Genomic DNA, 60,948 nt, shown 5'->3' on the forward strand with positions numbered 1-60,948 from the left:
ATAAGCAAACACGTTTGGTGTTCGCCAAAAGCCATGTGGGAGACTCCCCAAACATATGGAAGAAGGTACTCTGGTCAGATGAGACTAAAATTGAGCTTTTTGGCCATCAAGGAAAACGCTATGTCTGGCGCAAACCGAAAACCTTTCATCACCCGAGAACACCATCCCCACGTTGAAGCATGGTGGTGGCAGCATCATGCTGTGTGGATGTTTTCAATCGGCAGGGACTGAGAAACTGGTCGGAATTGAAGGAATGATGGATGGCGCTAAATACAGGGAAATTCTGGAGGGAAACCTGTTTCAGTCTTCCAGAGATTTGAGACTGGGATGTAGGTTCACCTTCCAGTAGGACAATGACCCTAAGCATACTGCTAAAGCAACACTTGAGTGGTTTAAGGGGAAACATTTAAATGTTCTGGAATGGCCTAGTCAAAGCCCAGACCTCAATCCAATTGAGAATCTGTGGTATGACTTAAAGATTGCTGTACACCAGCGGAACCCATCCAACTTGAAGGAGCTGTATTGCCTTGAAGAATGGGCAAAAATCCCAGTGGCTAGATGTGCCAAGCTTATAGAGACATACCCCAAGAGACTTGCAGCTGTAATTGCTGCAAAAGGTGGCTCTACAAAGTATTGAATTTGGGGGGGTGAATAGTTATGCATGCTCAAGTTCTGTTTTTTTCTCTTATTTCTTGTTTGTTTCACAAAAAAGAAAAAATCTGCATCTTCAAAGTGGTAGGTATGTTGTGTAAATCAAATGATACAAACCCCAAAAAAATCCATTCTAATTCCAGGTTGTAAGGCAACAAATTAGGAAAAATAACAAGGGGGGTGAATACTTTCGCAAGGCACTGTACACATATTTAGCAGATGTTATTGCGGGTTTAGCAAAATTGCAGGTGTAGCAAAATTTACTTAACATGAATGTAATGCTACCATCATATTGTAATACCAGCACACCGTTCTATGTCTCTCATGTCAAATTAATCTCATCAGTGCTGTAGTTGCACATATGATTTCATAATTGTGTTTTCTTAAAGAGCCTACATTTCTTATTGTCTTCTTACTGTTTAGGTGTCTGTCTGCTTGTTACTTTATTAGTACTAACTCTTAGCTCAAAGAAGCGCGAACACACACTTGTAATCTTTAGTTTTTGTGTATTTTACAGGAGCTTTCTGGATCATCTTGTGAAAAGAGGTCAGGGAAGAATTTTTCCATTTCTTTCCCCCCATACCTGCTTCTGGCTTTTGCTTCCCTCTGGAAAAAACGTCCACCTTCACTTCTTACTGCCACAATATCACTTTTCTTAATATACTTAACATGAATGCTTTTTATTTTGTATGTATGCAATGCCACCATCCTATTGTAACGCCAGCACACTGTTCTTATGTCTCTCGTGTCAAGTTAATCTCACACACTAAGATTAAGTCTAAGTCTTAAAAACAAAGTCATACATTCTGTGTACTTCCAACCATTTAGGGCACGTGTCAAACTCATTCCAAGGAGGGCCGAGTGTCTGCAGGTTTTCGCTCCTCCCTTGTACTTGGTAAACAACTCCCCACACCTGGTTGTCTAGAGCTTAATTGAAAGGAAAAACCAAAAACCTGCAGACACTAGGCTCTCCATGGAATGAGTTTGACACCTCAGATTTAATGGAAAGAACCAACATTTCAGCACCTTCTTCAGGGAGGGTTGAGGAAGCCCTAATGCTGAACCTTGGTTCTTTCTTTTAGCCTAAATCAGGGGTGTCAAACTCATTCCATGGAGGGCCTAGTGTCTGCAGGTTTTTGGTTTTTCCTTTCAATTAAGCTCTAGACAACCAGGTGTGGGGAGTTGTTTACCAAGTACAAGGGAGGAGCGAAAACCTGCAGACACTCGGCCCTCCTTGGAATGAGTTTGACACGTGCCCTAAATGGTTGGAAGTACACAGAATGTATGACTTTGTTTTTTGGTCAGCATCTCAATTTGGTGTGGGGGGTGAATAGTTTTTCTTTTGGATAGCCTGTAATGTCTTTTCCCATCATACCCTGAAATAAAATCTGTTTAATCAAATATTTCACTGTAAATATCTGTTATCAACCTATTAATTAAGCATATGGCCATAAATGACATCAAGGACTTGCTTTCTCCTTGGCAATATTCTGGAGACAAACTTGTAAGACACGCAACGCAGTAGAATCTTCCGTTCCACATTACGACAGTAGAGGTCACTCAATTGACATAAATGACAGCAAAAACAATTGCTTTTGGAAAAATTGAAAGTACAAGGGGTTAGTTATAAAAAGTATTTGGTAGTAGTGTTGATAGTTGATTTGGCTTTATCACTAATTAGCATTATATGTATTTGCAGTTCTGCCATTTACTTTCCACTCAAGGATTGCTCCAGCAGAGAGGCTACCACGGTAGTAGCAGTTCGTGGTTAAAATCACTGGGGATGCCAGGAAAAATAGCCATATTACAACCTATGTGTTGTGAGATAATTGCGTTGTTTGCTCTATAATCTGTTAGTCCATATGCCTTGCGACAGTGATATATAGGCCTAAAGGCTGAGACAATAAGACACAGTGGCAGAATAAATTCAACCACAATTTTGTTTCATCACAAAACCGGAGAGCAACCTCTGTCAGGGGAAGTCCACAAGCATAATGCATGTAACAAACAGTTACATGACCTACAGCATGGTCAAGCAAGTTAATGTTTCTGACGTTTTCGGACCACTAAACAACTATGATTTAGAACCAGGGAGAGTTAACGCAAGTCACAAAGAAAACAGGAGCTGCCTCCACTATTCCAGCACCATTTTTACTTCAATATTTCAACATCATCAAATCACCTATGCTTAGTCTAATACAGTGACAACTAAAAGATACCAAAAACAATTTAGTCCAATCAACGTAAGCAAAATATGATGTGGCTGTCCATGGTTCAGATTTCTGTGTGCGTGTGTGCGCATTCGTGCAAGTAGAAGAAACATGTTGACTCACCCTACTTGTAGAGAAACACCAATGCCATCCTCCTCTCTTTCATGTTGACGAAACGGTCTATCACTCTATCATACAGTACACACTTTTATTTTTTTGTTGTCCTAGGCTACCTGGCTAAAATGCTTGCTCACTAGCCTAACTTCCATTCATGGGCAACGTTAGCTAGTTAACATTAGCCCTTTACATCTAGCTACATATTGAACTTCCATCCTCTCAGGCCAAGGGCACAATGTATTAATTAATGGTTGGATCAGAATCGCCGTTATAGTAATTGGTCAGTACGGATAATTAAATAAAACCACAAGTCCAAATCTCTACCTCCATCCATGGCTAATTTAGGAAAGGGCCAGTTTTAGCTAGCTAGCTACCGGAGTACAACAACACAATGAGATGCAACTATTCAAGTTGTTTCTGTCAATTACGTATGCTCTCAATGCGTTTGATAGGAGTGACGCCAAATTCAAACTGACTTCCCTTGACACTTCTTTTTGGTGCGTCAGGACCATTCACAGATGAGCTCACTCAGTTTACCTCAACTCTGATTGGCTATATTTTATCAAGGGAGGCCAAATGCTCGCTGGCTTCCCTTGCATTCAATGCTATGGGCAGCAACTACAGTGGGGAAAAAAAGTATTTAGTCAGCCACCAATTGTGCAAGTTCTCCCACTTAAAAAGATGAGAGAGACCTGTAATTTTCATCATATGTACACGTCCACTATGACAGACAAAATGAGAGAAAAAAAGTCCAGAAAATCACATTGTAGGATTTTTAATGAATTTATTTGCAAATTATGGTGGAAAATAAGTATTTGGTCAATAACAAAAGTTTCTCAATATTTTGTTATATACCCTTTATTGGCAATGACACAGGTCAAACGTTTTCTGTAAGTCTTCACAAGGTTTTCACACACTGTTGCTGGTATTTTGGCCCATTCCTCCATGCAGATCTCCTCTAGAGCAGTGATGTTTTGGGGCTGTCGCTGGGCAACATGGACTTTCAACTCCCTCCAAAGATTTTCTATGGGGTTGAGATCTGGAGACTGGCTAGGCCACTCCAGGACCTTGAAATGCTTCTTACGAAGCCACTCCTTCGTTGCCCGGGCGGTGTGTTTGGGATCATTGTCATGCTGAAAGACCCAGCCACGTTTCATCTTCAATGCCCTTGCTGATGGAAGGAGGTTTTCACTCAAAATCTCACGATACATGGCCCCATTCATTCTTTCCTTTACACGGATCAGTCGTCCTGGTCCCTTTGCAGAAAAACAGCCCCAAAGCATGATGTTTCCACCCCCATGCTTCACAGTAGGTATGGTGTTCTTTGGATGCAACTCAGCATTCTTTGTCCTCCAAACACGACGAGTTGAGTTTTTACCAAAAAGTTCTAATTTGGTTTCATCTGACCATATGACATTCTCCCAATCCTCTTCTGGATCATCCAAATGCACTCTAGGAAACTTCAGACGGGCCTGGACATGTACTGGCTTAAGCAGGGGGACACGTCTGGCACTGCAGGATTTGAGTCCCTGGTAGTGTGTTACTGAGGGTAGGCTTTGTTACTTTGGTCCCAGCTCTCTGCAGGTCATTCACTAGGTTCCCCCGTGTGGTTCTGGGATTTTTGCTCACCGTTCTTGTGATCATTTTGACCCCACGGGGTGAGATCTTGCGTGGAGCAACAGATCGAGGGAGATTATCAGTGGTCTTGTATGTCTTCCATTTCCTAATAATTGCTCCCACAGTTGATTTCTTCAAACCAAGATGCTTACCTATTGCAGATTCAGTCTTCCCAGCCTGGTGCAGGTCTACAATGTTGTTTCTGGTGTCCTTTGACAGCTCTTTGGTCTTGGCCATAGTGGAGTTTGGAGTGTGACTGTTTGAGGTTGTGGACAGGTGTCTTTTATACTGATAACAAGTTCAAACAGGTGCCATTAATACAGGTAACGAGTGGAGGACAGAGGAGCCTCTTAAAGAAGAAATTACAGGTCTGTGAGAGCCAGAAATCTTGCTTGTTTGTAGGTGACCAAATACTTATTTTCCACCATAATTTGCAAATAAATTCATTAAAAATCCTACAATGTGATTTTCTGGATTTTTTTTTCTCAATTTGTCTGTCATAGTTGACGTGTACCTATGATGAAAATTACAGGCCTCTCATCTTTTTAAGTGGGAGAACTTGCACAATTGGTGGCTGACTAAATACTTTTTTCCCCCACTGTATATATAATTGCCTGGAGCATTTCAATTTTGGAGAATCTCTTATAAAATGGGTTAAAGTCATGTATAGTAACCATTGGTGTAAAATAGTAAATAATGGCTATTTCGCCCAAAGTTTTAAACTGTCAAGAGGAGTAAAACAAGGTTGTCCACTATCGGCATATCTATTTATTATGACCATCGAAATGCTAGCTATAAAATCAGATCCAACAATAATATCAAGGGATTAGAAATCCAGGGCATTTAAACAAAGGTTTCATTGTACGCTGATGATTCATGTTTTCTTTTAAATCCACAACTTGAATCCCTCCACAGCCTCATACATATTTGATCACTAAAAAATAAAATATTTACATTACCGTGTAGTTTACCATAAAATGGTTTGATGGTGATGTGGATATACTCGGTATACATATCCCAAAATAAATAAATGATCTCAGTCCAATACATTTGAATAGAAAGTTAGTAAAAATAGATAAGATCTTGCTACCATGGAAAGGTAAATACCTGTCTATTTGTGGAAAAATCACCCTGATTAACTCTTTAGTATTATCCCAGTTTACCTATTTGCTTATGGTCTTGCCTACGCCTAGCGAACAGTTTTTTCAAATATATGAGAAAACAATATTCCATTTTATTTGGAGCGGCAAGCCAGACAAAATTAAACTATTTATATAATGAATATGAATTCGGAGGACAGAAATTATTAAATATTAAAGCATTAGACATATCACTAAAAGCTTCAGTCATACAAAAGTTATACTTAAATACGAACAGGTTCTCTAGCAAATTAGTAAGATTGTCTCACCCCATGTTCAAGAATGGTATTTTCCCCTTTATTCAGATTACAACCTCTCACTTTCAGTTATTTGAAAAGGAAATAATCTCCCAAATATCACTATTTCTAAAACAAGCCATAGAAAGTTGGCAGCAATTTCAATTTAATCCTCCAGAAATGACAGAACATATAATGCAACAAATATTGTGGTTAAACTCAAATATACTAATTGATCAATTATTTTCTGAAAAAATGTTTAATAAAGGTATAATCTTCATAAATGATATCCTAGGTAGGACTGGTGGAGTTATGTCGCACATGCAGCTAACAAGAACATATGGACATGTCTACTCTTCCCAAAATTACAACCAAATAATTGCAGCATAACCGCAAAAGGGGGAAAAAGTAAGGAACTTGTCTGTCGGCCCTGCATTAAAGACCATAATTGGTTAAAGAAAATTGTGATAAATAAAAAAGTGTACCAGTTTAATTTAAGGACCAAAGGATTGACAGCCGTCCCATATAGATTGGAATATAGTTGGGAAGAGATTTTTGACGTACCGATTCCATGGCAAATTGTTTATGAACTGATACGCAAAACGACGCCGGATTCAAAACTTATAATTTTAAAAATATATATTATACAGAATTCTTGCTACCAATAGAATGTTATCTCTATGGGGGATACAATCTTCCCAGCTCTGCAGATTTTGCTGCGAAGAGACAGAATCATTAGATCATTTGTTTTGGTGCTGTCCATTTGTAGCTTGTTTTTGGTCACAGGTCCAGGAATGGCTGAAGGATTGCAATATATACCTGGAGCTAACCCTGCAGATCGCACTACTGGGTGATCTGAAAAGTCTTAGTCAATCGATCAATAATATAATAATACTTTTAGCAAAAATGTTTATTTTCAATTTAAAATATGTAGAAACAATGAGAATAGAAGCGTTCAGAGCTTTTGTGAAACATCACAGTACAGTTGAAAAAAATATGGCAAATAGAAATCCAATATGGATGGTGTTAAGAGAGTGATGGGAGGGGTTGAATGGAGCTGAAGGTTGGGACAAATAACAACTAATAACAGCAAGATAACTAATGTAAAACATACTGTGTCCATAATAAGTATATAGGTTAAGGACTTTTGTGAAAGAGCACAGTTTGAAAGATATGGCATATACTGTAGAAGCAAACCGGAAGGACATCTTGAAAATGATCGGAGAGGTTGAGGGTAGAGGAAGTTCAGATGTAAAAAACAAACAAAATAGAACTATTGTAAAATTGACTGTGTCCATAAGATGTATATAGTATGTATAAGCTGGAAGTAAAGAACTAAGCGTTGTTGTTCACTAGTTTACTCCAATTAGGGGAGGGGTAGTGGGGTTGGAAAGTAATAAAGGAAAATATATTTTTAAAAAGGATATGTACAGTGGGGAAAAAAAGTATTTAGTCAGCCACCAATTGTGCAAGTTCTCCCACTTAAAAAGATGAGAGAGGCCTGTAATTTTCCTCATAGGTACACGTCAACTATGACAGACAAATTGAGAAAAAAAAATCCAGAAAATCACATTGAAGGATTTTTAATGAATTTATTTGCAAATGATGGTGGAAAATAAGTATTTGCTCAATAACAAAAGTTTCTCAATACTTTGTTATATACCCTTTGTTGGCAATGACACAGGTCAAACGTTTTCTGTAAGTCTTCACAAGGTTTTCACACACTGTTGCTGGTATTTTGGCCCATTCCTCCATGCAGATCTCCTCTAGAGCAGTGATGTTTTGGGGCTGTCGCTGGGCAACACAGACTTTCAACTCCCTCCAAAGATTTTCTATGGGGTTGAGATCTGGAGACTGGCTAGGCCACTCCAGGACCTTGAAATGCTTCTTACGAAGCCACTCCTTTGTTGCCCGGGCGGTGTGTTTGGGATCATTGTCATGCTGAAAAACCCAGCCACGTTTCATCTTCAATGCCCTTACTGATGGAAGGAGGTTTTCACTCAAAATCTCACGATACATGGCCCCATTCATTCTTTCCTTTACACGGATCAGTCGTCCTGGTCCCTTTGCAGAAAAACAGCCCCAAAGCATGATGTTTCCACCCCCATGCTTCATAGTAGGTATGGTGTTCTTTGGATGCAACTCAGCATTCTTTGTCCTCCAAACACGACGAGTTGAGTTTTTACCAAAAAGTTCTATTTTGGTTTCATCTGACCATATGACATTCTCCCAATCCTCTTCTGGATCATCCAAATGCACTCTAGCAAACTTCAGACGGGCCTGGACATGTACTGTCTTAAGCAGGGGGACACGTCTAGCACTGCAGGATTTGAGTCCCTGGCGGCGTAGTGTGTTACTGATGGTAGGCTTTGTTACTTTGGTCCCAGCTCTCTGCAGGTCATTCACTAGGTCCCCCGTGTGGTTCTGGGATTTTTGCTCACCGTTCTTGTGATCATTTTGACCCCACGGGGTGAGATCTTGCGTGGAGCCCCAGATCGAGGGAGATTATCAGTGGTCTTGTATGTCTTCCATTTCCTACTAATTGCTCCCACAGTTGATTTATTCAAACCAAGATGCTTACCTATTGCAGATTCAGTCTTCCCAGCCTGGTGCAGGTCTACAATTTTGTTTCTGGTGTCCTTTGACAGCTCTTTGGTCTTGGCCATAGTGGAGTTTGGAATGTGACTGTTTGAGGTTGTGGACAGGTGTCTTTTATACTGATAACAAGTTCAAACAGGTGCCATTAATACAGGTAACCAGTGGAGGACAGAGGAGCCTCTTAAAGAAGAAGTTACAGGTGTGTGAGAGCTAGAAATCTTGCTTGTTTGTAAGTGACCAAATACTTATTTTCCACCATAATTTGCTAATAAATTCATTAAAAATCCTACAATGTGATTTTCTGGATTTTTTTTCCTCAATTTGTCTGTCATAGTTGACGTGCACCTATGATGAAAATTACAGGCCTCTCTCATCTTTTTAAGTGGGAGAACTTGCACAATTGGTGGCTGACTAAATACTTTTTTCCCCCACTGTATATGTATCTATATGTATGTACAGTGGGGAGAACAAGTATTTGATACACTGCCGATTTTGCAGGTTTTCCTACTTACAAAGCATGTAGAGGTCTGTAATATTTATCATACGTACACTTCAACTGTGATAGACGGAATCTAAAACAAAAATCCAAAAAATCACATTGTATGATTTTTAAGTAATTAATTTTCATTTTATTGCATGACATAATTCCGGCTCTCACAGACCTGTTAGTTTTTCTTTAAGAAGCCCTCCTGTTCTCCACTCATTACCTGTATTAACTGCACCTGTTTGAATTCGTTACCTGTATAAAAGACACCTGTCCACACACTCAATCAAACAGACTCCAACCTCTCCACAATGGCCAAGACCAGAGAGCTGTGTAAGGACATCAGGGATAAAATTGTAGACCTGCACAAGGCTGGGATGGGCTACAGGACAATAGTCAAGCAGCTTGGTGAGAAGGCAACAACTGTTGGCGCAATTATTAGAAAATAGAAGAAGTTCAAGATGATGGTCAATCACCCTCGGTCTGGGGCTCCATGCAAGATCTCACGTCGTGGGGCATCAATAATCATGAGGAAGGTGAAGGATCAGCCCAGAACTACACGGCAGGACCTGGTCAATGACCTGAAGAGAGCTGAGACCACAGTCTCAAAGAAAACCATTAGTAACACACTACGCCGTCATGGATTAAAATCGTGCAGCGCACGCAAGGTCCCCCTGCTCAAGCCAGCGCATGTCCAGGCCCGTCTGAAGTTTGCCAATGACCATCTGGATGATCCAGAGGAGGAATGGGAGAAGGTCATGTTGTTGTCTGATGAGACAAAAATATAGCTTTTTGGTCTAAACTCCACTCGCCGTGTTTGGAGGAAGAAGAAGGATGAGTACAACCCCAAGAACACCATCCCAACCGTGAAGCATGGAGGTGGAAACATCATTCTTTGGGGATGCTTTTCTGCAAAGGGGACAGGACGACTGCACTGTATTGAGGGGAGGATGGATGGGGCCATGTATCGTGAGATCTTGGCCAACAACCTCCTTCCCTCTGTAAGAGCATTGAAGATGGGTCGTGGCTGGGTCTTCCAGCATGACAACGACCTGAAACACACAGCCAGGGCAACTAAGGAGTGGCTCCGTAAGAAGCATCTCAAGGTCCTGGAGTGGCCTAGCCAGTCTCCAGACCTGAACCCAATAGAAAATCTTTGGAGGGAGCTGATAGTCCGTATTGCCCAGCGACAGCCCCGAAACCTGAAGGATCTGGAGAAGGTCTGTATGGAGGAGTGGGCCAAAATCCCTGCTGCAGTGTGTGCAAACCTGGTCAAGACCTACAGGAAACGTATGATCTCTGTAATTGCAAACAAAGGTTTCTGTACCAAATATTAAGTTCTGCTTTTCTGATGTATCAAATACTTATGTCATGCAATAAAATGCAAATTAATTACTTAAAAATCATACAATGTGATTTTCTGGATTTTTGTTTTAGATTCCGTCTCTCACAGTTGAAGTGTACCTATGATAAAAATTACAGACCTCTACATGCTTTGTAAGTAGGAAAACCTGCAAAATCGGCAGTGTATCAAATACTTGTTCTCCCCACTGTATGTATGTATGTATGTATATGCATATATATATATATATTTGCGGAAAAAAATATGTGGGGGATTTGAAGTGACTCAGACAATTACATGGATCTGCAATATTAAAGATGATCTACCCCCTAAAAAAAGTATAAAAATACTCTTCCTAGAGCTGGCCGCCCGGCCAAACTGAGCAAGCTTCAGCATCATACCCAAGAAGACTCTATGCTGTAATCGCTGCCAAAGGTGCTTCAACAAAGTACTGAGTAAAGGGTCTGAATACTTATGTAAATATGATATTTCCGTTTTTTATTTTTTATAAATTAGCAAAAAAGTATAAAAACCTGTTTTTGCTTTAAAATTATGGAGTATTGTGTGTAGATTGATGAGGGAACATTTTTTGGAGTGCCCGACAAGGGCGAAAGAGAATGAGATTGCCAAAGTCAGGGCCGTCCAGAGCATTTTATATGCGGAGGCTGTCAAAAGAGTGGAGGGAACGAAAAGTACTCTTGAGGACTCCATGGTGTTGGGAAGGCCTTTAATGCAGGCTGCAGAGTTGCTTCCCACCAACAGGATCCAGGGATGTTACATGTAAAGAAGGTGAACTTTGTGATTTTTATGGCAATGGTGATCAATGGCATGGCTAAAGAGGAGGGAAAGTCCAGAAGGTGGACATTATTGTGGATGCGGCAGAGCGGTTCCTGGGACTAAAATATTTTTCTCAGGGAAGGAGTTACGTGAGGCACTGTCAAGAGCAATGATACCCTCTCAGGCCCCAGAGCCTGGGGAGGGAGCAATGGAAGATTGAAGTAATTACGGAGTGGAATATATTTTTTTTTATTTTTTTTTACCATAATGGCGGCATGTTTTGGAAATGTTTAAACATTGTGTGTTTGAACTACAGACTTCTGGGTTGTACATTGGATTCGTCTATTTATTCTGCATCCATTGATGGCATGTGTGATTAACTGGGGCTAAGCTAGAGCGGTGTTTGTGAGACAAGGGCGGATCCCGAAGGGGCCGAGGAGACCTTTTTGTCATTGAGGGGATTCGATTAATCTGGCCCTGGCCCCCGGGTAGACGTTTTGCACAGGGTGACAGTTGATTGCATTCGTTTTGGAACCAGGCTGCCTCCCAGCGTGAGCCAGGTGACCGTTCACAGCCTACGGCGGTGTCGATTCAAAACAAAAGTTACGTAATTAAGCACGAGAAGTAATGAGTAGGATTATGTGTATTCACATGCAAAAGTGATTGCTTTTGATAAAGACACATTATCTGCCTTCCCAATGAAAAGTAGTTTGAAAATTCAAACATATATTTTATGGAAAAGACATGTATGTTTCTGGACAATGCACCATGCTGCCTTGTTGACAACATGACCGAGCGGCGCACCGCTTTTGCAAAGTTATCCCTGGACAACACCCTGTCGTTCTCCGCTAACATCAAAGCGGTGACCCGATCCTGCAGGTTCATGCTCTACAACATTCGCAGAGTACGACCCTACCTTACACAGAAAGCGGCACAGGTCCAAATCCAGGCACTTGTCATCTCCTGTCTGGATTACTGCAACTCGCTGTTGCCTGGGATACCTGCCTGTGCCATTAAACCCCTACAACTTATCCAGAACGCTGCAGCCCATCTGGTGTTCAACCTTCCCAAGTTCTCTCATGTCACCCCGCTCCTCCGCACACTCCACTGGCTTCCAGTTGAAGCTTGCATCTACTACAAATCCATGGTGCTTGCCTACGGAGCTGTGAGGGGAACGGCACCTCCTTACCTTCAGGCTCTGATCAGACCCTACACCCAAACGAGGGCACTACGTTCATCCACCTCAGGCCTGCTAGCCCCCCTACCTCTACGGAAGCACAGTTCCCGCTATTCGCTGCTCTGGCACCCCAATGGTGGAACAAGCTCCCCCACGACGCCAGGACAGTGGAGTCACTGACCACCTTCCGGAGACACTTGAAACCCTACCTCTTTAAGGAATACCTGGAATAGTATAACAGTAATCCTTCTACCTCCCCCCTCCCCCCCCCCCCCCCCCCCCTCCCCCATAAAAACAAAACAAAAGTGTGGTTGTCCCACTGGCTATCCTAAGTTGAATGCACCAATTTGTAAGTCGCTCTGGATAAGAGCATCTGCTAAATGACTTAAATGTTAAATGTTAAATGTTATCATTACTGTGTATTTATTCCTTGTGTTTCTATGTTTCTGTTATTTCTATTGCTTTCTCTGCATTGTTGGGAAGGACCCGTAAGTAAGCATTTCCCTTTTAGTCTACACTTGTTGCGTACAAAGCATTTGACAAATACAATTTGATTTGTTGACTCACTTTTAATAAACAGCACTGAAAATGCAGATAATTGCAATGTTTAAATCATTATCAGCTGGTTTCATCTAATTGGTTATTAAGTTTCATCTAACTGTTATTAATTATGCATTGAATTCACATCAAGGTGTGTGTGATAAACAAAATGGTGAGTTTCCTGTGTGCCATTTTTATGAATGAAGGAAGGGGGTTCGTGTAAATTTCGTTGTTGTTCTTCATTGTGGCCACCAGAGGGTGGAGTTACTATATCGCAGAGAATGTGCCTCACCAGGACCTGTGTGAAGCTAGCCACAATAAGGATTCAAAATAAAATAAAATTACCCCATTGAAACTGATCCAGACACATACAAATAGTGGAATAATGCCCTATTTGGACTAGATAATGCTACACAAGGTTGGAATGTTGTTATATATCTTTAAAAAATCAATAAAATACAATACTTAATTAACAACAATTGGTTGACTGGTGAGCTTAATGTGGCTCATTTCACATTGGTTTCAGAGTCCTGCAATAAGAGCTGTGGCGCTAATATTTGTGCAAAATCTTTGGAATTTTAATCTGTGGGTGTCACTGAGTAGGCTGATACCACATTTCATGGGTGCACACTCCATAGGTAAGGCTGTACAGTGCATATAATGTATGTATGCCCCCAATGCAATTATTCAGTTATACATCAAGACGAAGCAGCTGATTTACAAGTGGGATGCACTGTTGAGCACTACATCCTGAGGGGTTCGTGCTGATTGTACGGAGATTGTGACAGCCGGTTAAATGGCGTCCCTTGACAAGGCAAGAACAAGAGAAGTGCAGTATTATCATAAGGAGAAATATACTTGGAATACGGAGGAGGATTGGAGGGGAAAAGAGAGGCAGAGAGAGAGGGAGGTAGAGGGTGAGCTTGAGTCGGTTAAAAATGGCGGGACAAAAGGGAGATGGTTTGTTAAAGAAGAATGGTAGAAAGTGTAAGCAGAGTGAGCTGAAGACAGGAGGAGAAATGGAAGTGAATGAGGTCGAAGTATCGGAGGTGGTAGGTGTGGTGAAGTTCTCAGAGCCCGAGGCTTGCACCGAGGGTCAGGATAAAGATGAGTCTGTGACAGTAGGAGTGAAGTTTTGGGGAAAAGTGGACCCTTGCCTTTTGGCTGATCCATTTGTGGTTTCACGGTGGGTGAAAACAGAGTTGGGTATAGTGGAATCGGTGAGGGTAACCAGAAGTGGTCTTGTGATAATTGTTTGTGTTTCTGCTGGTCAGAGGGAGCAGGCGCTCCGTGTTAAATGAATGGGGGCAAGAGATGTGAATTGTTTTGCTCTCAGCTGGTAGAGCACGGCGCTTGTAACGCCAAGGTAGTGGGTTCGATCCCGGGACCACCCATACACAAAAAATGTATGCACGCATGACTGTAAGTCGCTTTGGATAAAAGCGTCTGCTAAATGGCATATTATTATTATTATTATTATTATTATTATTATTATTATTATTAAAAGGGCACCATTGAAAGGAGTGATTACTGGGGTAGTGGTAAATGTGAAAGTGGACCAACTGAAGGGGAAGATTCCCGGTGTTTGTGATGCTCGTCGTTTGGTGCGACACAGACAGGGTGGCGTGAGTGGAGAAATAGAAGAGTCATTGTCTGTTCTTTTGAGTTTGGATGTTGAATCTTTGTCTGACAAAGTGATGTTAGGATAAATAAGTTATCCTGTACAAGCTTTTGTGCCAAATACATTACGTTGTTACAGGTGTCAAGCTTATGGGCATGTGGCAGCAGTGTGTAGGAGGGAGGTTCTTAGGTGTGAGAAGTGTGCAGAAGGGCATGAGACAAAGGAATGTGTAGAATTGGGGAATGTAGTGGTATGTGTTAATTATAGGGGTGCCCATGGGGCTGGGGAACAGAAATGTCCCATGCGAGAGAGGCAGGTTGAGGTTTCCAGGGTTAAAGTAGGGCAGATGTTGTCATATGCTGAGGCAGTGAAGAAAGTAGAGGAAGATGGGTCAAGGGGGAGGGATCCTGAGAGGAGTGGTGTGAGTAGTAGATCTGTACCAGTGCAGAGCGATAAACCAACAAGTGATATATGTTTCAGTAAGATTGGATTTTTGGCATTTATAGCAATGGTTATCAACTGTACTGCAGGGATAGTCGCAGAAAATAGAGGTTGTGGTGGGAGCTGCAGAGAGGTATTTGGGTGTGCGAGACTTGACATCAGAAGAGTTACAGGGTGTGTTAAGTGGCGGTGTCCCATCCTTTCAGGCTGCTGGGCTGAAAGTGGAGTGTGGTATTAATTATTATTTTATATGTTTTGTGAGTGTAGTGTTAGTGGTAGGATATTAGTATTATTATAATTATACTTTTTGTTTGTTTTAAAGCAAAGTATAAGGGAGTTATACTCCAGTCTAGTAGTGGCGGTAATGCAACATGTATTGGATGCCAAAGGCCGTTAAACCTCGAAGAAGAAGAAGAAGAAGAAGATGATAAATAATATTAGGGGACTATTATTTTGAAGGCGAACCACAAATGCCACTATTGTGGCTAGCTTCACACAGGTCTCACCAGGCCTACATAAAGCTAAATGATCGCAAACCAGAGAACAGGAATGCCTCTAGTCTTGATTCTAAAGCGAAGGTGGGTGGCTTTAGTGGACAAATGGGTTAAATCCTATCAACAGCGATTCGTCACAGAAAAAAAGCAAGCTGTTGAGGACTCTTTTGTTCAGTTGTCGATAAGATTTGACACATCAGCGATTTTCTCTCATGCATGAGTATTTTGATGGAAGATTCCAGATACTTTCTTATTCGACTCTACTGAAACAGGCCAGTCAAACGAAGAAAGAGTATAAAGCTTTCCATTTATATATATGAGACAAATTTCAGCTTGGTAAAATGCCAGTAACCTAGCCAAAACGTTACCGGTTTACGAAACGAGGAATAGGGCATATTCAAAGGAGAACGGCAACTAAATTGAAGGATTACGGTGTCAAAATCGGAAGAACGAGAGTGAAGAATGGCAGCCAGTTTGTCAGCGGAGGAAGAACAGGTAATTTTGAATAGAATGCTCAATATTTGATAATACCGTAGTAAGAGTTCATGATATTGTGTGTCAAGTTGTTACATTGCAGTTGGCCTACACCACTGCAAGTTATGCTCTTAAATAGTTACATTGTTGCTAAATCATAATCACAGACAGGCTTCACGAACACAAACATTGTAGCCTACCTTGACGTTGATGATGCTTCTAACGGGAAATGTCAAAATATTACATCAGATTATTGTTTAAACAATCTGATGTAATATTTTGATTTATGAAAAACACACCATGCAATCGTAATTTGATTGAATCATTTCCGCAAATGTAGACCAAGTGTCTATCAAATGCTATATACTTAGAAATGATCAGTATTAGGGCAAGAATCTAAAAAGTAATGATTTTTCCATTCCATATCCATTTGCATTGCTTTTGCTTTCATGCACCTAGCCCACACATCCCCCTTTACATACCACACAAACAACAATATGGCTAGTACAGATATAGCTCTCAAACTCTAGGGCATTCTGCCTTCTCCCTACAGTTTTCAACCATTAGCTTTGCCAATGACTGGCTCAAGTGAACTACAATCGCGACGATGTTTTTTTTATGTTTAGAAACGTCAGTAATCATTGTTTTCGAAACGTATGGCCCATATCTTTGATCAGCTAGAAAGAATCCTTCAAACCAAAAAATATACACTTAGTGTAGCAGCTTTGCACAGATCCATACAGCTATGGGTGCCTCCATCTGACAAAACTACACTTCCCGAGTTATGCTTACACACAGATGTTTGGCGCACAATGGATAGCTAATTAGCACAGGTGGTCGGTCACCTCTTGTCTTCAGTCTGTGTTCTGTAAAGAAGCGCTGTAACGTGGAGATATGGCTGTGTGGGAACACTAACTCTAAACCTATCACAGGAGGTTGGTGGCACGTTAATTGGGGAGAACGGGGTCATGGTAAAGGCAGGAGCGGAATTAGTGGAATATTATCAAATACATCAAACACATGGTTTCCATGTGTTTGATGCCATTCCATTCGCTCCGTTCCAGCCATTATTATGTGCCTTCCTCCCCTCAGCAGCCTCCACTGATCATACCCAATCAAGGTGTGTATCAATTCAACCTTTTTGTTTTTTGAAAATTACTTTTCGCTGATATGAAAGATAAGGTCCTTATGCTTCCAAAACTGTGCCATGCTCTACCAGTGGAGCTACAGAGGACCACATCAAGGGCTAGTACAGATGTTAATCACATGCCAAGCTGCTCTCACTGCCTCTTGTGTTTTTCCAACCTGGGCATATAAGGCAGGAAACTGGTATTGTATAATAATCTATTGCTAGAGTGCTTATTGTCCATTATTATTATATTATATGATAAATGTATCCACAGCATAGGAAGGAGCTGGTGGGCCTATTGTAGGTCTATTCATGCTATCCCAAACATACATGTACATGAACATGTGAGTTACTCTCATTACAATTACACTGGATAGATAGTTCCAAACACATAAACAATCCAGTACCAAGAACTGTGGATATTTAAGAGAGGGGGGAGTAGTACCTCTTTCACATGAGTTTCCTAGTGAGAGAGGGAGGGAGGGAGGGGTATTTGGAGAATAAATAAGTTGATGTCTATCTGTCTCGCTGACTGATAGCACTTTTTTCCAGCCTGGTGGTAATGATGCTATTTACACTTTCCAGGCCCTAATACCCTTTCCCCATCCATGTGGCTCATCTGGCCAGCAGGCAGTGAGTGTTAGGGCTGATTTTTATACACTACATTGACGGAAGGTTCGGAGCGTAGTGCAATGTCGTTTTACTTCACAAAAGGGGCGGCTCCTTGTAATACGCTCCGACATTCAACGTACTTTTGAGATACCTGAAAACGGAGACTCTCCGTATCATTCCTTGCGAAGACTTGAGTGGCAGTATTGAGTGAGTTTTGCAAGACCCGCCCCGTGTCTACATCAAATCCCTTATGGTATCCTTTCTGGTATGAACACGGAAGCAATGGATGTACTGCTATTCTACTTGCCAGCTTCATATTTTTTGGTTGTTGCTTTTATTTTGACATTTGCTACGTGCAATTATGTATCTGTCCAGTTTTTAGGAGTGTCTGTGCGAGGAGGCGTTACGAGAACCTCTACAATCCTCCGATGCAGTTGTATTTGGACAAGAACACAAACGATAACAGCTAGAGGGGGGATCCTGAAATGTGAACACCGATATCAAAGAAAATTGGAGAACGATTTGGGACCGGTATGTTCGCAATCTGAAAAAGATGAAGGAGATGAGGAGTGGGGTTGCTGCCGTCGGTGTGTCCCGCCGATTGTCCGACAACTGACTTGGCTTCGTGTTTACGTGAAACATCGTCAGAAAGACACCTACAGTGCTTTCGGAAAGTATTCAGACCCCTTGAATTTTTCCACATCTTCTTACATTTTTTATCCTCATCAATCTACACACAATGCCCCATAATGACAAAGTGAAAACAGGTTTTTAGAAATGTTTGCAAATGTATTAAATATTGAGCTCAGGTGCATCCTGTTTCCATTGATCATCGTTGAGCTGTTTCTACAACTTGATTGGAGTCCACCTGTGGTAAATTCAATGGATTGGACATGATTTGGAAAGGCACACACCTGTCTATATAAGGTCCCACAGTTGACAGTGCATGTCAGAGCAAGAATCAAGCAATGAGGTCAAAGGAATTGTTCGTAGAGCTCCGAGACAGGATTGTGTCGAGGCACAGATCTGGGAAAGGGTACCAAAACATGTCTCAGCATTGAAAGTCCCCAAGAACACAGTGGCCTCCATCATTCTAAAATGGAAGAAGTTTGGAACCACCAAGACTCTTCCAAGAGCTGGCCGCCTGGCAAAACTGAGCAATCGGGGGAGAAGGGCCATGGTCAGGGAGGGGACCAAGAACCCGATGGTCACTGACAGAGCTCCGTAGTTTCTTTGTGGAGATGGGAGAACCTTCCAGAAGGACAATCGTCTCTGCAGCCCTGCACCAATCAGGCCTTTACTGTAGAGTGGCCAGACGGAAGCCACTCCTCAGTAAAAGGCACATGACAGCACGCTTGGAGTTTGCCAAAAGGCACCTAAAGGACTCTCAGACCAAGAGAAACAAGATTCTCTGGTCTGATGAAACCAAGATTGAACTCTTTGACCTGATAGCCAAGCGGCACGCTCATCACCTGGCCCAAAAAAAAAAGCAAGGGCTGTTTTTCTTCTGACTATTTTCTCATTCACATGTTAAGGTGGTGGGTAATATACTGGTTTTGCTTTTGATCTCTTATTTTCCCCTTTTAATCACACTTTTGAGAGCACAGTCTTCTTAATACACCTTTTTTTAAACATTGCTCAATGCTCTTCTTATTGGCACCCTGTGTTTTACATTGCACTATTTTCCTCTTGTGATATTGCCTCTTGTGATCGTCACCTGGAAAACTAATATCTAGCAAAAGGTCTGCATATGTATTTTTTTTCTGGTTATTTGTACTTATTGCAGAAAATATTACTGTTCTGAATCAGTCACTCAGTAAACCTTTGCTGCTTTGTACATTGGCTATGTAGATTAGGTTAATGTCTTGGGGGTCTGTCCTTATTGGCTGGGCAGTCATTTTCACCCATATACCATACCAGGAAAGTCCTCATTGAAATGTTGAAAGGCAACTACAAATAACACAAGGTTGTACATGGCCATGTAGATTAAGTTAATGTCTTGAGGATCTAACCTAAAAACAAATTTGACAAACTAAAACAACACGAGGATGAAGTGATTGTACTCTTTATTGTGATTTGTAAAGTGTCAATAAGAAAAAATGCAAAATCCAAACAGCAAAAAAGTGTGTAGCTCACAACTTAACAAAGTCATCACCCAGAGGAAGATAACTTACAGTGCATTCAGAAAGTTTTCAGACCTCTTGACCTTTTCCACATTTTGTTACGTTACAGCCTTTTTCTAAAATTGATTAAATAGTTATTTTCCTCATCAGTCCACACACAATACCCCATAATGAGAAAGCAAAAAAAAGGTTTTTAGACATTTTAGCAAATCTATTCAAACTAAAATATCACATTTACATATGAAGCTACAAGTTTGGCACACCTGTATTTGGGGAGTTTTTCCCATTATTCTCTGTAGATCCTCTGAAGCTCTGTGAGGTTGGATGGGGAGCGGCGCTGCACAGCTATTTTCAGGTCTCTCCAGAGATGTTCGATCAGGTTCAAGTCCGGGCTCTGGCTGGGCCACTCAAGGACATTCAGAGACTTGTCCCGAAGCCACTCCTGCGTTGTCTTGGCTGTGTGCTTAGGGTCGTTGTCCTGTTGGAAGGTGAACCTTCGCCTCAGTCTGAGGTCCTGAGCACTCTGGAGCTGGTTTTCATCAAGGATCTCTCTGTCCTTTGCTCCGTTCATCTTTCAACTGTGGGACCTTATCTAGACAGGTGTGCCTTTCCAAATCATGTCCAATCAATTGAATTGACCACAGGTGGACTCCAATCAAGTTGTAGAAACATCTCAAGGATGATCAATGGAAACAGGATGCACCTTAGCTCAATTTCGAGTCTCATAGCAAGGGTCTGAATACTTATAAGGTATATTTTTTTCTACGTTTTCAAAACTTTCTGAAAACCTGTTTTCGCTTTGTCATTATGGGGTATTGTGTGTAGATTGATGAGGAAAATGTTTAATTTCATCAATTTTAGAATAAGGCTGTAACGTAACAAACTGTGGAAAAAGTCAAGGGGTCTAAATACTTTCCGAATGCATTGTATGTGCGCACGTTTTCCAAACCACACTCCAATATTTGAACGTTAACGGTAGGGTGCCACGCGTGATAGCAGCATCCTGGAAAAACTCAACCAGCTGGTGTGAGGAAGTAGTCCTTGAGGTTGTTGCACACATCTATAGAAACTCTGGTTGCCCTGTCTGCCGACATGTTTCTTGGGTCCAGGAAGCTGGTGTCCTCTTGTACCACCACTCTCCTGGATACAGGTCCCCACTGGGTGTGGCGTGGTCAACAAACGTGGGGTGGATGTGTCTGTGGTGCAAAGGTAGTTGTGGAGGGCCATGTACGCCTTCACAATACTTTCCAATTTCTCTGGGGGAACCTCAAGGGCTCGTCCCAGGAACCTCCATCTTGCAGCAAGGATCCCAAAGCAGTTCTCTGAAATTCTTCTGGCTCTTGAGTGGCGGTAGTTGTAGATATTCTTGGCGTCATCAAGGCCAGAGGAACCTTTTTGAATAAAATAAGCGTTTCCATTAGTATTAAACAGGAACATGAAGACTATCAAATGTGTACTATAACAACTGTGTAGCCTATGCTTTGGACATAGGCCCCCATCTTCTTATTGGGATGCCAGATCACATTTGTGAGGCATATAATAGGGGTGTAACGTTTTTAAACGAATTTGGGATCGTTAATGTTTAGAAAAAATCCCAAACTGAAAACTTTTAAAAATAAATAATCACAGTACAGTTCACAAAACTACCACTAACAGGTCCCGATCATCATCATTAAGGCAAAAATAAAAATGTAGTTTACTCCAATTATGGGAGGGGTGGAAGGGTTAGGGGAAAATAATAAATGAAAAAATATATATTTTTTAGTGTATGCATGCATGCAGTGGCTTGCGAAAGTATTCACCCCCATTGGCATTTTTCCTATTTTGTTGCCTTACAACCTGGAATTAAAAATTTATTTTTTAGGGGTTTGTATCATTAGATTTGCACAACATGCCTACCATTTTGAAGATGCAAAATATTTTTTGGGGTGAAACAAACAAGAAAAAAGACAAACTGAACTTGAGCATGCATAACTATTCACCCCCCCCAAAGTCAATACTTTGTAGAGCCACCATTTGCAGAAATTACAGCTGCAAGTCTCTTGGGGTATGTCTCTATAAGCTTGGCACATCTAGCCACTGGGGTTTTTGCCCATTCTTCAAGGCAAAACTGCTCCAGCTACAGCAATCTTTGGTATGACTTACAGATTCTCAATTGGATTGAGGTCTGGGGTTTGACTAGGCCATTCCAATACATTTTAAATGTTTCCCCTTAAACCACTCGAGTGTTGCTTTAGCAGTATGCTTAGGGTCATTGTCCTGCTGGAAGGTGAACCTCCGTCCCAGTCTCAAATCTCTGGAAGACTGAAACCGGTTTCTCTCAAGAATTTCCCTGTATTTAGCGGCATCCATAATTCCTTCAATTCTGACCAGTTTCCAAATCCCTGCCGATGGAAAAACATCCCCATAGCATGATGCTGCCACCACCATGCTTCACTGTGGGGATGGGGTTCTCGTGGTGATGAGGTGTTGGTTTTGCACCAGACATAGTGTTTTCCTTGATGGCCAAAAGCTCAATTGTAGTCTAATCTGACCAGAGTACCTTCTTCCATATGTTTGGGGAGTCTCCCACATGGCTTTTGGCGAACACCAAACGTGTTTGCTTATTTTCTTCTTTAAGCAATGGCTTTTTTCTGACCACACTTCCGTAAAGCCCAGCTCTGTGGGGTGTACGGCTGAAAGTGGTCCTATGGACAGATACTCCAATCTCCACTGTGGAGCTTTGCAGCTCTTTCAGGGTTATCTTTGGTCTCTGATTAATGCCCTCCTTGCCTTGTCCATGAGTTTTGGTGGGCAGCCAACTCTTGGCAGGTTTGTTGTGGTGCCATATTCTTTCCATTTTTTAATAATGGATTTATTGGTGCTCCGTGGGATGTTCAAAGTTTCTGATATTTTTTTAGAACCCAACCCTGATCTGTACTTCCCCACAACTTTGTCCCTGACCTGTTTGGAGAGCTCCTTGGTCTTCATGGTGCCCCTTGCTTAGTGGTGTTGCAGACTCTGGGGCCTTTCAGAACAGGTGTGTGTGTGTGTATATATACTGAGATCATGTGACAGATCATGTGACACTTAGATTGCACACAGGTGGACTTTATTTAACTAATAATATGACTTCTTTAGGTAATTGGTTGCACCAGATCTTATTTAGGGGCTTCATAGCAAAGGGGGTGAATACATATGCACGCACCACTTTTCCGTTATTTATTTTTTTCATTTCACTTCACCAACTTGGACTATTTTGTGAATGTCCATTACATGAAATCCAAATAAAAATCCATTTAAATTACAGGTTTTAATGCAACAAAATAGGAAAAACGCAAAGGGGATGCATACTTTTGCAAGGCACTGTGTGTGTGTGTGTGTAAGTGTGTATGTATATACAGTGGGGAGAACAAGTATTTGATACACTGCCGATTTTGCAGGTTTTCTTACTTACAAAGCATGTAGAGGTCTGTAATTTTTATCATAGGTACACTTCAACTGTGAGAGACGGAATCTTAAAAAAAATCCAGAAAATCACATTGTATGATTTTTAAGTAATTAATTGCATGACATAAGTATTTGATCACCTACCAACCAGTAAGATTTCCGGCTCTCACAGACCTGTTTAGTTTTTCTTTAAGAAGCCCTCCTGTTCTTCACTCATTACCTGTATTAACTGCACCTGTTTGAACTCGTTACCTGTATAAAAGACACCTGTCCACACACTCAATCAAACAGACTCCAACCTCTCCACAATGGCCAAGACCAGAGAGCTGTGTAAGGACATCAGGGATAAAATTGTAGACCTGCACAAGGCTGGGATGGGCTACAGGACAATAGGCAAGCAGCTTGGTGAGAAGGCAACAACTGTTGGCGCAATTATTAGAAAATGGAAGAAGTTCAAGATGACGGTCAATCACCCTCGGTCTGGGGCTCCATGCAAGATCTCACCTCGTGGGGCATCAATGATCATGAGGAAGGTGAGGGATCAGCCCAGAACTACACGGCAGGACCTGGTCAATGACCTGAAGAGAGCTGGGACCACAGTCTCAAAGAAAACCATTAGTAACACACTACGCCGTCATGGATTAAAATCCTGCAGCGCACGCAAGGTCCCCCTGCTCAAGCCAGCGCATGTCCAGGCCCGTCTGAAGTTTGGCAATGACCATCTGGATGATCCAGAGGAGGAATGGGAGAAGGTCATGTGGTCTGATGAGACAAAAATAGAGCTTTTTGGTCTAAACTCCACTCGCCGTGTTTGGAGGAAGAAGAATGATGAGTACAACCCCAAGAACACCATCCCAACCGTGAAGCATGGAGGTGGAAACATCATTCTTTGGGGATTATTTTCTGCAAAGGAGACAGGACGACTGCACCGTATTGAGGGGAGGAAGAATGGAGCCATGTATCGCGAGATATTGGCCAACAACCTCCTTCCCTCAGTAAGAGCATTGAAGATGGATCGTGGCTGGGTCTTCCAGCATGACAATGACCCGAAACACACAGCCAGGGCAACTAAGGAGTGGCTCCGTAAGAAGCATCTCAAGGTCCTGGAGTGGCCTAGCCAGTCTCCAGACCTGAACCCAATAGAAAATCTTTGGAGGGAGCTGAAAGTCCATATTGCCCAGCGACAGCCCCAAAACCTGAAGGATCTGGAGAAGGTCTGTATGGAGGAGTGGGCCAAAATCCCTGCTGCAGTGTGTGCAAACCTGGTCAAGACTTACAGGAAACGTATGATCTCTGTAATTGCAAACACAGGTTTCTGTACAAAATATTAAGTTCTGCTTTTCTGATGTATCAAATACTTATGTCATGCAATAAAATGCAAATTAATTACTTAAAAATCATACAATGTGATTTTCTGGATTTTTGTTTTAGTGTATCAAATACTTGTTCTCCCCACAGTATGCTTACATTATTAGTTATCTTGTTATTATTTTGTTGTAAGTTGTTATTAGTCCCATCCTTATATATATATATATATATATATACACACACACACACACACACACACACAGCTCAGGAAAAAAGTAAGAGACCACTGCAAAATTATCAGTTTCTCTGGTTTTACTATTTATAGCTATGTGTTTGGGTAAAAATAACATTTTTGTTTTATTCTATAAACTACTGACAACATTTCTCCCAAATTCCAAATAAAAATATTGTCATTTAGAGCATTTGTTTGCAGAAAATGACAACTAGTCAAAATTACAAAAAAGATCTCAGAATAATGCAGAGAAAATAAGTTCATGTTCATTTTTAAACAACACAATACTAATGTTTTAACTTAGGAAGAGTTCAGAAATCAATATTTGGTGGAATAACCCTGATTTTCAATCACAGCTTTCATTCGTCTTGGCATGCTCTCCACCAGTCTTTCACATTGATGTTGGGTGATTTTATGCCACTCCTGGCGCAAAAATTCAAGCAGCTCTGCTTTGTTTGATGGCTTGTGACCATCCATCTTCCTCTTGATCACATTCCAGAAGTTTCCAATGGGGTTCAGGTCTGTAGATTGGGCTGGCCATGACAGGGTCTTGATCTGATGGTCCTCCATCCACACCTTGATTGACCTGGCTATGTGGCATGGCGCATTGTCCTGCTGGAAAAACCAATCCTCAGAGTTGGGGAACAATGTCAGAGCAAAAGGAAGCAAGTTTTATTCCAGGACAACCTTGTACATGGCTTGATTAATGCGTCCTTCACAAAGACAAATCTGCCCGATTCCAGCCTTGCTGAAGCACCCCCAGATCATCACCGATCCTCCGCCAAATTTCACAGTGGGTGCGAGACACTGTGGATGGTAGGCCTCTCCAGGTCTCAGTCTAACCATTAGACGACCAGGTGTTGGGCAAAACTGAAAATTGGACTCATCAGAGAAGATGACCTTAATCCAGTCCTCTACGGTCCAATCCTTATGGTCTTTTGCAAACCTCAGCCTGGCTATTCTTTGCTTCTCATTGATGAAGGGCTTTTTTCTAGCTTTGCACGACTTCAGCCCTGCCCCTAGGAGCCTGTTTCGAACCGTCCTCGCCATGCACTTCACCCCAGCTGCCGTTTGCCATTCTTTTTGTAGGTCACTTGATGTCATCCTACGGTTGTTGAGTGACATTCGAATGAGTTGGTGGTCATCCCGGTCAGTAGAGAGTCGTTTTTGCCCTCTGCCGGTCTGTAGCTTTGTTGTCCCCAATGTCTGCTGCTTGACCTTGTTCTTATGAACCGCCGTCTTTGCAATTTTAAGGATTTTAAGTAACCTGACGCTCACTGTATTCCTCTGCCAGTGAAGCCAGAATTGAACCCTTCTTTTCCTCACTCAACTTTCCTGTTCAACTCTTTTGGCATGGTCAATAGTTATCCTTTGATTAATATTACTTTTGAGGTACTATTAGCACTGTCTTTACCATCCAGATGGTCCTATTGCAAGAGGATAGTGATGACCACAGCAGTGGTTTTTATATTTTTCCTCGTTTAAATAAGATTTAGTTCAGGTGATCATCTAATCAGTACCTAATTCAGTAGAATGAGGTGTGCCTGTGTTGGAATTCAACAGACACTGGAATGGAATGGCTGTCATACATATAGAGATGCTGATTTAAGACATTTGCAGTGGTCACTTAATTTTTTCTACAGATAGTTATATATATATATATATATATAACTTACACACACACAGTTGAAGTCGGAAGTTTACATACGCCTTAGCCAAATACATTTAAACTCTGTTTTTCACAATTCCTGACATTTAATCCTGACACGCGTTCTGTCTCCTAGAGATGAACGTACTTAGGTTCGAAAAGTGCAAATCAATCCCAGAACAACAGCAAAGGACCTTGTGAAGATGCTGGAGGAAACAGGTACAAAAGTATCTATATCCATAGTAAAACGAGTCCTATATCGACATAACCTGAAAGGCCGCTCAGCAAGGAAGAAGCTACTGCTCCAAAACCGCCATAAAAAGCCAGACTACGGTTTGCAACTGCACATGGGGACAAAGATCGTACTTTTTGGAGAAATGTCCTCTGGTCTGATTAAACAAAAATAGAACTGTTTGGCCATAATGACCATCGTTATGTTTGGTGGAAAAAGGGGGTAGCTTGCAAACTGAAGAACACCATCCCAACCGTGAAGGACGGGGGTGGCAGCGTCATGCTGTGGAGGTGCTTTGCTGCAGGAGGGACTGGTGCACTTCACAAAATAGATGGCATCATGAGGAAGGAAAATGATGTGGATATATTGAAGCAACATCTCAAGACATCAGTCAGGAAGTTAAAGCTTGGTAGCAAATGGGTCTTCCAAATGGACAATGACCCCAAGCATACTTCCAAAGTTGTGCCAAAATGGCTTAAGGACAACAAAGTCAAGGTATCGGAGTGGCCATCACAAAGCCCTGACCTCAATCCTATAGAACATTTGTGGGCAGAACTGAAAAAGTGTGTGCAAGCAAGGAGGCCTACTAACCTGACTCAGTTACACCAGTTCTGTCAGGAGGAATGGGCCAAAATTCACCCAACTTATTGTGGGAAGCTTGTGGAAGGCTACCCGAAACGTTTGACCCAAGTTAAACAATTTAAAGGCAATGCTACCAAATACTAATTGAGTGTATGTAAACTTCTGACCCACTAGGAATGTGATGAAAGAAATAAAAGCTGAAATAAATAATTATCTCTACTATTATTCTGACATTTCACATTCTTAAAATAAAGTGGTGATCCTAACTGACCTAAAACAGGGAATTTTTTACTAGGATTAAATGTCAGGAATTGTGAAAAACTGAGTTTAAATGTATTTGGCTAAGGTGTATGTAATCTTCCGACTTCAACTGTACAGTATCTGTAAACAAAGGGCATATATCACACCGGATCCGGAACTTCAAATGTCGGCGCTAGCTACAGTCAAGACCTCAGACCCTCTTGCTTGGTAAGCTACTCTGGCACCCCAAGCCCCCTAATGGATATACACTACCCAAGGCGTACTTCCTCTCTAGGTTGAACACACTGACGATATGGACAATAGTGCGCGCTGCTAGAACAACAAATCTGACTCCGTCCATGCGCACACATGTCAGTCGACAGAGTGTCAGAGTATCTGGGCACTTCATTTCCTCTGTGGGCCCAGCCATAGTGGAGGGCTGGAGGCTTGTAGGCTGGGTTATTGGATCCTCAGCTTGGCTGTGTCCGGTTGTAGCAGGGGGCCTCTGGGGTACTGTGCTAGTATGGTGGAACTTCACTTTCAGGCAGCTGTTAAAAGCATTTCCACAGGACTGGAGTGATGCTGCTGTTGTGGGGTTAATTTGTGTGTGTTGGGGGAGGGGCAGGCAGTGTTCTCCCAGGAAATGTCACAGGAAGAAAGAGAGTGGGGGATAGAGAGAATGACACATGAGACTTCCTGTTTAGTATCAACCCGTGCCAAATGGGACTGACTGGACTGAACAGAATAGGATAACACTTTCCACATGTGGCTAATGTCGAGAGAAGTGGCTCAGCACTAATCGCAGGTCAAGGTCACGTGGTAACGGAGTCACACTCCCACTAAATAAATATGGCCATATATTTTTTCCAATCAGGGCCAAGTCATAATGTTATGTATTATGAAAGTATTCACACCCCTTTACCTTTTCCACATTTTGTTGTGTTACAGCCTGAATTTAAAATGAATTAAAATTCATATATTTTGTCACTGGCCCACACAATGCCCTATAATGCTAAAGTGGAATAATGTGTTTTGAAATTTGTACACATGAATTACAAATGAAAAGCTGAAATGTCTTGAGTCAATAAGTATTCAACCCCTTCATGGCAAGCCTAAATACGTTTTAGGAGTAAAAATCTGCTGAACAAGTCACATAATAAGTTGCATGGACTCACTCTGTGTGCAATAATAGTGTTTAACTTGATTTTTGAATGCCTACCTCATCTCTGTACCTCACACATACAATTATCTGGAAGGTCCCTCAGTTGAGCAGTGAATTTCATACACAGATTCAACCACAAAGACCAGGGAGGTTTTCCAATGCCTCTCAAAGAAGGGCACCTATTGGTAGATGGGTAAATTTAAAAAGCAGACATTGAATATCACTTTGAGCATAGTGAAGTTATAATTACACTTTGTATGGTGTATCAATACACCCAGTCACTACAAAGATACAGGCTTCTTTCCTAACTCAGTTGTCGGAGGGGATTTGACCATGAGGCCAATGGTGACTTTTTAAAATAGTTAGTATTTAATGGCTGTGATAAATGGGGATGGATCAACAACATTGTAGTTACTCCACAATACTAACCTAATTGACTGTGTCAATAGAATGTAATTAACTTTTTATGCACTTTTCTCTGTCTGCGTATTCTGACCTTGAACTTATGCATGCTATTCACCTGTGATTCATTTGAGGTGGAGCTAGAATAAATGAAGGTGTGGTGGAAGTGTGTCCGCAGATACGCCATATTCGGACCATTATTTAATTCCCTCATTCTACCACCTTTACGTGCGTGGAAACTATGAATAAGGTTGATCAAACATGCCGAAAAAGTGGAGCAAATATACTTTTAAAATATTTTTTAAATTAGAAATAACAGCATTCTCCATGCACTGTCATTTATAAATTGATAAGAACTATTGTTAAGAGCTAGGTAAATGAGTAATCCATTTGGAAAAGGGGATTGTAAATACACATAGCAATTGTTTTTTAGATGATTTTTCCTTATTATCCCTGGAGACATGTGAAACCAGCCATATGGAAGCAAACTGAAAATCATATCAACAGGACATGTATCGCGGCCCCTTTTCCACAGTGAAATAGGATATAAATAGATGTGCCGTTATTCCGATGTTTTTATTGTGTGCCCTCATAATTTGTGTGGATGAAATTTGGAGACCCAAGCTATAGGCTTCTGTAGGGCTGAACCTGCCGAGGTTGATGTATGTGCTTTAGAATGTTTTGATTATATGCCCGGGCTTTTCTCAGTTTTATTTTACAATTTGTATTACAGTGAGGGAAAAAAGTATTTGATCCCCTGCTGATTTTGTACGTTTGCCCACTGACAAAGAAATTATCAGTCTATAATTTTAATGGTAGGTTTATTTGAACAGTGAGAGACAGAATAACAACAAAAATCCAGAAAAACGCATGTCAAAAATGTTAGAAATTGATTTGCATTTTAATGAGGGAAATAAGTATTTGACCCCCTCTCAATCAGAAAGATTTCTCGCTCCCAGGTGTCTTTTATACAGCGAACGAGCTTAGATTAGGAGCACACTCTTTTTTTTTAAAGGGAGTGCTCCTAATCTCAGCTTGTTACCTGTATAAAAGACACCTGTCCACAGAAGCAATCAATCAATCAGACTCTACACGATGGCCAAGACCAAAGAGCTCTCCAAGGATGTCAGGGACAAGATTGTAGACCTACACAAGGCTGGAATGGGCTACAAGACCATCGCCAAGCAGCTTGGTGAGAAGGTGACAACAGTTGGTGCGATTATTCGCAAATGGAAGAAACACAAAATAACTGTCAATCTCCCTCGGCCTGGGGCTCCATGCAAGATCTCACCTCGTGGAGTTGCAATGATCATGAAAACGGTGAGGAATCAGCCCAGAACTACATGGGAGGATCTTGTCAATGATCTAAAGGCAGCTGGGACCATAGTCACCAAGGAAACAATTGGTAACACACTACGCCGTGAAGGATTGAAATCCTGCAGAGAAAGGGCCCCCTGCTCAAGAAAGCACATATACATGCCCGTCTGAAGTTTGCCAATGAACATCTGAATGATTCAGAGGAGAACTGGGTGAAAGTGTTATGGTCAGATGAGTTCAAAATCGAGCTATTTGGCATCAACTCAACTCGCCGTGTTTGGAGGAGGAGGAATGCTACCTATGACCCCAAGAACACCATCCCCACCGTCAAACATGGAGGTGGAAACAATATGCTTTGGGGGTATTTTTCTGTTAAGGGGACAGGACAACTTCACCGCATCAAAGGGACGATGGACGGGGCCATGTACCGTCAAATCTTGGGTGAGAACCTCCTTCCCTCAGCCAGGGCATTGAAAATGGGTCGTGGATGGGTATTGCAGCATGACAATGACCCAAAGGTTTGAGTTGCCAAATGTCAGCCTCGAAACCATAATGACTCGGAGAAGATCTGCAAAGAGGAGTGGGACAAAATCCCTCCTGAGATGTGTGCAAACCTAGTGGCCAACTACAAGAACATCTGACCTCTGTGATTGCCAACAAGGGTTTTGCCACCAAGTACTAAGTTATGTTTTGCAGATGGGTCAAATACTTATTTCCCTCATTTAAAATGCAAATCAATTTATAACATTTTTGACATGTGTTTTTCTGGATTTTGTTGTTGTTATTCTGTCTCTCACTGTTCAAATAAACCTACCATTAAAATGATAGACTGATAATTTCTTTGTCAGTGGGCAAACGTACAAAATCAGCAAGGGATCAAATACTTTTTTCCCTCACTGTATGTTAAATATTAGCCACTGTCAGTAATACCACATACATTTATTTTTGCATCATTCCATTGCGTTCCGTTTCCCGTTCTTTCCTCTGTCACTTCCTTGTAAGTTGTTCCTGAGGGTTGCTAGCATTAGTGGATCATATTAGGCTAACATTGTGCAATCATTTGGGACATGTAGTCTATTTGAATCACTGTTGAACTCAGACCACACATAGCAGGTTAAACCTGGAGCCTGGCGCACGGTTTACGAAGACTGGACCTTTGTCATACAGTTCCATGATTAGTGAGAATTAGGATAGATTTATAGGATTATTGTTCAACCGCTATTGTACGCTTTTTTTTTTAATGGTTTGAACTTAAATTACAACTTTCAGGATGAATCAAACCACTATTCTTTTATTCATCAATAAATGTTGTGCGTAAAGTCTCTCCAACCCGTTTTATTTTATTTTATTATTCATACATACTTTCCTAAGCTTAAAATTAGCCTAAACAATCTACAAGATCAAAGTATTTTTAAATCTACCAGTTGGTGTTGAAACTGAGACGAATATGCATAGATGGCTTTCTTTAATTGAGCCCTATATTCTGGCCCGTTCTCTCTATGTATTCTATTGAGTCGGACCACCGTATTTAAAGGGCTGGCTTAAGATAAATGTACTGAAAACCCCATTGAATGAAACTCCATGAGAAAATCTGTTGGCCAGCAAGTGGGAGGGTTTTTAGCGGTTGCATGAAATTTATTCAGAGTGCACAAGTTAGCCACACCTGTAGAGCACGTTACGTGACTGAAAAAGTTAAGTCTGAATACCAAATACTGAGAAGTGCATAGGAAAAGCGTGCGTAGGAAAGGCATGAATTCCTAAGTCTGGATCGGGCCCTAAAGTAATACAGCAAGAAATGTGGCAAAGCAATTCACTTTTTGTCCAAAATACAAAGTGTTGTGTTTGGGACACATCCAATACAACACATTACTGAGTACCACTCTCCATATTTTCAAGCATAGTGATGGCTGCATCATGTAATGGGATGCTTGTAATCGTTAAGGACTGGGGAGTTTTTGAGGATACAAAATAAACGGAATGGAGTTAAACACAGGCAAAATCCTAGAGGGAAACCTGGTTGTCTGCTTTCCAACAGACACCGGGAGATGAAAATAATAATGGGAAATTTTGTGCAATCCAGGTGTGGAAATCTCTTAGACTTACACAGGAAGACTCACAGCTGTAATCACTCCCAAAGGTGATTCTAACATGTATTGACTGAATAAATGTCGAATAAATTCTACAAACCTGTTTTTTTCCATTGTCATTATGGGGTATTTTGTGTAGAACTATTTAGAACTATTTAATCCAATTTAGAATAAAGCTGTAATGTAACAACGTGGAAAAAGTGAAGGGGTCTGAATATGTTCCGAATGCTGTGTGTGCAGTGCGGAAAGTATTCAGACCCCTTGACTTTGCCACATTTTGTTACGTTACTGCCTTATTCTAAAATGGATTAAATTAAAATGTTTCCTCATCAATCTACACACAATACCCCATAATGACAAAACGAAAACAGGTTTTTAGAATGTTTTGCAAATGTAATAAACACAACTTATATAAATAAGTATTCAGACCCTTTGCTATGAGCCTCGAAATTGAGCTCAGGTGCATCCTGTTTCCATTGATCATCCTTGAGATGTTTCTACAACTTGATTGGAGTCCACCTGTGGTCAATTCATTTGATTGGACATGATTTGGAAAGGCACACACCTGTCTATATAAGGTCCCACAGTTGACAGTGCATGTCAGAGCAAAAACCAAGCCATGAGGTCGAAGGAGCTTGATCTTTCTGTTGTAGACAAAATACTGGAGACCTGCCTGATTTTTAAAGTATTTGCAGAAACCAAATATATTAGAACTTCTCACATTCTTATGTTGAGAATATTTGTAACTTAATTAACCACTAATGGAGGTACAAGAAAAGAAAAGGTTGGGAATGGAGGTAGCACACACAATTCTAAAACCTTTTCTTACATTAATTAAATCCATGGAAATGTTTTTTACACATTCAACCTTTTTAAAGTAATGTCCAATTTACATTTACATTTTTGGCATTTAGCAGACGCTCTTATCCAGAGCGACTTACAGTTTTGTTATTTTAATTTTTTTTGTTGATTTTTTAGTTTTTTTTTTACTGGCCCCCCATGGGAATCGAACCCACAACCCTGGCGTTGCAAACGTGTTGCAAACGCCATGCTCTATCAACTGAGCTACATCCCTGCCGGCCATTCCCTCCCCTACCGTGGACGACGCTGGGCCAATTGTGCGCCGCCCATGAGTCTCCCGGTCGCGGCCGGCTGCGACAGAGCCTGGATTCGAACCAGGATCTCTAGTGGCACAGTTAGCACTGCGATGCAGTGCCTTAGACCACTGCGCCACTCAGGAGCCAATCATTAACTTAAAATGATAATGTTTATAATGTACGTACTGGAGATGTAATTTGCTGTAGAGAAAAGAGGAAAACTTACAACAGTTGTGCTTGACGTTGTACAAAATAACTTTTATGTTTAATTTTTTTTTTTTTTTTACATTTTAGTCATTTAGCAGACGATCTTATCCAGAGCGACTTAGTTAGTGAGTGCATACATTTTCATACTGGCCCCCCGTGGGAAACGAACCCACAACCCTGGCCATGCTCTACCAACTGAGCTACAGGGGGACTACATAAACCATCATAACGTTTGATAGGATCCAGTTACAAACATAATGGAGTGTACTCCAGAAACTACAAGAAGCCCTTTCTTATTGTGTGTGTTTATATATAGCATGAAGTGACTCTGTGAATTGAATTTCTTTATGTAGATGCTAACTGGCGCCGACGAAGATGGCTGCCTCGCGACTAGCTCTTAGGAAACTTTGCAGTCACTTTAATAATGTTTACATATCTTGCACTACTCATCTCATATGTATATACTGCATTCTATTCTATAATATTCTGCTGTATCTTAGTCCATGCCGCTCTGTCATTGCTTGTCCATATATGCATATTTTCTTAAATTCCATTCCTTACTAGTTTTGTGTGTATTAGGTATATGTTGTGAAATTGTTAGATATTACTTGTTAGATATTACTGCACTGTCGGAGCTAGAAGCACAAGCATTTCGCTACACCCGCTATAACATCTGCTAAACACGTGTATGTGACAAATACATTTTGATTTGAAATTTGATTAACCATGGTGTGACCTGGCCCACATATAAGCTTTGTGAATGGACAGTGGCTTCTCAAATAGGCCTACAGACCAAAGTGTACTCATTGCTCGACTGGTCTCATTAGACACAACAAAGCGTAGGCCTAAGTCTTGACCTCTTATAATGTTTGGTGGCTGACTGGGTTGGGCATTGTATAGACAGTGGTGGCTGCTCAAATACAGACCAAAATGTACTCCTATTGCTTGAATGGATGTATAGGACTCATGAATGGTGTCAACAAAAAATTAGTTTTGATCTCTAATGTGGGTGAATAGAATTGGAATGGGTTGGGCTGAGCCAAACCGATACATCCTTTCACCAATATTATCTGCCAATATTGGCCTTTTAAAGATATATCGATAGCAGACGATAATTCCACCGATAACGGATATTCAATAAATAGGAATCTCATGCTTATCTGAACAGTTGCAGCCATTCTTATGTGTCATTATTGTCACAATGTAAGAAGTCAACATTTGAAGCATATTTCTTGAACAATTGCTCTTTTGGATGGCAATTTCTGAGAACTCAGTGTGGAAAAGATGTCCCTTTTTCATTTCCCTGCTTTAAACAGTATATCGGCAGATGTGTAGGTATCGGAAAGGTTTGTCCCCCCCAAAAATCGGAATCGTATAATATGTACTATGTCACTGGTATCTCGTTCAGACTTGTGTGGAAATGTGCAGTCTCTGTCTACTCACTTGATATTGATCCTCTCTGGCCCTTGTTACAGCACATAGCCAGTCTCCCCTCTCCGTTTGAGCCAAAGATAATTTCCTGACTAATATTAACCTAACTACTAACGTCTGATAGCTGCTCTCTCTCCCTCAAGCCTGATATCTTAGGCTTTTAAGGAGAATCAACAGACTTTGGGCAAAGCATATGGGAAGGATATGACCTCCTGTTCATAGAGAAAGCAGTCATGTTTGGTTTTCTGCCGAGGGAGCAAGATCTGTAAGAGCGGAAACCTTGCATTGAAAAGAAACTGTCTCACAAATGACAGACATGTTTGTTTTTATTATGGCATGTGTAACCAGCAGAACCCCCATTGAGGAAGTGCACACTGAATACCTCAAAGATATGTAAATATTTGCACGTATGGTCTTGATTCACAGAATTTGTGCCAGAAATGTTCCTTCAAAGTAGAACTCTTTGTTTAGACCTAATCCTCATGACGGCTATAAACTGTAGCTAAGCAAACAGGCCCAGAATCTGGGTTGGTGAGACTCAGGGTCCATAGACTACTTTTTAGGAATCAATTCATGCACCTAGGTACATCTCTAATTCAGGTGAACTATCTTGAAGTCAGTAATGGGTCCTCCTCTTGGTACAGCTTCAAGTGTGAACTGTGAAGGTTCAATGTTTTTTGTGAACCAGAAAGTTATTCCAGAATATTCATGAACATTGAACTACATTACTTTTCACTACTTTATTCACACACAAAAACCTGTTTCGGTAACACTTTGTTTGGATAGTCGCAAGTACATGGTTTGTAGATGTGCAGTAGATGTTCAATAAATGTCAACAACATTTCAACTAAACCTAACCCTAGCGCTTACTCTAACCTTAACCCTTATCCTAAATGTAACCCTTATTCTAACCGTAACCTTAGGCTGGAGTTACACAAAGCAACTTTGGGTGCTTGCAACCGAGTTACTTCTTGATTGCTTTGTGAAACACCCCCATGCAACTAATCTGCAACTTGGTTGCATCCAACTTTGTGCTAGTGGTGGGGAGTCGACTCCAAAGTAATCGATTCCTCGACTCTTTGCCTGTCGACTCCCATTTCTGGGTGTCAAGCTTCCGCTAGGAATCGACTCCTCGATTCCTATGATTCAGTATTTTTCCAACTGCGGAGACTGAGTATTTTCCGTAGGCTACTTCCGACAACACAAACTCTTGCGTCTTTCACAGCGAAGAAAGAGCAAGGGAGAGAGGAGGGAGGGGCACAGGCAGGCATAGGTAGTCAGGTTGGCCACCTTGCGGTAATCAAAAGATGTATAGGCTATCGCAATGCTGTATCTCGCAATTTCTTTGCTTACAATATCTCGCAAGTTCACTAAAGTAGGGGCTATCAATGAGTAAACTGAACTATTCTACATGCAACAGACCAAAGAAGAAAAAGCAGGCGAGGGAGAGAGAGGAGGGGCAGACAGACAGTCGGAAATTGTCAGCGTAAGCTATATCTTGGTAATTTGTATCTCGCAATGTCTTGTCTTGCAATGCCTCTTATTTCACCCAACGTAGATTCAAGTATAGATTAGAATATCAATGAGTATGGCTAAGCTATAGTGCCAGTGAATTGAAGTTGAACATCGCCAAATGCGTCAGTTAAATTGGGCCTAAATGGACACCCTGGCTGGCTGTTGATGTCCTAGGCAATAGATTGCAAAGCAGGGCATCCCTGCTAAACTTTTTGGAAATGGCAAGTTCACTTTCTCATCCATAAACGCATCTCAAGTGTAAATACTTTTCAGCAGCTCAAATCAGCAGGATGGGGGCATTTTTATTAGGAAGGACGTCTACCATGATCGCTAAAATAACGATTATGATCACACTTCCTTAATTTTAATATTATGGGGACAACTAGCCTACATTTGGCAGCCAAGCACGAGTTATCAGTGTAACCCATTTATCGTCTAGACATGACATTGAAATATCTTCACGACTAGAATAAAAACCTTCAGGCCTCCATCATAAAATGGAAAAAAATTAAGAATTTCAGGGGGCAGTTTGGAAAAACTAATTCTGTGTGAATCGTCCTCTGGAATAACGCACATGCTTGGATAATAATTACATAACCAACGTCTCTAGTGATACTAGTCCCGTCCAAATAGGGCTATATAACTTGGCCAAGAATAGGCTTATCAGCGTAGAGTGCGCTGCATCATCCCATGGGATCTGTCAAGGCTGCACACAGCAGAAATATCACAGAAATATTCTAGTTCCTACACATCACCTTCTATATTCAAACAAAATAGGCCTTTTATATGTTAAGTTGATGAGCAAATGGGAAGCGTCATGCTCATGCCAGTCCACTCTAGAACACAAAATCAGTCTTGGACTCTGTAATAATGAGGTAATGTCGCAGCCGTTTCAGCGTGTTTTGGCAGTCGAGCAAGAGTCGACTCCTTCGACTCAAACCACAGGAGTCGACTCCAAAAATCATGTGCAACTAATTGCAAGCCACGGCCAATCAAAACGAATACTTTTGTCACATGATCCATTCGAAGGTTCGGAATTCTGACCCAGTTGTCATGTCAACAACCCAGCTGTCAGTGCTGCGCAACCCGTGACCAAGCTAGCTAGCTTTGCAATGTAATTTTGGCTAGCTAGCTAGCTAGCTACATTGTACAGGCTGCATTTTGTCTATATCCATACTCTTACAATAACCAAACGTTTGGATAAACAAATAATTTTTGAAACCACAATGTAATGCAGCAGATGAGATGGGGTGAGTTTAGAACTCTCAAACAATATGATGAAGCAGCTTCATTTTGATTGGCTGTTGCATGCCATTTTAATTGTGTTTGAGTTGCTTCATGTAACAGCAAAGTTGCTTGAGATGTCACTTGCAACCTGCCAGTGCAACAAATTGTGTGAAAGTTTGTAACTCCAGCCTTAGCAAACAGTTGCTTATCGACAGATAGTTTGTTGTTAGTGTTACCATCTGTACATCTTTATATCCAAAAAAGTGTTACCCCTGTTTCTAGTCCCTCAATAACATTGTAATTAATGGGCTGGATGTTAATGTGCACAAAGTATGTGTGAGTCTACAAGATAATATTTTATGTACTTGTAGTACTTGTACATCACAACTTGTAGTGGGCTGGAATCGAATCCCGGTAGTTGGGCTCTTTGAATAGCATCAAGACTAGCATCCCTTCATCTGCTCTGGGAGTCCAGGGTTCCTGGTTGAATTTTGAGTAGAGACAAACCGATATATAGGTTGACCAACATTATGGGCCGATATTGGCAACAAAAAATGTTTTAACAAAAAAGTATCATGTTAATCAGAGCACTTTTTTAAATGTACTGATAATCTGATATTAGATATAGGCCCACCTCCTTTAGTTAAACACCACCTGCATCCAGAGGAAATGCTTTTTACATGAGATGTCTTAAAGGACCGGGCCAATATGATGCTTGCTTTGATTTACCAGTTAAAATAATTGAATGATACACAGGACAACAAAGATCGGAATGAGAATGAAACAAACACATGGTGATAATGCAACAATGCAGCCACACAGTGAGAGAAAAAAATTAAAAGTTAGCTTCCTCCTCGGTTTTTAGCTGTTTGAATAGTGCTGGAGCCCCTGACACGCACCAGTTTGTCTTTGAAAGCCACAGCTTTGCGAGAGGAGGACAGTGGCATCCTGTCCTTTTCAGCTCTGCTCATCAGTAGCTTTTTGTATTCCTGAAGAGCTTCTGACTCCCCAGACTTGACTTATCCCTCTCGCTGGCTGGGGAAGCGGAACTCTTGCTCTGAGCGTGAGCTTTCATTACCCTCTCTGTCTTCTGTGACAACTCGCTGGTGCTGCCTGGCTGGGCTCGCCCCCAAAAAAAATGTCTGGTGGGAGGACATGGACATAGAGGGTGTGCACGCTTAGATTGGTCTCTTTGCTAGCTGAAACATAATATAGCTGGGGGTTCTCTAGTTCCTTTTCACACTACTGTAGGTTTCAATGCTGATAGTGTTATGAAACTATTTTTTGTTCAAATGTGTTGGTTAAATATTTAGTTATTCTATTGAATGGATATAATGGGGAAGTTTGAAGAAGCTTTGAATGAACTCCTTCAGACCTGGTGTCTAGAGTGAAAGATGGCTTGATATGAGAGACAGGAAATTAATGGTCCACCTCGACGGTCGTCTCCTATCACCTCCCAGCTATCAGATATAGGGATGTAATTCTGAAATAACTGAATATTGAAATCTAGCACCTAGGTAATGTTATTTTTCATAGCATTCTTCTATAAAACATGACCTACTGTATGCACATTTCTTTTTACTCTTTGAAAAACATTTTTGTTGATCTGTACTCAACCTTGTAGTTCATAAAGAATGCATAGGTAACTGAGCAGAGTGCTAAAATGGAATTTTTTGTACATAGTTATATAATTGATTGGGGATAAATCCACAAGAGAAAAAAACGTATTGTCCCAGGCAGTGTTCATCTAAAATGATGCTGCCGTAATCACTTATCTAAAGTTAATTTTGCTTAACCTTCCTAGTGGCCAAGGGGTGTGTCGGTCTGTCTTTTGTGTAAAGTGTGTGTGCACATGGGTGTGCATGAAATCTACAGTGAGGGGGAAAAAAGTATTTGATCCCCTGCTGATTTTGTACAGTGGGGGAAAAAAGTATTTAGTCAGCCACCAATTGTGCAAGTTCTCCCACTTAAAAAGATGAGAGAGGCCTGTAATTTTCATCATAGGTACACGTCAACTACGACAGACAAAATGAGGAAAAAAAATCCAGAAAATCACATTTGTAGGATTTTTAATGAATTTATTTGCAAATTATGGTGGAAAATAAGTATTTGGTCAATAACAAAAGTTTCTCAATACTTTGTTATATACCCTTTGTTGGCAATGACACAGGTCAAACATTTTCTGTAAGTCTTCACAAGGTTTTCACACACTGTTGCTGGTATTTTGGCCCATTCCTCCATGCAGATCTCCTCTAGAGCAGTGATGTTTTGGGGCTGTCGCCGGGCAACACGGACTTTCAACTCCCTCCAAAGATTTTCTATGGGGTTGAGATCTGGAGACTGGCTAGGCCACTCCAGGACCTTGAAATGCTTCTTACGAAGCCACTCCTTCGTTGCCCGGGCGGTGTGTTTGGGATCATTGTCATGCTGAAAGACCCAGCCACGTTTCATCTTCAATGCCCTTGCTGATGGAAGGAGGTTTTCACTCAAAATCTCACGATACATGGCCCCATTCATTCTTTCCTTTACACGGATCAGTCGTCCTGGTCCCTTTGCAGAAAAACAGCCCCAAAGCATGATGTTTCCACCCCCATGCTTCACAGTAGGTATGGTGTTCTTTGGATGCAACTCAGCATTCTTTGTCCTCCAAACACGATGAGTTGAGTTCTTACCAAACAGTTCTATTTTGGTTTCATCTGACCATATGACATTCTCCCAGTCCTCTTCTGGATCATCCAAATGCACTCTAGCAAACTTCAGACGGGCCTGGACATGTACTGGCTTAAGCAGGGGGACACGTCTGGCACTGCAGGATTTGAGTCCCTGGCGGCGTAGTGTGTTACTGATGGTAGGCTTTGTTACTTTGGTCCCAGCTCTCTGCAGGTCATTCACTAGGTCCCCCCTTGTGGTTCTGGGATTTTTGCTCACCGTTCTTGTGATCATTTTGACCCCACGGGGTGAGATCTTGCGTGGAGCCCCAGATCTAGGGAGATTATCAGTGGTCTTGTATGTCTTCCATTTCCTAATAATTGCTCCCACAGTTGATTTCTTCAAACCAAGCTGCTTACCTATTGCAGATTCAGTCTTCCCAGCCTGGTGCAGGTCTACAATTTTGTTTCTGGTGTCCTTTGACAGCTCTTTGGTCTTGGCCATAGTGGAGTTTGGAGTGTGAATGTTTGAGGTTGTGGACAGGTGTCTTTTATACTGATAACAAGTTCAAACAGGTGCCATTAATACAGGTAACGAGTGGAGGACAGAGGAGCCTCTTAAAGAAGAAGTTACAGGTCTGTGAGAGCCAGAAATCTTGCTTGTTTGTAGGTGACCAAATACTTATTTTCCACCATAATTTGCAAATAAATTCATAAAAAATCCTACAATGTGATTTTCTGGAAAAAAAATCTCAATTTGTCTGTCATAGTTGACGTGTACCTATGATGAAAATTACAGGCCTCTCATCTTTTTAAGTGGGAGAACCTGCACAATTGGTGGCTGACTAAATACTTTTTTTCCCCACTGTATGTTTGCCCACTGACAAAGACATGATCAGTCTATAATTTTAATGGTAGGTTTATTTGAACAGTGAGAGACAGAATAACAACAAAAAAATCCAGAAAAACGCATGTCAAATTTTATAAATTGATTTGCATTTTAATAAGGCAAATAAGTATTTGACCCCTCTGCAAAACATGACTTAATACTTGGTGCAAAACCCTTGTTGGCAATCACAGAGGTCAGACGTTTCTTGTAGTTGGCCACCAGGTTTGCACACATCTCAGGAGGGATTTTGTTCCACTCCTCTTTGCAGATCTTCTCCAAGTCATTAAGGTTTGAGGCTGACGTTTGGCAACTCGAACCTTCAGCTCCCTCCACAGATGTTCTATGGGATTAAGGTCTGGAGACTGGCTAGGCCACTCCAGAACCTTAATGTGCTTCTTCTTGAGCCACTCCCTTGTTGCCTTGGCTGTGTGTTTGGGGTCATTGTCATGCTGGAATACCCATCCACGACCCATTTTCAATGCCCTGGCTGAGGGAAGGAGGTTCTCACGTCCATCGTCCCTTTGATGCGGTGAAGTTGTCCTGTCCCCTTAGCAGAAAAACACCCCCAAAGCATAATGTTTCCACCTCCATGTTTGACGGTGGGGATGGTGTTCTTGGGGTCATAGGCAGCATTCCTCCTCCTCCAAACACGTTGAGTTGATGCCAAAGAGCTCCATTTTGGTCTCATCTGACCACAACACTTTCACCCAGTTCTCCTCTGAATCATTCAGATGTTCATTGGCAAACTTCAGACGGGCATGTATATGTGCTTTCTTGAGCAGGGGGACATTGCGGGCGCTGCAGGATTTTAGTCCTTCACGGCGTAGTGTGTTACCAATTGTTTTCTTGGTGACTATGGTCCCAGCTGCCTTGAGGTCATTGACCAGATCCTCCCATGTAGTTCTGGGCTGATTCCTCACCGTTCTCATGATCATTGCAACTCCACGAGGTGAGATCTTGCATGGAGCCCCAGGCCGAGGGAGATTGACAGTTATTTTGTGTTTCTTCCATTTTCGAATAATCGCACCAACTGTTGTCACCTTCTCACCAAACTGCTTGGCGATGGTTTTGTAGCCCATTCCAGCCTTGTGTAGGTCTACAATCTTGTCCCTGACATCCTTGGAGAGCTCTTTGGTCTTGGCCATGGTGTAGAGTTTGGAATCTGATTGATTGATTGCTTCTGTGGACAGGTGTCTTTTATACAGGTAACAAACTGAGATTAGGAGCACTCCCTTTAAGAGTGTGCTCCTAATCTCAGCTCGTTACCTGTATAAAAGACACCTGGGAGCCAGAAATCTTTCTGATTGAGAGGGGGTCAAATACTTATTTCCCTCATTAAAATGCAAATCAATTTATAACATTTTTGACATGCGTTTTTCTGGATTTTGTTGTTGTTATTCTGTCTCTCACTGTTCAAATAAACCTACCATTAAAATTATAGACTGATCATTTCTTTGTCAGTGGGCAAACGTACAAAATCAGCAGGGGATCAAATACTTTTTTCCCTCACTGTATACTGAACAAAAATATATAAACGCAACATGCATTAATTTCAAAGTTTTTACTGAGTTACAGTTCATATAAGGAAATCAGTCAATTGAAATAAATTCATTAGGCCCTAATCCACCCACTGGGGAGCCAGGCCCAGCCAATCAGAATTTGTTTTTCCGCACAAAAGTGCATTATTACAGACAGAAATGCTCCTCCATTTTTGTTTTAATTTTTGCATTCCTTAAAGAACGCACACAATTTCTTGAAACTGATGCTGATGGTGCAATCTTGGATCTCAATAATTTAACCATAGCTATTCAAGATTGGAGGACTGCAAGTCTGTTTTCTGCATACAAGCTCAGTGTATTTCTTATGGCAGGTTTGATAGAGGCAGGCCTTATTTACATTTACATTATTTAGCAGACGCTCTTATCCAGAGCGACTTACAGGAGCAATTAGGGTTAAGTGCCTTGCTCAAGGGCACATCGACAGATTTTTCACCTAGTTGGCTCGGGGATTAGAACCAGCGACCTTTCGGTTACTGGCACAATGCTCTTAACCACTAAGCTACCTGCCGCCCCAAGTTGTTCTGATTAGATTAATAGCCCAGCACTTTTTACTCAACTGCTAGTCCCAGCTAACTAAAGCCTTGGAAGTACAGAAATGTGGAATTAGAACCTCTGTTTCTGTTGGTATCATACTTTTTTCATGCAGCCATGTTGTCACCTCTCCACCTTCCAACACCCTTTCCACAACAAACCTACATAGTACTACCTCTTTATGAAATGAAATGCTCTCTCATGGTAAAGGCCATACGGACACCATACACCACTTCCTCATAGGATGTATCATGTTGAACTTCTTCTTTCACTTCTTCTAGTCTTTTTTATTATCTCTCTGGAGGTTGTATCCCAAATGGCACCATATTCCCTATATAGTGCACTACTTTTGACCAAGTCCCATAGGACTCTGTTCAAAAGAATTGCACTATATATGGAAAAGGATGCCATTCAAAATCAGTGTGCTAGGGAATAGGGTGCCATTTGGGACACAGTCAAGGTGTGTGATCACATCTGTGTGTGTGTTTTTAGGCTACCAAACAGTTTCTGGAGGAAATCAACAAGTGGACCACTCAGCATGGAGTGACCCCGCTGTCCTGGGAAGTGGCCGTCAAGTTCCTCATGGCGCGCAAGTTCGATGTGCTCCGAGCCATTGAGCTCTTCCACAGCTACAGGGTAAGTGTGTGTATGTGTGCGTGCGTGTGCATGCCAGTGGTGGCTGGTAACTTGTAAAGTTAGGGAGAAAGATGGTTGAAATGTATTTTTAAATAAACTTTTCAGGATTGTTTTTATATATTATTTTTTCCTCAATGTTGAGGGGGAAAAGCCTCCTCTTCCTCCCTTATCTAGGCAAAGGAGAAATGTTCACTAACAGGGATATAAACAAATTGGTGCACCAAATTTGAGAGAAAAAGCTTTTTGTGCATATGGATCTTTTTATTTCAGCTCATGAAACATGGGACCAACACTTTACATGTTGTGTTTATACACTATATATATATATATATATGTATATATGTATATATATATGTATATGTGTGGACACCCTGTCAAATTAGTGGATTTGGCTATTTCCGTTGCTGACGGGTGTATACAATCGAGCACACAGCCATGCAATCTCCATAGACAAACATTGGCAGTAGAATGGCCTTAATGAAGAGCTCAGTGACTTTCATCGTGGCACCGTCATAGGATGCCACATTTCCAACAGGTCAGTTTGTGAAATTTCTGCCCTGCTAGAGCTTCCCAGGTCAGCTGTCAGGGGCGCAACTTTCACTGGGGACGGTGGGGGAACATGTCCCCCCCACATTCTGAAATTACATTTTTTTCCCCCCAAGTTTTATCATTGGAATGTGATACAAAACGAGGCAACGGTGTGCTTTAGGACCATGCTGATGTCTCCGAGCGGTCGGGTAGGCTGTTTTGGAGTGTTTATCCGTCTGGATAAAAAAATATATATGTTATGCCCCCCCCCCCCCACATCTAAAACCAAAGTTGCACCCCTGAGTGCTGTTATTGTAAGCAACATCGGCTCAGCCGCGAAGTGGTAGGCCACACAAGCTCACAGAACAGAACCCGCGAGTGCTGAAGCGCGTATAGAGTAAAAATCATCTGTCCTCGGTTGCAACGCTCACTACCGAGGTCCAAGGTATTTTATTTATTTTTTTAAGTGGCACTGGAGAAGATGGCTGCCATTTTACAGCCCTCTAACCAATTGTACTATTATGTGTGTTTTTTTGCGTTATTTGTAATTTATTATGTACATAATGTTTCTGCCACCATCTCTTATGACCAAAAACAGCTTCTGGATATCAGGACAGCGATTACTCACCTCGAATTGGACGAAGATTTGTTATTCAACGAGTCAGATGCGAAGGATATCCTACAGACACCCAACAAGGCCCAAATCCCCGTCATTTGCATGAGAAAGAGACGGACATATCGTGGACATAGGTCGGGGTGCCTTGTAAGGATCCGACGAAGAGCGAGTAAACTGCCTCTTCCATCAATCCTATTAGCCAATGTTCAATCATTTGAAATCAAATTGGACGACCTAAGATTTAAGGTTATCCTACCAACGGGACATTAAAAACTGTAATATCTTATGTTTCACTGAGTCGTGGCTGAATGACGACATGGACAACATACAGCTGGCGGGATATACGCTACATCGGCAGGATAGAACGGCTGACTCCGGTAAGACAAGGGGTGGCTGTCTGTATATTTGTAAACAACAGCTCGTGCATAAAATCTAATGCTAAGGACGTCTCAAGGTTTTGCTCGCCTGAGGTAGAGTATTTCATCATAAGCTGTAGACCACACTTTTTACCAAGAGACTTTTCATCTATATTTTTCGTAGCTGTCTATCTACCACCACAAACCGATGCTGGCATTAAGATTGCACTCAATGAACTGTATAAGTAAACAGGAAAACGCTCATCCAGAGGCAGCGCTCCTAGTGGCGGGGACTTTAATGCACTAATTTATACCAGCATGTTAAATGTGCAACCAGAGGGGGAAAAAAAACTCTAGACCACCTTTACTCCACACACAGAGACGCATACAAAGCTCTCCCTTGCCCTCCATTTGGCAAATCTGACCATAACTCTATCCTCCTGATTCCTGCTTATAAGCAAAAACTAAAGCAGGAAGCACCAGTGACTCGGTTAATAAAGAAGTGGTCAGATGACGCAGATGCTAAGCTACAGGACTGTTTTGCTAGCACAGACTGGAATATGTTCCGGGATTCTTCAGATAGCATTGAGGAGTATACCACATCAGTCACTGGCTTCATCAATAAGTGCATCGATGACGTCGTCCCCACAGTGACTGTACGTACATACCCCAACCAGAAGCCATGGATTACAGGCAACATCCGCACTGAGCTAAAGGGCTCTGCCGCTTTCAAGGAGCGGGACTCTAACCCAGACGTTTATAAGAAATCCCGCTATGCCCTCCGACGAACCATCAAACAGGCAAAGAGTCTGTTTGAGAAAAGATTTGGTATGGGTCCTCAGATCTTCAAAAAGTACTACAGCTGCACCTTCGAGAGCATCCTGACTGGTTGCATCACCGCCTGGTATGGCAACTTCTCGGCCTCCGACCACAAGGCACTACAGAGGGTAGTGCGTACGGCCCAGTACATCACTGGGGCTAAGCTTCCTGCCATCCAGGACATCTATACCAGGCGGTGTCAGAGGAAGGCCCTCAAAATTGTCAAAGACTCCTGCCACCCTAGTCATAGACTGTTCTCTCTGCTACCGCACGGCAAGCAGTAACGGAGCGCCAAGTCTAGGTCCAAAAGGCTTCTCAACAGCTTCTACCCCCAAGCCATAAGACTCCTGAACAGCTAATCATGGCTACCTGGACTGTTTGCACTGCCCCCCCACCCCCACCCCATCCCCCTCTTTTTTACGCTGCTGTTACTCTGTTTATTATTTATGCATAGTCACTTTAACTCTACCCACGTAGATATTACCTAAAGTACCTCGACTAGCCGGTGCCCCCGCACATTGACTCTGTACCGGTACCCCCCCCGTATATAGCCTCCCTACTGTTATTTTATTTTACTGCTGCTCTTTAGTTATTTGCTTTTATTTCTTTACTGAACACTTTTTTTATAAAAAAAAAAAGGATTGTTGGTTAAGGGCTTGTAAGTAAGCATTTCACTGTAATGTCTACACCTGTTGTATTCGGCGCATGTGGCAAATACAATTTGATTTCATTTGAAACTGCCTCTGGAAGCAATGTCAGCACAATAACTGTTCGTCGGGAGCTTCATGAAATGGGTTTCCATGGCCGAGCAGCTGCACACAAGTCTAAGATCACCATTCGCAATGCCAAGCGTCAGCTGGAGTGGTGTAAAGCTCGCCGACGTTGGACTCTGGAGCAGTGGAAACACATTCTCTGGAGTGATTAATCATGCTTCACCATCTGGCAGTCCGACGGACAAATCTGGGTTTGGCGCATGCCAGGAGAACGCTACCTGCCCGAATGCAAAGTGCCAACTGTAAAGTTTGGTGGAGGAGGAATAATGGTCTTGGGCTGTTTTTCATGGTTCTGGCTAGGCCCCTTAGTTCCAGTAAAGGGACATCTTAACACTACAGCATACAATGACATTCTAGACGATTCTGTGCTTCCAACTTTGTGGCAACAGTTTGGGGAAGGCCCTTTCCTGTATCAGCATGACAATGTCCCGTGCACAAAGACAGGTCCATACAGAAATGGTTTGTCGAGATCGGTGTGGAAGAACTTGACTGGCCTGCACAGACCTCAACCCCATCTAACGACTTTGGGATGAATTGGAACACCGACTGTGAGCCAGGCCTAATCGCCCAACATCAGTGCCCGACCTAACTAATGCTCTTGTGGCTGAATGGAAGCAAGTCCCCGCAGCAATGTTCCAACATCTAGTGGAAAGCCTTCCCAGAAGAGTGGAGGCTGTTATAGCAGCAAAGGGGGACAACTCCATATTAATGCCCATGATTTTGGAATGAGGTGTTCGACGAGCAGGTTTCCACATACATTTGGTCATGTAGTGTGTTTTTGTTCAATGTATACATTTTAAGCATGTTATGTAATAAGTCATTTTCCTTGGGCCCATGGTATCCAATTGTTTGCCATGGTAGTCAGTTTAAGCTCTGCTCCATGCGGATCAAGGTAAAGGCTTTCTAGTCACTTGGACAGGTAGTTCTTTGTAAATATACAGTACTGTAGTGTAGCCTACAAGGTTCAATTCACAGCTTCCCACAGGTATTTATAGCTTATCTGCTTGGCTATCACGGTATCTCTGCAATACGTTACATCCTGAAAAACTCCTCAAATGGTTTCCTTTCCTTTTCTCCTTCCTTTCATCTTAACTTCCCTTAAATCACATGACGGGTGACAGCACACTTGCTGGTAGGACTCATCCATATATTACCTTCATCCTTCCAGTCGTTAATCAAATCCAATGCAGATGAAGGAAAGGCCAATCACTGAAAAGTTCTGAGACACACTAGGTCTGGGATGGGGAAATGTGGTCCTGCACTACCACACCTGATTCAACTGATAGTAGTGGCCTACATTGAAGACTGTTTAGGTGGATTTGGATCATTTGAATCAAGTGTGTTAGTGCTGGACTGGAACAAAAGCCTGTAGACTTCACAGGCCTGATGTTCCCTTAACTCTTCTTTTCACATGTGTCCAGGAGACACGTCTGAAAGAGGGCATCGTCAAACTACAGCCTCAGGAGGAACCTCTGCGCTCGGAACTGCTCAGTGGGAAGTTCACTGTGCTGGTGAGTTTTTAATAGGGTGTGTGTTTTGTGTGTGCAAGAGCGTATGGCAGCTTTTGGCAACCCTCTGTGGCATTAGGCCTACAACAACCATCTTAACTATCTCTTCATTTCACTCTGTGTCAAAATGGGGGGGACAGCGGAGGAAATGCTCTTGGACCGTCTTTTTTTTTCTTTTACGGCGTTATGAGATTTATGGAGCTGTATGAGCCGTGCTGACTAGGCTGCTTTCTGCTGTAGTAGTTAAAGTAGGTGGGTGTGTGTGGGGGTTGTAGACTGTGGTGGAGATTGGTTATGCGTTTTGGGTTCATATCCCATTACAGGGGTCGGCAACAGGTGGCTCGCGAGCCAAAACCGGACCCCCCCAAAGGTTTTAGTAAAATAAACATGTTTTATGGGAGGTGGTGGGATTTTAGTTTAAAAAATACAATAAAAAAACTGTCAAATCACCAGGAATTCAGCAAAACATTTAATTTAGGAAATCTATTCCCAAGTATTCCCACAAATAGAAGAAATACATATGATCGTGTCTCAAGGTAATCAAGTTATGAAATTATTATTTTAAAATACAATCTATTTTTAGGCATAGTGGTCAATTTGCAGTGTTCAAAATTATTATAATTATGTTCCGGCCCCCCGACCATCAGCCTGCGGCTGAATCTAGTTGCCTACCTCTGTCCTATTTATAATACCTGTATCAGAAATTGGATTGGACGTTGAATTCGAGATGGTATTTTATAGTAATTCAGAATTGTGAATGATAATGTTAAACTGGGTAGAGTTTCAGCAAGGGTGTAAGATATCAGAATATTCTGTGGTTGGTTGGTAGTCTTTAGAATTCAGGGTCTTTCCATGTACTTTGTCTGGGACTGGTGTGGTAGTGAAGGGTCCCTCCCTCCGCAGTGGTAGAGCTATGACAGCTGATTATCACCGATCCCTCTATTCCCTCCCCATTATTTGAGGGCTATTTTGCCCTCAAATAACAGTAGGAGGGCCCGTATTCATAAAGCATCTAGTGTAAAAGTGCTGATATAGGATCAGTTTAGCCTTTTAGATCATAATAAATTAAAGGATATGGACATGGGGGACCTGGGCCCGTATTCATAAAGCATCTCAGAGTAGGAGTGCTGATCTAGAATCAGGGCCCCCCTGTCCATGTAATCTTATTCATTATGATCTAAAAGGCCAAACTTAATTTATTCAGCACTCCCACTCTAAGACACTTTACGAATGCGGGCCTTGATCTGTGAATTATTGCCTTTTATGATTGCCTAGTTATTGCCTAGTCAAAATAATAGTCACTCAATCTGCTTTTTGGATGCTGGGGTGAGTGTTAAATGTGGAGAATGTCCTTTCATTGATAATCCAGTAACCTGGTGACCTGTTTTAATTTAATTGAATGGGGCCCTGGTTTTCACAATTGTTGCCTCTTTAGTGAGATGTTGCATTCTTACTGATAGTTTGTTTCACACAAGTCACTCCTTCAGAGATGTGATGCGGCGCCCATTTTAAATCTACTGACTCTGAACCCAGGCGCCTCCCTGTGGCCAAAGCTCTCATTGCTTCTCATGGTCATGTCCACTTTGCCACCCTGTGGTCAACCTGAACACCAGGAGACCCCATTTGAGATATTTTGACCTGCAGGCTGCCATGACGTCCCATGTATTTGATGATTGCATGTTGGATTCAGTGTGCAACTAGTCTAGAGTCTAGACTAGAGTTTTGCGTCAAACTTCTGTGTGCAGCTCTACTGTAAACTAGTGATGGGGGAAAAAATCTATAGTTACACATCGGGATATTATTTTTGCGCTAGCTGGCTGTACCTGCATAGCTTTTTCTCCATCTTCTTTTGTTTAAAGCACTTTTATTTCCATGACTGATCAAAACTCGTTTTCTCATGGCTCTCTGTTGTCCCTCTGCAGCAGACATATGGTGAGCAATATGTTTGGAACATCGTAACGCAATATAAATCACAGTATCGAGTTGCAATACATATAGAATCGGGAGAATCTCAATGCATATCGTATCGGCACTTAAGTATCGTGATAATATCGTATCGTGAGGTCACTTGCAATTCCCAGCCCTACTGTAAACTGTATGCACCGCTATCAGAATACCACTTACAACTATGCCAACGGAGAAAAATCAAAATGTATAACAAATGATAAACTTGCAGTCACTTTTTAACACGTTTCTACGTTTAAATGACTTGATTTGTGATGCACTATTGCTTGTTTTTCTCACCCACAGGTGCTGTATAGAATCGTATTTGAATCAGGACTTCAGTGCAGTGCAGCTAAGAAGCACACCCTAATCTCTCCTAACTCTGACCCCTGTCTCTGTTCTGTTCTGCCAGAGTGTGCGAGACCCATCAGGCGCCTCCATAGCCTTGTACACAGCCAAGCTCCACCACCCCAACAAGACAGGCAACCATGTTGTCCTGCAGGCTCTCTTCTACCTACTGGACCGGGCTGTGGAGAGGTGAGAACAAAGGGATGCATATGTTATAGTATTAGCCTATTATGTGTTCTGATCAATTATGTAGGTGAGACTCAGTCTCTGTCCCAATTGTCTTAGATTACCTAAATGACCAATTGTCTTAATTGATCAAGACCATTGGATAAAAGGCAGGCTTAGTTTTACAACACAGCAGACAAATTGGACCAAATATGAGACAGGATGTTGGCATTGCACTGTGACAGTGTGTTGTGAAAGTGTGTGTAATTTGTATGACCTGATGAGCGATTTTAGAATCCTTTGTTACTCCACGATTGATGAGCAGCTATTAGCACCTATGTCATGCATTATAATGCATTACGCATAGCACATAAGGCATTATAAATATGCCTATAATGCATTATGAAGAGGGAATTCATAGGGAGTTTTATTATTAGATTTTTTCTTACTATTATTTATTTACTTAAAACAACAATGCAATACACAGACAATACAAATGGCCGCTCCCATTAGTGGGTGCTCTGGTCAGTGGGTGCGCTCGCCCCGAGATGCCGGCAAGGCCCCGCCCCCAGCCCAAAGGGATTTTCCAAGGGCGGGAAAAACCAAGCCCCGCCCTACGCCCGGGAAGGCATGGAAGCGAGCGCACCCATAACTACCAGGACCAGAACACACACCGCTCACAGCATGAAACCAAACCACAAAACAGAAATAGCGAAATGCAAAATATTTGCGTATGTAATTGTTCCAACACTCGTCAATTCCACCCTTCAGACAGCCACAGATCAACCCATCCTTCCCCAAAAAATCATAATTCTACCATTTCCTCTTGCAATACCCATTTAATGTTCATAAGTGTTACCAACATATTTTTTATTTCTCTCTCTCCCCCCAGCTTTGAAACTCAAAGAAACGGCCTGGTGTTCATTTATGACATGGCGGGCTCCAACTACACCAACTTTGAGCTGGACCTCAGCAAGAAGATTCTCAACTTACTCAAGGTAAGAAAGTACTGAGGCAGCATATTTTAGTATTGTATCAATATCTGTTCGCCAGGCTAATATGTTGACTGATGACAAAAATGTACACTCCATGTTTATGAATGAGAGGCCAGGATTGCGAAACGGTGTTCCAAAACTGCAGGTCTGCTCTGTTCTACACCAGGGGGCTTTCCCTGCCAGGCTGAAGAAGGTGTTGATAGTGGGCGCCCCTGTCTGGTTCCGCGTGCCCTACAACCTGCTGAGCCTGCTGCTTAAGGAGAAACTCAGGGAGAGGGTGAGTGCAATGGTACTATCCTCACTATGGGTAGAACTGTGTCTTCAAAAACAAGCACTAATTCCAACTATAAAGAACTGTCAATAATATGTGACTGTAGTAATGTCACCTCACAGTGTAGAGCCAAACATGACCCCTATATCTCTCTGACATTGCACCAGTAACCCCCTGTCACTCCCTGTCCTAGTTTGGGAACATCTCAACAATGTAAGGACCTGGGGATGATCGTTGTGCTCCCTTCCAGTGTATAACACCTGACATTGGAAGGTGAACCGCCGCCCACCCCTGCAATGTTTTATTTTATTTTACCTTTATTTAACTAGGCAAATCAGTTAAGATCAAATTCTTATTTACAATGACGACGCTGGGCCAATTGTGCGCCGCCCTATGGGACTCCCAATCACGTCCGGTTGTGATACAGCCTGGAATCGAACCAGGGGGTCTGTAGTGACGCCTCAAGCACTGAGATGCAGTGCCTTAGACAACTGTGCCACTCGGGAGCCCAAATCAATGTAATTGATACACAAGGCACTTCCTTAGCTGTCAGATGATTGATGGGTGCAAGGCGTCTCCACGGTGACCTCTACTCAGGAACTCACTCCTCCCAGGGAAAGCTAACGTTTGGGATCATAAATCACATCGGCTGTGTCCGAAATCGCATCCTATACCCATTCAGTGGGGTCTAAAATGATTGACACCCTTGATAAAGATGAGCAATAATCACTGTATAAAATAAATAATTCAAATACTGAGCTATATTATATGCTCCAAAAATTTTTGAAATTATATTCTTTAATACTAATACTTTTTTCTCAAAAAGGTAGGGGTCAAAATTATTAACACCCCTAAAGATTCTTTTAAATAAAGTAGTCAAAAGTTAAGTATTTGGTCCCATATTCCTAGTATGCAATGACAACATCAAGCTTGTGACTACAAACTTGTTGGGTGCATTTGCAGTTCGCTTTGGTTGTGTTTCAGATTATTAGTTTGAATGGTAAATAATGTATTGTGTCATTTTGGAGTCACTTATATTGTAAATAAGAATATAATATGTATTACTTGTTAAACAAAATCTTTCTGAGCAATTGTAAGAATATAATTTTGAGCATACAATATAGCTCAGAATTATAATTATTTATTTTATACAGTCATTATTGCTCATCTTTATCAAGGGTGTCAATCATTTCGGTCCACACTGTACCCCAATGGGCCCTGGTCAAAAGTAGTGCACTACATAGGGAATGAGGTGCCATTTTAGATGCAGGCCAAGTCACTGTAGATTTCACTAAAAACAGTAGATGTAACAGATCGTTCACGTGCCTCTGATAGATATGCATCTCTTAAAGCAGATTAGTTAAGAAGGCAGTAGGAGAGTGATTTTACATTTTCCTCACCAGAACTAGAAAAGACGATTTGAGTTAGTCATTGATGATCTCGTTTAACTATGACTTTTTATGAACTGGAGGAGGTCATGAGATTGAGTGCTTGGTGTTAACACCACAATCACATTATTCATTGATGAGGTGACATTTGTAGAATGGCTCCATAATGCAATATCAGATCGGAATCCATTTATTGATCGGAATCCATTTATTGAACAGGGCATGGGAGCATAATTGAAAAGCACGCGGTTTGATTCCTTGACGTTGATTCATTGACTGTCCCAGTGACGCATTGAATGGGAATGAAATCAACCTAAACCCCTATTAATGTATGGAATCCACTTTAGGGCATCCTCAATTGGAAGTCAAGACTGAAACCTACAGCTTACAAATCAGGATGTCCTAAAAAGGATTCTGTACTTTTGACATGTGGTCCAGTTTTAATTGAGTTTTCTTTTTAACTGAGCAAGGACTTAACATCTGATCTAATCACTTGACAGTGAAAGTTGAAGCCCTCACTCTCTCCTACCTCCTTCTCCTCTCCCAGGTCCAGATGGTCAAAATGTCCGACCTCCGCCAACACCTCCCCCAGAACTGTCTCCCTGAGCACCTGGGTGGGCTGCTGCCCCTAGACGCCCATGGCTGGAACCAGCAGCTCCTGGCTGGGCAGAACGGCCGTGTGGACCCCGTTGATGAGCTGGTAGGCATCCCCCTGGAGGACTCGTCGGTCCACACCCCCGGGCTGGAGGCCATGTGCCTGCCGGAGCTCATGGCCCACCTGGGTAGGCTCCAGCGCTCTGGCATATACCTGGAGTATGAGGAAATCCGCAAGGAGCAACCGCCAGGGACCTTCCACTGTGCCCTGTGAGTAAATAATCAGAATCACTTTTAAAGGATTAGCTGTGGGTTGATCTATTTCCAGGCTTTTGAGCTGCGCGGGGAGAAGCCTAGAGAGTTCTGGTCCCGTATTCACAAAGCGTCTCAGAGTAGAAGCTGATCAGAGCTTTCTTGGATCAGAACCTTCCTATCGATTTTATAATATTTGTCTTTATTATCTAAAAGGCTAAACTGATCATATACCAGCAATCCTACTCTGGCCCTTTGTGAATACGGGCCCTGAGCCCTCACTGGGTTAATGACGAGAGAATGTGGGTTTATCCATTAAACTACCAAGGAAAGAAGGAAAGCGTCAAACTGGGTGGCAAAACTTTGCACCAGTCCCTTGGAGCAGTAACTTGATACTAGTTCATGATATTCTTAAATTACCAATGGTTGATTGTATGTCTGTCAAAATCTCACCAGTACTGCATACAACCAGGAGAGGAATCGCTATGGGGATGTCCTGTGTCTTGACCAAACAAGAGTTAGTCTGAAAACAAGAAGAAACGAGGTGTGTACTTCTCAAAAGTCATATGACAATGTCATCATGCAGTTACAAAGTGTACAGTATCATAACATACGAGATATCAGTACCACTTTCTAGGAACCACTTGTGCATATATTGCCTTTTATCAAGCACAATGTGCATTAGAAGACTTGCTGTCAGCATTCACAACAGCATAATATGGTTCCATACAGTCTTTGTAAATGCACATATGCCTGCGCATTACATGTGGTTCCTAGAACTTGAAATATGAATGATCATTTTTGTATTAGTCTTGAATAGGCTGTTGAGGACAAAAAAAAAAGAACTGCACTATATTGCCGTACGTTTGTATTTAATAGACTATCCATCCTTTGTGAACGCTCTCTTTCAGCCTCTAGTAGAATGTCGAAGGACATCTTTGGTTCATGTGCTTGTGAGAGAATGCCTCTAGTTTTACACTCAGCAGGCTCACCAAAGGCCTCTGATAAACGGCTCAAAACCGCCTTGATAGCTCCCTCTTTTTATTCGCTCAATTTATTTGCCATTCATACAACAAGGCTCTATAATGTTATCTGGATTGCTACTGTACAGCTCTGATGTTATAGGACCCCTATTCTCCCAGTCGCTGTGACAAAGGCCTGTTTGTTCCCACAGAGATCGGACTACATCAACGCCAGCTTCATGGATGGCTACAAACAGAAGAATGCGTACATCGGTACTCAAGGTACAACAATGGCCGTCTATGATATTACACCTGCTAGTTTCACCATCAGAGACTTTTGCACTGATCATCAGACTTTTGTACTAGTCATTTTGATGGGATATTCATTCATTTGTAAGAGGTTCCTTTGGTTCTCAAACTATTGGTATTTTGGTAACACTAAAGTCGACAGGTATAATGCATTATGATGTGTTTGATGCATTGAAAGACTTGTCATAAGCATGTACACTAAGTGTACAAAACATTAAGAACACCTTCCTAATATTGATTTGCACCCCCCCTTTTGCCCTCAGAACAGCTTCAATTTGTAGGGGCATGGACTCTACAAGGTGTCGAAAGCATTCCACAGGGATGCTGGCCCATGTTGACTTGAGCTTCCCACAGTTGTGTCAAGTTGTCTGGATGTCCTTTGGGTGGTGGACCGTTCTTGATACACACAGGAAACTGTTGAGCGTGAAAAATCCAGCACCGTTGCAGTTCTTGACACACTCAAACCGGTGCGCCTGGCACCTACTATCATACCCCGTTCAAAGGCACTTAAATATTTTGTCTTTCCCATTCACCCTCTGAATGGCACACATACACAATCCATGTTTCAATTGTCTCAAGGCTTAAAAATCCTTCTTTAACCGGTCTCCTCCCCTTCATCTACACTGATTGAAGTGGATTTAACAAGTGACATCAATAAGGGATCATAGCGTTCACCTCTATTCATCAGGTCAGTCTGTCATGGAAAGAGCAGGTGTTCATAATGGTTTGTACACTGTGTATGACCCCCTGATGGTCCCGCCTAAATAACAATTTTGAGTCGGTTGAATATTTTATACATAAAGACATCAACATAACATTTTATAAGTGTGTATGAGCTTTGATGTCTTATTATAAGGCTTGTAACAAGCAGATAATTCCCTTTGTTCTACTCTACTGTCCATAGGACCACTGGAGAATACCTATGGTGATTTTTGGAGAATGGTCTGGGAGCAAAATGTGCTAGTCGTTGTCATGACAACAAGGTAGTTACTTTTCTTACAGCTTTCTTTTACCCAGTGGGAGTTGAAATTATATCAAGTCATGGCATGAAGTAGAGGATTGTTGTTAAATGATTCACTGACATTTGGAAATGCTGATATGTGGAGACTGTTGTGAACCAGACCCATATATGTTACAATGGGGCACTTCTTGTATTGTAGAAAAATCGTCATAACCCTCCAGGAGATAATCAATCTGTGTGTTGCAGGACGGACGAGGGCGGTCGGAAGAAGTGTGGTCAGTACTGGCCTCTGGAGGAAGGTGGCCAGGATGTGTACGGTCACATGGCTGTGGTCAACCAGAGAGTGGACAACCACTCCCACTACAACCAGACCACCCTGGAGCTGTACAACATGGAGGTACAGTAGCTAGCTGGAGGTCTAAAGTGACCCTCTGCTCCCTTTACACAAGGAAGAACACATGCTTTCCTAAATCGGAGATTATCTCGCTATAGCATAGGCTAGCTGCATAGGGATGGTTGTTCACTTTAGCTGGAACAATTTTCACTGCACAACACTACGTTCTTAGTGTTCATGTTGGCTAACATCAAAACTTCCAACAAGTTTGAACATGTTAGAAAAAATGCATATCAGTGATTGTTCACCACAATTTAACACTATTATCATGGTCTGTCCCGTCCCAACCAGAATTGTGAGCAGAGGCAGGTGACCCACTTCCAATACCTGAGCTGGCCCGACTACGGCGTCCCCACTTCGGCCTTGACGCTCATCGACTTCCTGGGGGCCGTCAAGAGGCAGCAGAGGCAGGCGGTGAAGGGCATGGGGCCCCAGTGGAGCGGCCACCCCCTGGGACCCCCCATGGTGGTTCACTGCAGTGCGGGCATAGGCAGAACAGGTGAACTAATCATTCTCACTGATGACCACCACTCCTTTAGACTCTACTCCAGTCCTTGAGACCCAAATAAAGACACATAAAACATATTATATTAGGGCCCTGTATTTTGCACAATCATGTGACATAGCAAGATTTTATCCTGTATTTTAAGCCTTATCCAGAAATGAGAATTACACCAAAAATGAAAGCAATTGTCTGAGGATGCAGCTGGACCATCTGCTGGGACAGTTTGATGAAAAAGCTTTAAATAAAGGTAAAAAATCCAGGCATGTCACGATTGCACAAACCACAGGGCGCTAATAAGACATCATAAAGGCTCGTACATGCTTATAACAAAGAAGTTAATTCCCCAAAAGAAGCTATGTGGTCAGATCACCTCAATAATGTGTAACGCACACAATTAAATAGAATCTCTATGATGTGATAGTCAAAGGTGTCACCCCTATTTCTATAATGGGGATTCTGTTTCAATGGCTATCACCTTGGCTATAATTTATGAAGGCCATAGTGACCTAATGTTATTCCTGCATCTTCCCCACTTCCCTCTCCTCTCCCCAGGTACCTTCTGTGCCCTGGACATTTGTCTGTCCCAGTTGCAGGACGTGGGGACACTCAACGTGTGTCAGACGGTGCGGTGGATGAGAACGCAGAGGGCCTTCACGATCCAGACCCCCGACCAATACTACTTCTGCCACAACGCCATCCTGGAGCATGCTCAAAGACAGGGCCTGCTCTCAGCCAATCAGTGATGCCAGGGGGTCGCCTCGTAGTTCTCGCAGCCCATCAGTGATGCCCTGGGTGTTGTCTTAGCCAATCTGAATCCAGGGGACACTTTGTAGCCAATCAGCATGCCCGCTTCTAGGGATTGCCATCACTTATTCGACCCTTTTAAGAGGCCTCTAAGACCAACTCATTCCTCCTTCTGACTCGATCACTTCTGACCAAGCCAACGTTGTGATGAAAAATATTAGATAGATAGTAAGACTCAGTAACATACAAGACACAGCAAGCTGGCAACAAATGTGTCAGTTCTGTGTCTTCTGATTAAGATTTTTAATCATTAAGTGGCCAATCTTTCTGTGTCTATGCCAGTCTGTCGTTAGTGTTGTGACATACTGCACACAACCGTTTTGGTGTCTGGTGTGATCCAGGTACTTGGCAGTAACCGATGACAAGAACTTTGCGCTCAACATACTTTTTAAAGAATCTATCACTTCTGTGACCAGTTCAGTGACCTCTGAGAAGGCCTTGATAATGTTAGAGGTGTGAGTGTGTCTCTCTCTCTTGCTTGCTCCCTCTCTCACATTTAACGACTAATAAGTGCACACATTTTCTTACTGGTCAATAAGACTGATTTGTAGTATCCCTCAAGAAGTCACGGTTCAAGTTATTGTTTAATATTCCTATGCATGGACCACCATTTATTTGTTTTAGTAGTTTGGGCAATGTAAACCCCATGTCCTACCAAATATAAATCGTTTAGCTACATTCAAGTCTACTTTCCTATATTATTTGTTCTGTATTTTTATTTTGTCAATAATATCCACATAGGCTCACCGTCCCTATTTTGCATTGTTCTTGAAAAACTCAAGAGGAACATTTCCTCTTAACTTTAACTTCTCCTGGAGCTGATTGAATCTAATGGCTACATGTAGAAGTTGCCCCTGATATGCATGCAGACTTATCTCATTTTACCCTACCCCCAATCCAAGCCTCAATGAAGATAAATTGCATAGATGACCTTAAATTGAACTTAAAGTAACGCTACACCTGTAAAATGTTTGTGAGTTGCTGTTAATGTTGCTATCTCAATGCATTTCCTTCAGATCGAAGAATTAAGGGCTGGCCTCCTCACAACACAGCCTTCATTGTAAGTTATGCACATTGGCTGTTCAAACGTTTCTTGTGAAAACCTTGTGATCATGACATTAAATGTTTGGTCGCCGCTGCTTTTGCTCAATAGTCGTTACGTATTCTTCAGTGAGACACTGTCATGTACTTCTGTTGAGCCGCCAATGCTGCGATGAACATGATGTAGGAAGGCCATAACTCTGCTTCTGCCTTAAGACCCCAGTCTTAGACCTCACCTCAGTAGAGTGGAATATACTTTTATACACAGCCATGTTGAAGCACTTTGAAATGGCTGTTCCCGTCGTGCTTTAAAGAGATTACAGTTCTTGTGGTGGTAAAGTGCATTTATGGTCAAATTGCAATTATGGGAGATTCTATACATGTGATATAGGCATAACTTGATTGTTACTGTTGATTGGACCTTTGACCTTCAGGCTTGTCTGGTAGTACCATGACATCTTGTCATGATTACATGTATAATATTACAGTTCCCATTGCTGTACAGTGTCTTTGCATCATATTACATGATATCTTGTCGTTGGATAAAATAATGTGTTCTTTGCTACTGAATTCATATTGAATTTGCTTGTAGTGGAGCCTCATTTAAGTCTGCCATCCTCGTGCACTCTTAGTGATTTTAGAATGATTACTTTCAATGAAGGACACAGTGTGACCAATTTTATTTTTCTATTGTATTCAACAACTTTTTCTTACAAGTATTCAGACTTTAAAAGTATATACTTTAAATTGTATTATATTTACTCTGTTATAACCTATAACTTTTTATTAGTACGATTGAGGACAATTGAATCAAATTATGCTGTATGAAAAACCAACATTTGTCTTCACGTGTACATTTCAAATGGTTCTGTCTTATGACCCAATTCATTTGTTTTGCCAATTACGTTTTCCAACCAAAGGAGATTGGGATATGTTCAATAACATTTCAAAGGAAGACAGTGTATACAGCATATTAAATGAACATTTTAAATTCCTAATGGATTGTGTGTGCTTTTGTCATATTTTAATCTGGTTTGTGTCTAGACAAATCATCTTTCTGAGAAATCATTTGAGTTTAAAGGCCCAGTGCAGTCAAAAATGTGATTTCCTGTGTCTTATATATATTTCCACACTGAGGTTGGAATAATACTGTTCGTGTAAGAGCTGTTTGTAAAGACCACCTGAAATTTCAGCCTGTTTTGGTGAGATGGAGTTTTGGCCTGCCTGGTGATGTCACGAGGCAGTAAATTAGTT

General features: G+C 41.8%; 1 protein-coding gene across 1 annotated transcript; it reads left to right on the top strand.

Annotated features, from left to right (window-relative positions):
* The first annotated feature begins 15,484 nt into the window (after positions 1–15,484).
* LOC311136745 (tyrosine-protein phosphatase non-receptor type 9-like) lies at positions 15,485–60,692 on the top strand. Its single transcript, XM_084171016.1, has 13 exons — positions 15,485–15,939; positions 44,018–44,161; positions 48,675–48,764; positions 51,118–51,242; positions 52,111–52,216; positions 52,380–52,490; positions 54,420–54,736; positions 55,175–55,262; positions 55,893–55,962; positions 56,894–56,972; positions 57,197–57,347; positions 57,636–57,843; positions 58,402–60,692. The coding sequence occupies exons 1-13, from the start codon at positions 15,907–15,909 to the stop codon at positions 58,590–58,592; spliced, it is 1,713 nt and encodes a 570-aa protein (XP_084027142.1). The 5' UTR covers positions 15,485–15,906; the 3' UTR covers positions 58,593–60,692.
* The last annotated feature ends 256 nt before the right edge of the window (positions 60,693–60,948 follow it).

Source organism: Coregonus lavaretus (assembly GCF_964263955.1).
Source record: "Coregonus lavaretus genome assembly, chromosome: 11".
Lineage (NCBI taxonomy): Eukaryota > Metazoa > Chordata > Actinopteri > Salmoniformes > Salmonidae > Coregonus > Coregonus lavaretus.

Bases quoted from the DNA above. Each gene is read 5' to 3' on its own strand.
- LOC311136745 (XM_084171016.1), top strand. From the start codon at position 15,907: ATGGCAGCCAGTTTGTCAGCGGAGGAAGAACAG. The intron at 44,162-48,674 runs GTAAGTGTGTGT...ACATGTGTCCAG, and splicing joins AGCTCTTCCACAGCTACAGG to GAGACACGTCTGAAAGAGGG. The intron at 52,217-52,379 runs GTAAGAAAGTAC...GTTCTACACCAG, and splicing joins AGATTCTCAACTTACTCAAG to GGGGCTTTCCCTGCCAGGCT.